The sequence below is a fragment of the Pseudopipra pipra genome, chromosome 16 (genome assembly GCF_036250125.1).
Source record: "Pseudopipra pipra isolate bDixPip1 chromosome 16, bDixPip1.hap1, whole genome shotgun sequence".
Classification (NCBI taxonomy): Eukaryota; Metazoa; Chordata; class Aves; order Passeriformes; family Pipridae; genus Pseudopipra; species Pseudopipra pipra.
Window position 1 is genome coordinate 543,501 of NC_087564.1, and position 70,762 is coordinate 614,262.

The 70,762-nt window shown below is 49.0% G+C and overlaps 1 protein-coding gene and 1 long non-coding RNA gene across 6 annotated transcripts; one reads left to right on the forward strand and one right to left on the reverse strand.

The window, feature by feature from the left end:
- Positions 1 to 741: 741 nt before the first annotated feature.
- Positions 742 to 31,209, reverse strand: TBC1D24 (TBC1 domain family member 24). Of its 5 annotated transcripts, none has more exons than XM_064672425.1 (10): positions 29,909 to 31,019; positions 20,992 to 21,095; positions 19,818 to 20,030; positions 16,961 to 17,995; positions 14,766 to 14,783; positions 10,187 to 10,345; positions 9,399 to 9,462; positions 7,267 to 7,362; positions 6,357 to 6,684; positions 742 to 4,684 (listed from the first exon to the last, which is right to left on the reverse strand). In XM_064672425.1, the coding sequence occupies exons 4-10, from the start codon at positions 17,917 to 17,919 to the stop codon at positions 4,530 to 4,532; spliced, it is 1,779 nt and encodes a 592-aa protein (XP_064528495.1). In that variant the 5' UTR covers positions 17,920 to 17,995; positions 19,818 to 20,030; positions 20,992 to 21,095; positions 29,909 to 31,019; the 3' UTR covers positions 742 to 4,529. The 5 variants fall into 5 exon arrangements, with proteins under 5 accessions (XP_064528495.1, XP_064528498.1, XP_064528496.1 ...); XM_064672428.1 differs by having other exon boundaries at positions 6,357 to 6,591; positions 29,909 to 31,003; XM_064672426.1 differs by lacking the exons at positions 20,992 to 21,095; positions 29,909 to 31,019 and adding an exon at positions 31,156 to 31,209.
- A 481-nt stretch (positions 31,210 to 31,690) lies between these two features.
- On the forward strand, positions 31,691 to 33,379 carry LOC135422877 (uncharacterized). The gene is made up of 2 exons (XR_010434634.1): positions 31,691 to 32,393; positions 32,890 to 33,379. It is a non-coding gene; the product is annotated as an uncharacterized LOC135422877 (long non-coding RNA).
- The last annotated feature ends 37,383 nt before the right edge of the window (positions 33,380 to 70,762 follow it).

The following is a 70,762-nucleotide window of genomic DNA, read 5'->3' on the forward strand; positions in this document are numbered from 1 at the left end:
TGCTCCTGTCTCTTTTGACAAAGAAGGACAGTCTGATAGTGTATACTAAATTCTGGGACTTCTGGCTTGCGAGAATGGATTTACTGGTGACGGTGGGAGAGGAACAGGCTGAGAGGAACCTCTAGTGGCCGCGGGCTTTCTGTGCAGCAAATCCTCAGGGAAGTGCAGAGCTGGCTTGAGAATCCTCTGGGAATTTTCTGCCAGCTCAGCAATCCCTCTTTTCCACACTGCATTGCCTTAAACCACAGCTCTGCTCTTGAAAACATCCATGTATGGCAGCACGGGAAGCCCAGAGTTGTGTATAAGGTAGATATGGTGGGGGTTTATTTTTTTTTTTTGGAAAAAGGAGTTTTGTTTAAACCCCAAAATTTAGTGGAATTCCACTTTTAAAATTTACATCCTTGGTCACTGCGTTGTGTGGTCACAACTTAGAGGTGTTGGCAGTCAGAAGACGCCTCTAAGTTGCATTTTAAACTCAGGCTGGGATGGGACAAACCATGCTCCTGAGCCCTGCAAAAGGAAGGCTCATGTCAGAATTTGCCAGTCAAGAGCTTTTTTACAGTCAGCTTGGTACCTGGTCTCAGTGGAAGTCCTGTGAGTTCTGAAACAATCAGAAACCGTGTAATCACCTCACCACAGTGCAGAGAACACACACTCCAGGTCTCTCTGTTTCAGGGTGCCTTTTGTTACAAGCTCGACAGGAAGGAAAAGACCCGAAGGAAGGACAAGGTCAGCAGCCCCCACAGTCAAATACCTTTAATATAATCCAAGATTCCGCACAGTGACAAAAATACCATCGACGTAGGGCAGCGATTCCAAGGGAGGGTAGAAAACCAAATCAACAGCACACCACCACTCATCTGAGAGAACATCACCCCAAATAGTGCACACACTCAACATGACTGTGAATAGTCTGAAATTCAGGACAGAGAGCTGGCACAAAGGCATCCCAAGAGCCGGGTGCACAACGCCTTGGATGTCACTCGCCGGAGCTGCAGCTCAGCTCTTGGTCCCTGCTGGCCGTGGCAGCAGTGTCCCTGTGCTCAGCGGGCAGAGGACATCACTCCCCATCAAAAATGACGATGGATTTCCAAGGAGAAAGTACACAAATTCAACGGAGAAAGTACACAAATTCAACGCACACACACAGACAGCAGTTGAAGGATCTGCACGTGCCACCCCTCCTCTGTGGGTAACCACAGATCTCTATTGGCATGGTTTAACTCTTTAAAGAACAGTACTGGCCCCACTCCATTTTGACTTCAGATATGTCACCAGAGAGAAAATGGGAGTTTTTCCCATCCCTTTGTTAATTTGCCTCTGTTAACAGGAGGGTGATTAATGTGCTTCAATCAGAAAAGGGAGTGTGCCAAAGTGCAGGAGCTGTAGGAATGGCAGCTCAGGAGCAGTGAAGTCTGTCCAGCCTGGCTGCAGCTGGAAACAGTTCCCATGGCCTGCAAACAGCCTGAATGTCATTCACAATGAAGTCAAGTTTCTGGTGTCAGGAGTTTTGAATCTTTTCTGCTTTCAAGAGAATATGCCACAGCAAAAGCAGGTTCTCAGGAAGGCAGACATGCTCCTGCAGGACGGTGGTGGCTGAGGCCCAGCCCAGCTCCACAAAGGGCTCATTCCCTGACTCTGGCACTGCTATCATTGCTGCCAGGGGACCACAAAGAGGGACTACAAACTACACCAACACTTGTTCAGAGCTGCAAGTAACAACTGACTAAAGCACTTCACAGCTGGAGCACTTGAGATAACTTGAACTTTCTGATAAGGTGCCCATTGCAGTCATTGTCTTCAAAACCAGCCTGTGGCCTCCACCTCAAGGGCTTTGCATGTGACAAACTGTAACAAACTTTGATAAACACTTGGTCAGCAACAGCCATTAACTACAGAGAGGAAAAACGCCTCTTTGGTACTGGAAAGAAGCCAAAGTCTTGTTCCTCTAAGGTGTCTCACAACCACTACAGGAATGACAGATGAGGATTTGCATGTGACAAGGAACATCCACTTTTACTGAACACAAGGACTGTGTGAAGATGCCACAGGACTGTACAGCTCCTCTCCCAGGATTGTTGCAGCCTCTTGCTTACCTAGGCTATTCCAGTTCAAACCACATAGACCAGTCCCACAGGATGCCTTTATCAAACCAAACCAACCCTGTGCCTGGTGTCCAGTACTGCTCCTTGGATTCTCACACAACAATGGACTTCTGAGCAACCAGGAATTACTTCTGATTCCAAACATCCAAATCAGTGTGCACTAAGAACATGGCAGGGAAAGGAGCATGTTTCTGAGGCATGTTTCTTAGGTATGGCATACGACAAGGTATTGCCATTGCTGCATCCAGTAGGGATGGGAGTGAGGAAATCCCATCACACTGCTGAGGAAATCCCATCACACTGCAGCAAAGATTCTGCAGATAAAACCTATTCATTTGGAGCATAATATTCAACTCCCACAAATCCTGCCAACACACAGCTCCAGGGAATTTCTGACAACAACCTGGAAATTAATGCTATTGTGTTTTTGAGTTGGTCTTTTTCTTTTTTTTTTACCAAGGGCACCTCACATAAGCTCAAAAGAGAAGATGCAGACAAAAGTGAAAACTCACCTACACTGAGGAGAACCTACTAAATGGGATACATGTTCTGAGTAATTTCTTTTGTCTGAGGAAGATTGTGGGATACCTGCAAGGGCAAAGTGACACAGGTGGCTTTGAAAAATATAACAGAAGGCAGCATCGGCCAGTGTTTGCAAAAAGCCTGATATGACTGAGTTCTTCCACATCTAAATACATCAGTATAAATGAATTATCTCTCCCAGTTCAATCAAGCCTATGGTAAACCTGTGAAAAGACAGCTGGACAGAACTCACTGAGTGGGAAGGAGGAGAAAGGGAGGCCCAGTGCTGACCCTCAGACAGGGTGAGAGAATCCAGTTGCAAACACAAATGGTACAAAAGACACCCTAAACTGTTCTGCACACAGGCCAATATTTCAGAGAGTTATTTTGACAAAAATTCAAAATGGTACCTTAAGCAGCAAATCGTATTTTTGCCAAGTTTGTTCACATACTCTGCAAGAGGCAGCCCTCTGCCAAGCCATTTGGGATTGTCACTGCTGCCAAGCTGGACAAGCCACCATCACCAAAATCTCACCTCTGAACATGAATGTGACCCTGTCCAGCTGAACTTTTAACATTATTAATGCTTAATTTTTCCTTTTAATGAAGTTCAAGTAGCAATAACATTTCTCCCACTTTACAGCAATCTTTTAGACTGAACTGTTGAAAGAATCAGCAATTTCTCTTTCCCTTCATTTTACCTGTTGTGATAAATCTTACTGGTGAGTTACTCACTGAAGCTTTGAGCATCCTGTTGTATGCTCTTGACTTCTCACTGATGTTTATGTATTTGTGCTTCATGTGGGAGAAGCTCCACAGGTGACACTGCAAGTTTTGGGTAAAGACACTGGGAAACTGCCTCCAGATATTACATGCCACCTGCCATGCCCAAAGAGGACTGTAGGAATGCTCAGGAATGAGCAAAAGCCTCTCTGCATCACCCAGAACCTACTAGAACATGCTGGCAGGAAACTGCTACTTTTTCCAGGATCTTCCTCCTATCTTCTTCCTTTGCTTGTGGGGAGAGCATGAAGCTCCCGTGTCACCATGTCTAATTCCCCAGACACACAGGGATATCAGCACAGTTATCCTCAGATTTAAAGCTCCATTTCAGCTCCCAGGAAGGATGAGGAAAGGGCTGTTTCTGAGCACTGCAGATATGCTCTGGCTTCCAGTTGCCTGACACACAAGTCGGTCTGAAGTCATCATACTGATATGGAGTAGGAATGTAAACAAAATCAAGCCTTGGAGATATGACTGTCCAGCCTGGATGCCTCTCTCAGAGGCATACTCCTCAAACAGATACAACTGGGACGTGCCAAGTGTTCTGGTACAAGGAGAGGATTAGCAATCATGGTTCTGGTGTGAATTAAGAGCTTCATAACTTAATGGTACTGATTTGTCTGCACAAAGTCTGCTCAGAGTAGGGCAATGGTTTTACGAACTACTGTTCTACATCAAATCTGAGGTCACCAGTGTTCCCTGTGAGAAGACATTTGATATTCCTGGCTCAGGCCAGGTACGGGTGCCAGTGGCTCAGAGCTCTGCAGCACAGCTCAGCCAGTGCTGTGCCTCTGAGGAACTGCAAACGCCAAACCTATCCCGTGATATGGACCTGTATCCTCCTAGGATGGGTCTGAAATCATCACACGTTCATTTCCACCTAATAGCAGGGCCTGAATACAGAGCTCTAGAGGTAAAGAGACAAGGAGTTGACATTACTTCACCTTGACCTGTCTAAAACAAGAGTAAACAACTAGGCCCTGTATCCAAGTGCACCACTTAGGAATGACTGACAGCACTAAGCCCAGCAAAAAGGATGTTCCAACTTGGCTCCTGCCTTGGAATTTGCCGTGGGAATCCTAGAACAACTGAAAAACTAGTTGATTAATGACAGTCATGTCAACCATTCATGGTGTCCCTGAAGCCCCACACCTCCAGCACAGAGATCTGGAAGTTTTCAGAGCACAGTGGCTGGTTATTGAAAGTGTTGCAGTGGCTGGTTCTCCCGTGGTTCAGATCTGCATCCAGGTACAGAGCCTGGCCATCACCTCCTCCTGGGAAGAAACAAAGAGAGGGTCAGAGGGGGGGTCTGCGTTTCTTAGCATGGGAAACAGCTACACAAAACCAAAATAAAGGAAAGACTTCAGTGCTTTTCTCATGTGAGTAACTGGAAGCCCTCAGTGATGTCTGAGAGCTGTCTTCAGACATCTCAGAGTATGATCCGATGTAAAGGTTTTAAATGATAATAGCAGAACTGGATAATTTCTTTTAATAATAATAAAGTAAAGTAATGCAGCTCAGTAAGAACAAGAAGCCTGACTCAAATACCTGTACTTAAGATTTTTTTTTCAATGCTGGAGGATACTGGAAGCAACCAACTGCAAATTTGCCCTCCAGTTAAGAAAAAACAAATAATTCTGTTAGCAGTCAAAAATCAAAGGTGGGAGAAGAACAAGATCAGTAAGTAACAATCTGGTCTTCTAAATCACCATAAAATATGTAAGAATTAAAAGTACTTTGATTATCTGTGGGTCTATGTCAAGGTTCACATTGCTTACAGTCAGAAAATGCAGAGAACTGAAATAAAGTTAGACGGAAATATGTTAGGAAAACAAAAAGGAAGATCTCCTATTGCTTATAGGGCAACCATCAAAGAACATCTACCAAAAACATCTGAGGAATCAAAAGGGTGGGAATTCTGGTCCACAGCTGGAGTTGTGTACAACACTCACTTCTCTGTATCTACCACCCAAGCCTGGATCTCTCTTATTCCTCCCTATAGTGTAGAATATGGTAAATATAAGTGACTCCCTTACCCAAGGCTGATAGAAAGAGCTGGTGGGACACATCACACTCTACAGCTCCCTGACAAGAGGGTGGAGCCAGGTGGGGGTCAGGCTCTCTTCCCAGGGAACAAGGGACAAGATGAGAGGAAACGGCCTCAAGTTGTGCCAGGGGAGGTTTAGGTTGGATATCGGGGAAAATGTCTTCATGGAAAGGGTGGTCAGGCCCTGGCACAGCTGCCCAGGGCAGTGATGGAGTCACCATCCCTGGAGGGTTTTACAAGCTGTGTGGATGTGGCATGTGGGGACAGGGGTTAGTGGTGGCCTTGGCACTGCTGGGGGAGCAGCTGGATTTGATGATCTTAGAGAGCTTTTCCAACCTAGACCATTCCATAAGTCTATGATTAGAGCACATGCTGCAGGGTGGGAAATCAGCCAACACCTGATATTACAGAGGAAATCACAGGCCAGTTGCTCTCCTACCAACTGTCAAGTAAAGCTTTTTGGGAAAAGGACGACTATGGTTTTATACGTGTTCCTTGTAAATCCCATTTAGGTGACATTACTAAGAAGGATTTTGCCAAAGTCAGTAGCACCACAGATCCAGTAAAGTTCCTGGAGAATTAACATGTTTTATAGTTTAGTCTGTGTTTCAAAAGCCTTGATGTAAAGTAAGTTCCTTTTTGAGAACTACTTCTCATCCTGAATTAGGCAGTTTGAAGGAATGGCTGTGCTTAAAGCCATGAGTCTTCTCTAAAATGCTTGCATGCAAGTTTTCCCACAGAAAAATTTTGCTGGGAAATAATATCAGGTTTTGGGCAGTTTTATCTCTAACTGTGGCGATACTGAAACAGATACAGGGGTCACCTGTATTAACCACATATCTGAGGTGGATAGGAAGAGCTGGGGTAGGATCTGTGCTTGGATTCTCACACCGACTCACCGACGATGATGCACTCGCTGCTGCCAGCCATGAACATGGAGGCAGTTTTGGAAGGCAGGTTGAAGTGCCGCGCTGACAGGAAGGGAGAGAGGCGATCCGAGGGCTCCGAGGGGCCACTGCCGGAGGAGAGCGTGCTGGGAGCTGGGGAGGAGTGGTTCTCTGTCTCTGGGCCAGCTGTGGCCAGTTCTGGGTGCTTTATGATCACCCACTCGTAGCGTTCCACTTCTGGCTGCAGCTGCAGAGGGGCAGAGAGAGCAGGGCTGTAGTTAGTGCCCACACTGCACAGAGCTCTGCTCAGCAAAGGACATTCCAGACTCTCGGTCGCCACCTGTACAGGCAGTGGGAAAGATTGGATCAACCCTTATTGAGGCCAGATGTTGTATTCTTTATTCCTTTGCTTTTTAGGTGATTGAAGAAATGATGAAGTGATTTTTGAGTTACCTTATTACATCTCTCATCTCTGCATCACCTCTCTCTACAACTCCCTGACAGGACGGTGGAGCCAGGTGGGGGTTGGTCTCTCCTCCCGGGTATCAAGAGATAGACAAGAGCAAATGGCCTTAAGTTGTGCCAGGGGAGGTTTAGGTTGAATATTGTGAAAACTTCTTCACTGAAAGGGTTGCCAGGCACTGGCATAGGCTGCCCAGGAAAGGGGTGGTGTCACCATCCCTGGAGGGACTTAAAAGCTGTGTGGATGTGGCACTTGAGGATGTGGTTAGTGATGAACGTGGTGCTGGTGCTGGATTGACAACTGGAATTGATGATCTTTAAGGTCTTTTCCAATGATTCTATGATCTTTTAAGAAAATATTCCACGCAAGGGAAGAAACTTAAGCGGAAGGGAAGTAAGAGTTACACAAGTACAGTGGTTCTGTCTTGCTACTGGGCAGGAACAATAAAATTGTACTCACCCTGAACACAAAGCACTCTCCAGTCCCAAAGAAGCTCAGCTTGTTCCCTCCTCGCCGGCGCTCGCTCCAGTCCGTGGACAGGTAGGCCCCACAGACCTGGCACAGACAGCATAGTCAGGCTTCCCATCAAAGGAGGAAGTGTGTTAAACCCACTGATACTGACATTTCAGAGGCCAAAACTGCAGGTTTTAGTTGGAGTTTCAGAATCTCTCTACCAGTGGATTAAAGCAGCACAAGTATTTATATCTAAAGATAGATTTAAATTCCTTTAATCCGCCTGCGGTTTCCCTTAAATCTGAAGAGTTTCATGAATTATTTCACATCTCTGAGGCCTTAAGGGAGAAATGTTCCAACAGAACCCCAGTACCAAAGCACGAATCACTCCAAACCTGTACAGCCTGACTCCCACTTCCTCACTTTGGCATCCAAAGCAACAGTGTTGTTTTTACAGTATGAGCAGCTCTGCCTGAACATGTTCTGGTCATAAACAGTGGCCTTGGTGGCTTTCTTACATTTCCAAGTGTAGGCCAAAGCCAGCTTAGCTAAGCCAATGGTGAACCAGCTCAGATATCCAGCAGCAAACCACAGGGGGGTCACTAATCTCCAACAAAGGGAAGCACCCTCAGAAAGCTGAGCTGATTTCTGGAGCCTTTTGTTTGCAGGAGAAGAATTTTTTGCTACTGGCAATACACATCCCTGCCAAACGCACACACAATGAAGCTCCAAGAGCAGGGTGAAAGCATTCCTGCTTTTTTTTCCCCAGAAACTGGAAAACCAGTTATGGTTATACAGAATTATTCTAAAGAACACTTGCTGTTTAGCCTTCACCAGCATTACAAACAGAGCTCCTAGGACAAGATCCTTGAAGAACAAGTTTTTTATATAGATAAATCTGTATTTGGAGTTAAATGTCAATTTAGAACTAAATCTAAATGACCCAGAAGTCCATTTGATGTGATATGCCCGACGGATATGAGAGACAGAAAATCAGAAGGCAAATTTTCTTCATTCTAAAAAGTAACTATAGATGTATGAATAGAGGATAAACAATCCTTTGCATTAAACCTCAAACCCACAATCACCAAATGAAACCCCCCTTATTTTTCTCCTGCTTTTTTTTTTTTTTGCTGTATATATTTTTTTTGAGAGGTAAGAAGCAAACCATGCTAGAAAAACCAGCATCCCTTACAAAGACTTTTGATATAATCCAGGACAAGAAGCAAAATAATAAACAAATATTCCCCCCTTTCTCCTTTAGACACCAGGGGTATTCCATGAGCCATTGGCATGTCAATGCAGGCCTGGATGTCCAGAAACCATCAGAAATATGAAATGACCCGGAGTCTGAGCATTAGGTAGCTGCAAATAAGAGTAGAAATGGGCTTGTTCATGGACAGTCATCCTGCAGGGACATAGGGAGGAATATAAGCCCACAGGCTGCAAACAGCTTAATGTAATATACAGGATATTTAAAAGTCATGCACAGTGGCACAGATAACCAGCACCATCACAGGAAGCTCCTGTGTGCCCTCCTAAAAAGGTTCTGGGAAGACTTCTTGTTTTATGTATTAAAGCTGCTGCTTTCACATTATGCTGCCTGATACTGTCACACACAGCAAAGCAGAAACAAGGCACCTGTGTGCACTCCTCCTCAGCTTCTCACAGCTGCCCTGGCTTATTTTTGTCCCAGTCAAGAAGGAGATGAAGCTAAGGCTTTTGCTTTCACATTATGTAGTGTAGCATTATTCATACCATTCAAATTCTGCTACTTTTTCTCCTCATATCCTGGAGAAAAGAAAATATCTTCTATGCATCATGAGTTTAACACAATTCCCACCCTGTCCCTTTGATTCTGCAATTCAGAGTCTGTCCAAGAGCAAAATGAGTTACTTTAGTCCATCATCCCACATTAGTTACAGGAGAAAAAGCAGCTGACCAAGACTTGGTTTACAAGATCTACTCAAGAATGCATAGTCCTATAACCAACATATGGAATCATTTAAAGCATGGATTGTTAAAAAACCAAAACCAACCCTTGCTTATTCATTTTATTATACACAGTTTTGTGTTGCAATACAGCATTGCACACTGCCCAAAACCCAGTTTAATCACTTCTCTTTCACTTCACTCACCTCTTTTGCTGTTGTCTTGATGAGGAGAAGAGTTGGTTCGTGTCCCTCACTGTGGGAATAGAACCTGAAGTGCAGAGCACACAAAAATAAGCACTCAACTACCACCAACTGCAGCTCCTTCCCTCCTCAGCATCATGCACCACCTCCTCCTCCAGCTGATGCCATAGCAAAAATCATCTGAAGACTAAGAACATTCCTGCAAATGCTTTCTACAGTCCATGTAAATCATACAGCTGAGTGTAAATGAATATTATCAAGCAGTTGTTCTCTACTCAGTTCTCTGCAGTTGCTTATATCTCTGCAGAATAACTGGAAACCTGACCATCCCAACAGCAGCATTTTACAGCATTTTGAATTAAAACAACCCAGAGGGCTGACGGCTGTGTCTGAAGGGCTTTGGGTCTTCATAGAAACTAATTGTATGCATTCTCTTTGCTTGCTTTTGCTCTTCCTCAGGCACATGGGGCTGGGAGAGCAGGTCACTCCCTGCCTCAGTACCTCACCTGCCAACGACAGTCATTTTTAGGAGCTATAGGGTTATAGTCTTCTGTGCCAAGTGGAAGGAGAACTCATATCTAGTTTATCCCACTTAAAAAATAATGACAATCAGATTCATGTAGAGGAATCTTCCTTATTCCTTGGATCAGTCTCAGCATGGTTTTCTGTCAAAAGAGCCTGAAGATCTGCCACTGAATTGAACCATTCGACCCCATGAGGAATGAACCAGTCTCAGACCAGCACAGTCAGGGAACTGATGGAAGTTTGACAGCTTTGAAGGTTGTCCTTACCTGCTTAGGCTACAGCCATGTTCCAAGGTGGTGAAAAGCAGGAGGGGCTGGCACAGAGCAAATCGCTCTGGGATCCATGACCAGATGTCTCTCATTTCCTTCACACTGACAATTTCTGACTTGAAGTTCTCAGCATGAACTGCCAAGTGCACATTCTGCCTGAGAAATACAACACAAAACATTGAGAAACAAGTTTTGTTTAATGAGTTTTGGATTACAGGACAGTAACATGCAAAGATAGCTGAGCACTAACAGACCCTAGTAGATAAATTATTGTTCACAGCTCCACCTCACGGGATTAGAAGGCCATGGCCTAGTGAAGGTAATAAATTACTGCAATTTAACATAGTCCTGAGAGGCAGAGATCTAGTCTGACTGAAATACCTGGAGCTATTCCTCTGTATGGCAGCTGTTGCCTGCACCTTTATACACAGAGGACACAATGCTGAGCCAGTGAGGATGACCATGACCTCAAATAGTTCAAATTGTATTTGCTATTTGAGATGGTCTCTCTCTCAAATTGCACTTGTATTTAAGCACAGAGAATAGAATGCCAAAACAAACATCCAGGATCTGAAAGGAAGGGGTAGTACTTCCCCCCCGCCCCTCAGGTCCTGCCTGTATCAGGAGTTAGAGAATCCCTAAAGCCCTCAGAAACCTTCGAGGAATTAGTATTACCAGGTTGGGCAACTTTAATCCAAGGAAAATATTTGAAGCTTTCTGAAAGTTCCACCTCTTGGAAACATGTCATTAGCAATGACTTCCACTTCATTAAGAACCAAAGAAGTTCCTGGGCTCATGGTTACAGATGGAGCCTGAGAACATGAAGAACGGTGGACATGGACAATGGAAAGGAAACCCCCACGCCACCCAGAGGGGTCTGATACAGTTATAACGATTGATTAATGGCTTTTAAACACTTGAGGGTAACAACCATCATCATTTTAACCAGCCCTCAGTTCTCAGATTAAACAAGCACACAAACCCAGAGCCTGGGGATTAAACAAGTGTTATTGCCATGTTAAACACTCAAAATGCAAAGGTGACAGCCAAGGACATGGTGCAGTGACACAGGAGCTCGCACAAGACACTGAGTTACTGGGCAGCCAGCAGTCAAGTGAAGCTTTATCAGTTTGCTCTGCATGCAAGGGTTCAGGTGCAAGTATTTGCCTATTTCTGATGGTTTTTTTCTGACAATTACACATTTCTTTCAGTTTCATGGAACATAAAGACACCCTCAGTAGTGTACATCTACATGGATCTGGACAGCTTAGCTCACTTCCTAAAACACACTAACTATAATTGTTTATTATTTTTTATGCTTGCAGTACCAAAAAATCAGCAGCATTTGTACTGTACTTCAGAGTGGTGCTTGCTTGGAGACACTGGGACCTGCTTTCTGAAACTCACTGTAGCTGCCTTAGTGTCAGCATTTCTAATGAAGTAACTCCTTAAGTCACTTAAAAAAAACACCTAAAATTACTGCTTCCTCCAGCCAAATGAACCAAATCACTCCCTGCATTGCTACCCTGAGTTATTTAATGAGCAAGGAACTTTTACGGGCACCTATTGAAGGAACTTGTAACTCTTAATGGCTTTTAAAACTTACAGTATCACTGACTAGGGAAATTATTCGTGTTTTTAAACAGCAAGCTGAGCCACAGGAGAGATCCACTGAAGCAAAGTATGAGCCAAGCTTTGAACCCACATCTCCAGAATCTTACTTTAGGTCTCATTCTCTGGATCCTGTCTGGTCTGCAGCTAAAACTGGTGGCACTACGGAACAGAGCTGAGAAACAAAGCCTTGGTTTCAGTTCAGCAGAAATTAGATTTTTTTTTCCATATTTAAGTAATCAAAAAGTATTCAGGGCAATCAACTAGTTTGTTAGAGTGAATTTCTGGAGGAAAAGTAACGATGATAAATAGGCTAAGAGTTAGTAGCAAATATCAAAAGTTTTAAAGTTACACCTCAGGCAAGCCTCAGAATTATTTGTATTTCTGGTCTGTATATTTTTCACACTTCTGTGAGCTGTTTGGGTAACTAAACTTCAGCTCTTGTTCCTAAGAGGCTCTCACACTCAGAGTGCCTTTGCTTTTGCCTTTGTTCCTTCTGGCTGATCTGAACTGCTGGTTTAAGGACTTTCCTCCCCAAGCCCCACTCAAAGCCTGAGCTCAGCAGTTTTCCAGGAACACATCCCTTTCAGAACCCCGTGTCTTTCCACAACTCTTCCATGGAGGTAGAATATTACCTTTTCAAACAGATCTTTCTATTTACTCGAAAGCATTTGCCACTATATTGACCATTTAAAACTATCCCAGGAATACAGTTCCTTCCCTTTGAATATCATGGCAAATCATTCCATATTTAATCTCATCATCTAGTTCAACCTAGACTACAACTTGGCCAAAGGATGTGAAATCAAATGACCTGCTATTTCCCAGTCACAAATCACAGCTGCAGGTGCCTGAGACTGAAACCTGACCCTGTGTTGATACCAGTGTCCACACACAGCCTGTGCCTATGTCAAACCATCTGTGCTGCTGAGCAAAAATATAAGGGGTTTTTCGGGGGGGGGGGGAGGGCCCAGAAAATTGCATCTAGTTACAAGTATCTAACCTGTATTAGTTCTCCTATTTTTGACAGTATTTATCTAATGACACTGAAAAATCATCTCCTTCAGTTTGGCAGCTGCTTTTCAAAGTAGTAAATGAGTGAAAATGAACAAACGCAAGTTGACTAAGAAAAAAACCAAATGTTTTGGTTTATATTTACTGAGGAAAAATAAGTTTAGCCTTCACCATACTACAGGTCTTTCAGGGTTATCTGGTAAAAAAACAAGCAGTTTGAGAAATCAGTAAATTTGGATAGCATTACAGTCTACCACTAGAACTGAACAAATTCAGTAAGATTTTACCCTGCCTTACTGTTTCCTCAGTTACTGGGATGAGAATGACAACTTTCTATTGATTGCTGATGTTGGAAAGACTTTTTCAACTGCTATTATACCAAAGGAATAATAGATTTAAAAGATTTAATAAAAGATTTAGAAACCCAACAATGAATTTTTAATAAAGCAGCTTATTTGCTGCTTTCACTAGGAATGCTGTTTTTTCCAGCTGTTTCATTAATACAGTGTGCTTCAGACACCTCACAGGTCCCAGTGATATGCCCATGACAACAAATACCCCACTCCAAGGTATGACTCACTGAGTTACATCGTCCTGCTCTATTCTGGTTTGGGTCAAATCTTACAGGGGCTGCATTAGCTTTAAATTCCATTATAATTTCAGCGAGGGCGTAATTGTGTGGGAAAAGGGAGATGTTCTTTTTCAGTCATAAATGGCAATATAAGTAATTCGTGGTGCATAAACCTGAAACCTAATCCTGTGTAGAGATCAATGTCAACAGACACCCTGCACCTACCTAGGCCCCCTCAAACCCAATCTATTTCCTAGCAGAAATTAAGGCTTTCTGCTGCTTTCAGAACAATTTAACTGCAGCAAAATAAAACACAGATGCTGAAGGTTTGCTTGGCTGGAATTAACAGCCTGCTGATTTATAAGGGGTAAAATCCTCAACACAGAAGTTATGGTATGAAACATGCTTTGATAAGTCTCTTAAGATGTTCTTTCAAACATGAAAACACAAGAAAATTAATTCCAACTTTGATTTTATAAATTAGTATAAATGTTAGTGTCCATCACCCACTAAAGTTAACTCAGGGCACCTGCAGCAAGGCCAGAGGATTCTCAAATGCATCAATTTAAACCCAAACATCTGTGGTATTTAGTACTCACAGGGTAGTCTTTTTCCTTTCCAAGTTCTCCTCTAATCAGACAACACAATCCACCGGGTTTTGTTCTTTAAGATTTACTTTCCAGGTCAAGACTTGATGAATGACTTTATTGACCATTAATGCTCTATGGCTGAGTAATTCTGGCCTCCTTGACACAGGAAAAGAGTCTTGTCTTCTCACTTCTAAAAACCCTCTGCCTACTTAAAAATAAATATAATCTAGTATTAATAGAGACAGGTCACTTTTAGGAGTGTGCCAAGTTGGGGTCAGTCTCAAAAAATCTTTCCAAATAACTGCAGAAAACTTGCAAAGAAGAAAAAAAGTTGTGTGTGTCTCACATCTAATGCAAGAGCATATACCAGGTTTGGATGTGAGATTATACCCAGCAGCTCTGAAAACATGTTATTTGACATGTTTAAAAAAGAACCACCACCTTTTCTTCTCGTGTAGAAAGGACCATTATTATAACGGCCCTTTATAGCCATTACCATGATCCCACCATGTCCATTACTCTTTCCCACTCTGCAGGGCACAGCTGTGCTGCTGTCTGAAGTGCTCTGCTCACTCCCTGGGCCACGATCCCTTCCCTTACAGCTTTGCAGGTGCTTTGAACTAACTTTGCAGGAGCGTGTTCAGGAGCTGTGGCACAGCAATGGGATGCTCCAGTTGCTGCCCTGCTTCTCCTGCCCCAATGTCGGCGATGACAACAGCCTTGGAACAAATAACCAGCCAAAGACAGGGGAAACCAGCAAAGTACAAAGGGTTCAAGTGTTTTAACCTACCTTTTGGGAGGTGCAAGGCTGCAAACAGGAGGGGTGCAGTGGGGATGGAATGGACAGAGGAGAATGTACAAGAAGAAAGACAAAAAAAGATAGAAAAGATCAGTGACTTCCTACATCCGTGACAAAGTGAGTGAAAGGAGCCTGGAGAGAAACAAAGCAAGGTTTGATTTGAGTCACCAAGCATGAGAAAAACAATCAGACAGGTTAAAACATTTATATTTCTATTTCCCCCCCCCCCTTTTTTGTTATGTGATTGGAAAATAAATCATCTCCTTGCACAGGCCAAACAGACCTGGAGAAGAGAACTCACTGGCATCCTATGGAGCCCTGGAGAACAGCTCACTTCTCCTGCGCCCACATCTGCCCATGCTGGGATCCAAACTGAGCCAAGCTCCCCAGGACACTGAGAAGTTTCAGTGGGTTTACAAAAGTAGCCAAGAGAGGATACAAACCTTTCAGTAGCAATTCTGCTTGATGTAGCAGTAGCTACTGGCTTTATTTGGGTATATTACTGTATTTTGCTTTAAAGGCACCACAGTTGTGAGTGAGAATTTCTCTGCGACATGTAACACAGCAGGAGTTTCTGGGGTTTCTGTGGTTAGTTGTGGTGTGGAGTTTTTTTTTCTTTTCTTTTTTTTTTTTTTTTAAAGTTCTTGTTCTGTTTTGAATAATATACTCAGAAAGGATATTACAACTCTCCTGAACTTCAGAACAGGAAGAAAAGACACATATTGAAAGAGTTAACACTCCTGGTTGTGAGTCTCAAATGCAATGGTCTGAACTCTCCCTGATGTGACAATCCACTGGCTAAAGGCCCTGAAATAGTTGAATCTGACAGAAAAATGAAGCAGCTGATTGTAAACAAGTTGTGAGTCTAAAAATTAACCACTGGAGAAGACTGGAGGGAACTTTACATGTGCTTAGACACATGAAGGAGGTTCAGCTAAGATTTATGTTATTTTATAGGCTGAAATGTGCTCAGTGTGTATTTCCATTCCATGGAATGATATCTGTTTACAACTAACTCAGCAACAGTTAGCTGGAAGATCCTACTACATCAGGGGCTGGTACCTTTGGATTTTTGAAGATTTAGAGAAAATGAGACTGTGCCTATAGAATACCAAATTCTAGAGAACACACTCACTGACCCAGGGAGTGTAGAAGTCACCCTTCCCTTCAGAGGGCAGGGCAGCTCATAAAACTGTCCAACACTTAAACTCAGATTTCAAAAGTGGCTGGGAGAAGTTTGCTGCTGTCAGAGGCCTCTGGAGAAACAGCACATGCACCACCAGCATTTACCTGCACATACATTCGCACTTGGCAGGATGCTAATTTTGATTAGATTAATAAATTGCTACCTTTTCTATATCCATGGAGAGGTCTTTCAGCTAGGCTTTTTATTAGCATGGCTTTTACTACCACAGTGGAGCAGGATTTCATTCTCTAGTTTCACAGCTGGTTTTTCCTCCCCTCATTTCTGAAAAGGAATTGTGATGACACAATCACGTTTTGGACTTGCATACTCACTCTTCTCTCCCACATTTCTTTCAAAATCATTATTTCTAATAGTACACGAACCTGTTACAAAATAGATCAACTCCTACCTTTGACCAATACTCTTGACTTTCAGGAGGCTTGCAGTCAAATTAATTTAAAAAGTAATCTGTAAATAAGATTTTTTTCATCCTTGCTCTGTTAAAATAACTCCCCAGTTAGGCAAAATGTTCCCAGCTGGGACAGCACCTAGTTACACTAAAGAAACTGCTGAATTCACAGTACTGGGCAGCATCAATTTGACATTTTATACAGCTAATCTCATATTTAAGAATTAATTTTCACAGTTGTTTGTGTATGTTTCTTCCAAGTAAATTATCAGTGCTTTTTCCAGCTTTGCTAAAATACCTTTTCATTTAAAAAAGAAAGATACTTTTGAGATGCAATACTTGTAATTAATATGTACCTGTATAAATTCATCACTGAGCAAGCTATGAGAAACTGCTCTGTTCCGCCTGTGTCATAACACTTCAGTTACACTTCTCACTAATGCTTAATTTTGGGGCTGCTGGCTTTTTCGTCAGAGAGAAAACATCAGAGGACACTAGCACACACGAGTGGAGCCGTCCCAGCAGTGCCCCAGGGTTGCCTGACTGGGAAAACTCTGGAGGTGGCTCAGGCTGCCTGTGGTGAGCCCCTACCTTTTCTGTTTGACCGTGATGCCTTTCTGCTGCAAAGCCTTCTCATTGGCCATCTGCAGCAGCTGGATCTCCTTCCGAGAGAAAAGGCGGATAGCAAAGGCTTTTTCCAGGAGCCTCTCTGGAGTAACTGACTTGGCGATGTCCCTCACGAAGGCTCGGATGTCCTGCTGGATGCTGTCGGACTCCATGGGCTGCCCAGCTCTGACTTTGTGAAAGAACTTCAGAAGAGCCAGCGCGACGCGATAGAGAACCTTGTACCCTTCCACCAGGAACACGTCAAAGACCCGCGCGACGTAGGCCATGGGCAGCTCCCCAAAGAGCCACCGCTGCCAGTCCGAGTACACCTCCAGCACGTCCTCAGACACGGCCACCATCAGCTTGTGGGCTGCCTGGCAGTACTTGTTCACCAGGTCCCCGAAGGTCATGCAGGAGGACTCAAAGGCCAGGAAGGTCTGGTCGATGAGCCGCTTGGAGGGGTCATTGCAGGCCAGGATGCGACAGACCTGCTCAAAGCACTCGGCCTCATCCTTGCTGTAGTGCAGCAGCAGCGCGATCACCGCTGGCAGCGCCGGGCAGAACGAGATGTCCGGGAACTGGTTGGCGATGCACAGGATGATCTTCCTGACCGCCCCGACGCCCTCTGCGTTCAGGCAGTACGTGGGGACCAGGCTGTTGTCCACAAACTCTGGCAGGGGCAGGGAGCTGCTGCTGCGCTTTCCCACAATCTTCACGACGATGTCCCGGTACACGTTGGCATCTGGGGTCACCGTGCGGCATGGGATGCTGCTGATGAGTTTGTGGTACACTTTGGCTCTCAGACAGTGGTTCTTGGCCCAGTAGCCCTGCCGGGCCAGGTGCTTGAGCTCCTGGAACTCGGTGCAGCTGAGCTCCTTCGTGTCCTGGCTCTGGGCACTCACATCCATTTTGTCCCAGTCCACAAAGCGACTGTACTCATCCATGGCTCCAGGAGAAGTAAATCAGATAAATCATGAGAACGGAGACCTTACTTAGTCATTGAAGGACTCGCAGATTTTTCTGCAGAAGGAACAATAAAAAAAATAGAAGTTTGAGTAACAGGTAATCTCCCATTTTCTTTAGGAACAGAGACATGTACATTCAACTTGTTCCTGCAATAGCAAAACTGTTTTCTACAGCAAAGAAAGTTAAAGATGCCTCTATTTTTAAGCCCAACTTTCCTTGCATTGTCAGTAACTACTACTGCAGTAATTGGTCAATGTCCAGCCAAGACACTGATCCTGAGGACATCTTCCCAGGAGATTAATTTCCCTAACTGAAGGTCTAAGGTGAGGCATAGATCACTATATTCACATCTCACTTAAGAAAACAGAAGACTCTCACTTCAAAAATATCCTTTGTAAGGTCTGTTCAATTTGCAATCTCTCTTTCCAATTCTCTGGGGAAGTTAAGCACTACTCATACTAGAAGGATGCAGTCTCAGAAGTAGTTTACACTGTTCTGAGACTGTGTGGCCAGTGAGATCTGATCTCCTACTAGCCACAGCCATGCGCTCCTAGTCATTTCTTGGTGCTCGTACGGGCACTTGTGTGACCACACAGTCACTGAGATCAGCTTGTTAATCTGGTACGACTTTTGTTTTTCATTGGATAAGCAATATTTCTTCATGGAAAAGGTGGTCGGGCAGTGGAACAGGCTGTCCAGGGAGGTGGTGGAGTCCTTGTCCCTGGATGGTGTTCAAGAAATGACTGTATGTAGCACTCAGTGCTCTGGTCCAGCTGACAGTGGTGGGGATTGGTCACAGGGTAGGCTCCATCTTGGAGGTCTTTTCCAGTCTCAGCGATCCTGTGGTTCTGTGTCAGTCAGATCATCACTAGTGCCACAACAAAGATTAGTGCAGGACAGACCCACCCCTCCTGACTGCAGTACATGCTAGGGTCAGCTTCAAACAGCTTCATTACAGAACTTCCATGTTCCCAGTGGTGCTCTGGATACAGGCCATGCCCTGTCACACAGGCACACAGCAGCTCTCCCACTAGAGGGCCTGCTGTCCCCTGCACTGGAGATGTCACAGACACCTTGGCAAACATCAGGTTCTGGCCTCGCTGCCTCACACCCCGTGTTTACCTCCTCTACCGGCTGACTGCAGGCTTAGGGCACAGCTGTGTCCCAGCAGACAGTGTGGCTGCGACCACTAACGGCCACACCCGAACCAGCTTTAATCAGTCAGTGCAAAACCAGATGGGGAGATACAATAACCTCCACTATCACAGCAGGTCTGCCCTGCTGGACCCTCTGCCAACGTGCCCACAGTGCTAGACTGAAGCTGGGAACATGGCTGTGGATGCTGCACACTCTGCAAAGGCAGACAATCCCTATAAAATGCAACGGGCCTATGAAACTGTTTTGTATAATTAAGACATTATATAGCAAGGCTGAATCAACAAAAGCTGTTACTGAAAGACTTCCAAAGAACCCTTAGTCATTCCTGTGTTGACAGACTGGAAAATGCATGGAACTTGACATTTATCACATGGTCTTCCATAAATCAGGTGCTTTAAAATGATTTGAAACTCATAAGGTAGATACACTATCAAGGCAGGGAGCTCGCTCTCCTGGTTTCCACACAGGAAAGTAAACTGAACATTTTGTCTGAAGCTGCCATATATTTAATCCAGACAGTTTTAGATTCTGACTAAATACTAATCTGTGTATTTTGGAATCACATGCTGAAACTCCAGAATTTATCTCCTCTTTTAAAAGCTGGCAGCAACACACAGGAGCCTTTCAGAGAAGGCTTTTGGATGGCTCTTCTCTACCATATTTCAGGGGTTTTTTGAGTCGTCTTTGTACAGTGTATGAGCAATACAAAAATGCTCACCATTTTGTTGCATTCTTCCACATCTGAAGCTAATTCTCAGACGGTAATTACATGAGGCAACCCATTGTCCTGACAGTGAGAGATCTTCTGGGGTTCAGCAACGGGCCCTGGTGTGAGATGAGTGTGTGTCTCCAGGAGGTGCAATAGGACACCAGTCCATCGCAGAGCCAATGTCAGCTCCAGGGAAGTTAACATTTCCCCGTCATTCTCCACCTGGGAATCATAGAAACACTCAGCATTTTTAATTCAAATCCTAGAATAAGGTCCCTGTGTAGAAGAGAAATTCAATCTATTTTTGCAGTGGCCAAAGGACACAGAGATGAGCCACTCTGCTCATGGACACTTCAGCATAGAAACTATCACTGCCCTGTTCTTGCTGGATTCTCCAACATGCTCCCACCTTGTGCCACCATCCCTTGGGAGCTGCTTGACTTATATTAGGGAGGGTTAAGTATAATGTCCATCATATAAGACAACTTCTAAGATACCCAGAGATACATCTTGGCTGTCTGTCTTTTTCCTGTAAACTTTCTTCTCCTGTCTTATTTTCCATCATCCAGAGATGCAGGCATACTTAGAGGCTGCATCAGTCATTTTTCCCTCTAGCAGCTACTGCCCATTCCAGGAATTTACCAATTTGATGAATATGTGCTCCTGAAGCTCACTGAAATCCATGGCTAGAGGATGGCAGTCAGACTGCCAGAGGTTTTGATTTGAGCTCACAGTTTTATACATTCTTTGGCTGGGATAACTGTGCTGGGTCTGCAAGTATGTCTGGTTGCATATGCTTTTCACAGCTCGAGATGCTGTGAGAAAAAGTGACAGCAAAGCAAATGGGCATTGTCAAGGCTGCCAGAGCATGACCAGCTCTTAACTCTGCTTGCAAAACCAACAGAAGTCGTGTGCTCCAGTGTAATGGTGCATAGCTCCTGACACTGTGCCAGCAGCTACTGTAAGCCAGCAGGCCTCAAATGAGGAGGATTCACTTGCCAAAAGAGAAGAGCCCAAGAAATCTCAGGAAAATTCCAGATAGCCTTCTTCTCCTCCTCCTACTCTTTCTGAGTCTTCCTCCATCCCTCCCTCCTGCAGGGCAAGTTCTCTCTCTTCTGGCAATCATGTGAAGAGCAATGCTTAACTTTGGGCTGGTGGGAAGAGGAAACAGAAGATGTCTCACCCTCAGCAGCCAAGGGCCAGTGAGTCAGGGCTGTCTCCTGCCCATTCCTCCCACTACAAGGCAGCAACCAGGCAGTGCAGATTCATATTTGGAGGGATAGAAGGCTGGAGTTTCAGTTAAAGAGTTAAACTAGAGGAGGATGGCTGTGTGAGAGTGCAGTTGTGTCACAAAGTCCCATCTTCACCTAAACTACCTTGCTTACACATATAAAGGGCCAAGACACAGGCAGAAGGGAAAGAACCATTTCAGAATGAAATGTTTGTCTGAAGATGTGGTTAAAGGCAGGCAGAGAGACTCATAGCCACTATTGCAGCAAAACTCTTTCCTTCCTGCTGAAGTAGCTGTAGAGAAGCCAGCATCACATTATGGTAAATATCTTCTAACTGGACATTGGACCAACAGGAGGGATCAGCAATTGAACTGCACAGAACTGAACTGCTGTCAAGTATGTGACAGAACAGAACTACAAGTAAAAACTCAAGAGAAAAAAAATTACATTACTTATAATAACCATAGAACCACAGAATGGTTTGAGTTGGAAGGACCTTAAAGCTCATCTCCTTCCACCCGTGGGCAGGGACACCTTCCATTAGCGCAGGTTGCTCCAAGCCCCACCCAATCTGGCCTTGAACACTTGCAGGGATGGGGCAGCCACAGCTTCTCTGGGCAACAACAAAGCTCTAAAGTTCTGTATTCCTTATTTAGGGGAAGCAGTCATTATCCTTTCTCATCAGACTGACTTGCACAACACAGCAGGAATTAACAGAGAACAGAAACAGGAGAAAAGACTTTTTTCATAGTACCTGCCCCACAATTTGGAGATTGTTAGATCTATTAGTGGAGCTCTTCAGGTAAGTGCAATATAAAAAAAAAGCAAGCACATAAGTGAGAATTACAACTAGAAAAATGCATATTGAAGATTTGCCAAAAATGGCTGCAGCAGAGGCAAAAATTTTCAAGGTTAAGTTTAAACTATGAAGCAGGCAAAGAATCATTACAATTCAAACCCGAGCAAGGACCATGGTAACTGGCATGAGTTCAAGTCAGTGACTGAATTTTCAGGAAATATTTAGCTTGCTAGTCTAGCCACATTTTCCATTTCATTCCCTTAGCTCTTCCCATTGTCTTTTGGGCTGCTTTCAGAAGACTGCCTAAAACTGCCTGAATCTGTATAAAATACCCAGCAGTGAAGCCAAGCGTGACAGGCAAATTCCCATACTGCCTGTGAAGAAAAAAATCTCTGAAAGTGTCTAAAAACACATCAGCAGGAAAAAAAGATTTGAATTATGACTTATTTTCATTATGGGGAATATAATGCCTTCACTAAAGATAACATGTCTGGGGACTACAATAATTTTATTATTGAAAAGAATTATTTTATTATTAAGGGAGGTTTTTTGTTGTTTGTTTGCTTTGTTTTTTCTTTCCAAAATGTGAGAAACAGCAAACTGAAATATCTGAAATACAACTAACCCAGAGGATAATTACTGCAGTCAAATCCAGAGTACACCCAGTACTCTGCAGTAGTGAAATATTTACAATCTAAACTTCTTAAAAATAAATTCCAACTTTAGTTAAAGCCTGAGATTACATGATTTGATATTGCTTTTAATAAACACAGAAGAGTGTCCTAAAAAACCTCAAACTATGATTAATCAGGAAAACCTTGCCCCCTATTCCATTTAGGTACTCTTGCAACTTTGTGTTCTGAAAGTCTGACAACAGTTTAAAAGCTTATTAAGACACTTAATTTAAATCTAATGTAGCTGCTCTATAAGAGGCACCTCCAAACTTTGAAAATAACATTTTTCTTCTTATCTGTGGGCAGTTACACCACCCTGGATTCAGCCCTTTGCTATGTACAGATACAGCCAGATACGAACAACCACATACTGGTATGTATTTTTATAAGTTGCTAACAGAAAGCAAATATTCCTTTTTGCTGCCCTGCAAATCAAGACTAATGTAAACCTCCAGACCTGCAGAGTATCATTTGCTGTTTATACTGCTGATAGGCAGGGAAAAGACTCAAATTTACGCTTTTTCATAATCTTGTTGGACTAATCCATGCAGAAGGCACATGAAGAGAGAATGAGAACTGCTTCCTCTAGACAGCTTGGAAGTAGTCCTTATCCCAGTATGAGAAAATTAACCACAAAAGTCTGAGTAGATGATTTCCATCCGTGAGGAATACTCAAATCACCTCTGAGATGTTTCCTTCATGCATGGAAGAGTCTGACAGAAGCACAGAGCAACACAGCAAGACAGCAGTAACTGCAGAACAAAAGGCACAGGGCAGGCAGCTTCCCTCTCGTTTCCCAGTATTCCAGTGCATCCCGCAGCTTTCTCAAGCCTGGACTTAGAGCAGCACACCTTGACATCTCTGCTCTGTGGATCTGGAAACGAGATTGGACACCACAGTTCCCCTTTGCCCAAACAACCCTGTTCACAAGCACGGTTTGTCACTTTTACAGCCTCAGTGAGGTCCTCTGCCACCTCTTCCCGGGGCAGCTGTGTGCTCCAGAGCTGGGATTAAACACTCCATTTAGCATGAGAACAGCATGGAGAGATTGGGAACACACGATCCCTTCTGGCAGAGCACACAGAGATCCATGGATTGCTTTAACTGCTTTAAATGCAGTTCGATCTCTGCGTGGTGCCCTGGGGACTGTGCACAGCACGCGCTGAGTACCAGGGAGAAAATCCCTGATAATGTCCTAGTACGAGTTTACCAACAATGTGATAGGGGATTAGGAGCTGCTTCCTGCTGGGTTTTTTGTATTCTTTTAGGACAAAGTCTAGAAACTTCTCGGTCTCTCAAATAACTGATAAAAGACCTGATATCAGAGTACTCTACAGGCAAATAATTTTAGCCATCTACATGATTTCTCTCGGGATATCAGTGCTGCATATGAAGCACAGTCACAGAGCTGTGTCCTAGAATCCCATGTGTTCAGTCCTAGGAACTTATTACCACCTCTTTAACTTATCTGTAATTAATTTGTTGTGCACTTCATTACAGTCTAAAGTTCAGACACACATTGAGCTCTTCACTGCTGGGTAGGTAAGTGACAGTAGCTTATATTTAGGAGAATGTGTATGCCATAAAATCATGGCATGATTCTATGGGTGGGAAGGGACCTTAAAGCTCATCCAGTCCCACCCCCTGCCACGGGCAGGGACACTTTCCACTAGCCCAGGTTGCTCCAAGCCCCGTCCAACCTGGCCTTGGACACTTCCAGGGACGAGGCAGCCACAACCTCTCTGGCCAAGCTGTGCCAGGCCCTCACCACCCTCTGAGCAGAGAATTTCTTCCCAACATCCAATCTAAATACATCTCATAGCTGCAAGCACTTCAATAGAAAGCAGCCCCTCATTCCCATTCAGGCTGGGATGACACAATGATGCTCAATGATGACACAATGATGCTCAATCCCTGTGAGCTGCACTGATCAGTAAAATGCCATAAAGGCACAATATAAACACACAAAACCAAGCAAGAGGAAAGTCTGGCAAAAACCACAACATGTTCTTGTTGAAAAACTGGAAGAGAAAAGAATGGCTCATGGTTCCACAAAAGGTCAAAAAAGCTAAAGAGCAGAGCTCTGTAAGAGGATACTGGAGATAAATGTTATCAAAGCCACAGATCAGCAGTTTTCTCTCCTGCCTACATCATAAAAACACACAAGAAACAATTAATGAAATTAAAGAGGATAATTCCTATCTTATTTCCCTTCAAACCAAAAGAAAACTGCACTTAGCCAGCAAAACTATTTTACATGATGTATTAAAAATTATCCATTAAAAAAAGATATATGTCAAAGTAGTGCAAAAAAAAATCAATGTAATTTTTTTACTACATTGTCTGTATTTTCCTTCTGGTTCTTCCAAAGTGTAAGGCTGAAAATATTCCTCATGTTGTGCTAATTATTCTTCTTCCCTTTGTTTCAGAAATAGGAGTAACTAGAAACATGTCTCCCTTCAACAGCAAACTCTGATTCACAGGCAGTCTTCAGTCTTCTTATTTTTTTTCTTTCCTCTAAGACCTTCAGTTTATATCTTTCTCCATTTGGAAGTACAGTCAGCTACACAGAACCAAAGACACAGTGCAACTGTCAGTGAAACACTTGACATGGTATCAAATCCATATGCAATAAACCAATCCCCTTTTCTGCTCTGTTGCACTGAGTGCTCTGTCAGTTCGACATCTATCACCTCTAGATCTTTCTCCACTACAAACATTTACTGGCAGAAAAACATATTTATATATTTGTGATTTGAAATGTTCTCCTCTTAGACATGGTGTCTGCACCGGTTTATGTCGAAAACCGATTTATTTTTCTCTTATCTAAACCAGAAGGTACAGGTACATGTACTCCACAGGTACATGTAATCAGGTTTTATTTCCTACACAGTTAGTGCTTCTTCAGGTCCAGAACAAGCAGCTGACAGCATGAATGGAAACACAGGGAGATTTTTACATGCAGAAGGCACAATCTGAGATACCAGGAAAGGGTACTCCTAGGAGAGAGGTTTGCAAAGAAGCGATTCCCAGTCCTTGGCAATGTTCCATGGCTTCATTAGCAGGACAAAGCCATTCAGGGGCTGAAGAGCTCACACCTCCTACACCTGCTCCTCCCACTGCCTGAGCAGTCTCCACAGCATGTGATTATTCCTTTTCAACAGGTTTTTGTGACCAGGGGTTTTCTCTATGGATCACTGGGTTCCTACCCTGGGCCAGTCTTTCCCTGTGCAACCACCAAGCTGCTGGGACGCTTTGCACCCCAAACTGCAGCAGGTGCAGGTCCCAGAGCTAACACAGCCCAGCTAGAATACAACAAACCCCTCAGCTTCCCGGGGCTTAGACTGCTAGCTTATCCCTGGCCTCAGACTGCCATGGTCATCCTCACACTGAGGGAGGGGATGGGAGCTGCTCCATGAGGAGGAACGCACCTTGTGACAAAGCCTCTCCTACCAACAACCTCTCCAAGTCATGATCTGGACCATACTGTAACTGTGGGGTTTTTGTTTTTTATCCTTCTGTTCCATACAATAGTAGCCTTTTTCCATGTAGGATTTAACAATACGTCTGCTGTGCTGGGCCAGGTAGCACCAGGAGCCTTGTCTGCAGGCTCCCGGGAAGCCTTTGCTGCTCAAGTGATGCACAAGCAGAACTAGCTCATCATAGTCTCAGCAGTAACTTGCTAATACAAATATATTTTCCTTTCAAATATATATACACACCCACAAAACATACATTGCACTGTACATATTGTATATATACAATATATGGACATATACATCCTATTTTTTAAAAGTAATGCTCAATTTCTTCACAATATTCATATTTATCAAAAATACATCCACACAGATGAATGTTGCACATTGTCTCTTACAAAAGGTTCAACATATGAATGGTACCATCTAAAGTCTATTAAGGAAACAGGCCAATGTCCCAATTCCCCACATGTTCTTTAAAACAAAACAAAAAGGCAAATTAATCAAAGCAATTCAAGTATCAGTGTGGAAACTTATGCAAATTTAATTTTTCTGTTAAGTCAACTGATATGTTTATAGTGATTTAAGACCCCTCAGTGCAATACTTGAATATACAAAGCCTTAAGTGGCAGTGCTGGAGAGCTTAAGAGATACCTAAATTAGGGAACGGGTGGATGAAGCAGTAACCCTGGTGCAGTGGAACACACAAGTTCTTAATCTCTGAGCCTATGGAAATCACTGTACACACTCCTTGACTCTGTAGTAAGCCAGTGGGACATATACTCTATTCATGCCAGCAGTTATTCCTAGAACTTGTTTATTCCAGGGTAGACTTGTGCTTCCATAATTTCAGCCAGCAGCTAAAGTCAGGGTAGGAAAATCTTACAATCTCAGACTATTTCACTAAGTGTAAGGGTGTAGCAGTTTTCTTTCAAAAAAAAAGTCAATTTACAGTAAGATGAGCATATAAAAATTAAAGCTGTCATTTTACTCAGGATTTATTTTCTTCCATCTCTGGAAAACCCTATAGATTTTGTTCCTTTCTTCTGAGATTGCTCAGGAGAAAAGCTTCAATAATCCTGTATGCCAAATAATGGATTACCCTTTCCTGAAAAAAGTGTAGGCTATCCTACACTCAGAAGATATTCAGACACCAACCAGTTCCAACTACACTTTACAGCTAAAGGAGGACCTAAGTTCAGCCAACAGCTGCATTTCAGGGAACTGGAACAACACTTCTTCATCTGGGTACTGATTTCTGTTGTCTTTCTAAACTCAGGCACTATTAAAAGTAAAAGATTAGCAACAAACACTCCTGTGCGGCAGCAAAGCTACAGAAACAGCATCTCATAAAGAAAAACTGATCAGTGTAGAATCCCAAACTAGTCCTGCATTACTCTGATTATGATTTTAAAATCAAAGGGCATTTAAAAAAACCAGACTGGCTGCCAAGTTTATAATCGTACTATTAGTGTACATTGCTAATCTTCTAGTCTTAGCTTTGAATTTTAATTTGTATAGACCTTCTTATAACTTATTCCATTCTCCTGGGCCTGTTTGTGAAGGGAAAAAAATGTTTGTAAAAATTAGACTGTTTTTTAAGCAATGCACTGGGCAACACTGATGTGCATCAGGTGCACCAGTGACCTCCAAACCTTTAAAAAACAAAAACTGGTATCTGCCTGCATGGCTGCCAACCTTCATACTTGGAATTGTGGTACAGAAAACAAGGTGACAAATATCCTCACAGTGGAGAAGAACAGCTAATTAACCACATTATTAAAGTGCTTGCAGCATAAACAACTCATTTCAGTCTCTAAAATAACAAGCAGGATTACTACTTGTGGCAGCTGTGTCATGAATTCCCCCCTCTATACAGGATGTACAAAAGCCTGCATTAAATGGGCAATCTCCATAAAATGTCTCTCTTCCTGGGAATAAGAGGTGTTTGCTGCACAGGTAGGGGGTTTTAGAATTACAGTGTTTAGAAGACTAGTTCTGAAACAAACCCAACTGAAGATACACAATGGACTATGGGGTTAGACCATCTGACTTGCTGAGGATTGATATCTGTCCTCTTAGGTAGAAAAATCTGTCCTAATCTGAACATTATTTTTCTTTTCAAATGACTGATACTCAGCCCAACAGATTTGGAAATAGCCCAGTACTAGTTTCCTGAAAAACAGTCACTACAACAAATTTGTGTACAAGTTATTTCTCCCTCAAATAGTTTTTCCCATAAAAACATAACAAAACAATCCAGTGTTGGTGCATCATCAGGAGAAGGGGGAAGGGTTTTAAACTGAAAGAAAGTTTAGATTAGATATTGGGAAGAAATTCTTTCCTGTGAGGGTGGTGAGGCCCTGGCACAGGTTGCCCAGAGAAGCTGTGGCTGCCCCATCCTGGAAGTGTCCAAGGCCAGGCTGGATGGGGCTTGGAGCAACCTGGGCTAGTGGAAGGTGTCCCTGCCCGTGGCAGGGGGTGGGACTGGATGAGCTTTAAGGTCCCTTCCAACCCAAACCATTCTGTGTTTCTGTGATAATGTATTTGCCTACACCCCCAGCACCCCCATTAACACAGACACTGGCAGTCACACAGATTTCTTCTGAATCTCCTTCCCAGGACAGTGGGAATCAACAGCTCATGGTCCTTTGCAGCATGTCTGAAAGCTCAGGTAATTTTCCTCTAACCTCAGAAGTTTAAGCAAGAGGAGAACAAATGAGTTATGTTAAAATCTAAAGAGTGTGAACACCACAGATATGAGCACTTCCATATATTAGTATTAGAGAATTAAAAACATTTTACTGCAGAGCTGGACATCTCCAGCACATACTCCCACCAAGACATGTGGACTCCACGGCAGTCAATTACTAATTACAGTGCAATGAGGTCCATTTTCATATCAGAAAGGTCACATGATTGTCTGGTCAAGTACAAAAGCAGGAAATGGCTCAAGAATACCCTTCCTGTGACAATCCACTGGACCCCCCAACACACCCCATGCAAACCTGTCAGACTGTTGCAACTAAACCTGACAATAGAGGCCTCCCCAAACAAATTTAAGAGAAATTGTAGTTCTTTAGTCCTCAATCCCAATCCAAGGCTGTGTACAGATGAAATATAAGGAGATATTTTTCTTTCAGACCATTGGCACAATTTATCTATTTGGAGTGGTAACACACATTTATGTGTCTGAGCTCTGTAGCCATAGCCCAGCAGCAGCAGTTCTAATGTCCTCCCCAACCTCATAGGCAGGGCAGAGTGGATCCTACAGAGCCAGAAGAACAGCAAGCACCGAACTCGTGGTATCTTGCCAATAATTTGCTTGTCACTGACTGTATGTGGCTTCAGCACTAAAGGAAAGGCACTTGTGACCCAAACAAATGCCAGGGCAGCATTATCAGATTGCAATAACCTTGGTGTTGGAGATGGTGAGACACATGTGCAGTGTGGACTGGTTTGCTTTGCTTGCCTGCCTTAAATATACAGACAGGGTCATTTTACTGCAGGGATAGCTTTTTTTTTTCATTTTTCTTTACAGTCCAAATGACAAGGCTGATCAGGGGATGGAGGCCCTTACACATTTCAGATTAACAGAATGAATAAGCAAATGGAACCAAGGGGAGAAAACAAAGGTCACAATTAAAGGATTGAGCTGGGAAGAGCAGACATGCTTAAATATGTGACAGATCCACAAACAGCCTGCTAGAAACATTTACTTGGCAGCATTTAATTATTAACAGCAAAAAAAAAAAAAAAAAAAAAGACAAGGAGAAAGCTGTTTTTCCTTTTCCTGGCTGCAGGAACACCTCTTAATTTTCAAATATTAATGACAGAAAAGACATTCAGGACAAGGATTCCCAACAGCTAATTATTGTGCAATACTATCCACAGCCATTTTGCAAATTACAAAGGATACAAGTATCACATACTGCTCAAAGGAACAAAGAGCTACCATAAAATGTTGCTGAAATCCTTGGATTCAAGTTGTCAGTGCTGTTCCCGAGTAACTATCTTGAAGAGAAGTCTTTTGCAACACTCTAATTGCTAGTGATTGCAGAAAGAAGGAAATTCCAACAACAGGGAATTCCCTTTTCTAGTAATACAGCTCCCTAGATGTGACCTATGTAATTTCTGTGCTCTGGGTATTCCTGGATGCTCTGACAATCCTATTGGGATTTCTTGTAAGCCAGAAAAGCTTTGAAATGCTCCAGCTTCCTGTAGGAATTGGATAAAATATATATACATATAAAAATGCAAGGATTGATATAATACAGTCCAACTGAGAAGCTCCCAGTTTTCTCTCATCACAGGTAGAGGCACCTGCAAGGTGTCATCCCTTCTGCTGCCCTAGGATACCCCTAGACATGCTGCATCCCCTTGGCTATTGCTCTCCTGCTCACAGGCCCAGAGAGGCAGAGAAGCATTTCGGCAGGTACCCTAAATCTGATGTTTGGGTGGTGGGGAACAGTTTGGCAGTCCCAATACTACAGCAGCAATTTTCACTGAAGGACAGGCTGTACAGACATATACATATATATGTGTGTGTATATATATATATATATATATATATGCTTCATAGAGCAGCTCCTGGAGGAAGAGCAACGTGAGAACAAACCCTTAACAAAATTTTACTTTCATTTCAGAGATCTTAAAACCCTGAAGGAAGAGGCCGCAGAACACAAGTGCTGGGTTTAGAGGACCCACCGCCCCTCCGAGGGGCCCGGCCAGCAGGACAGGCGTGAGCTCTGGGTGAGCACCACCAGCCACCGGGGGATCCTCTCCGCCTCACCCCCAGCTTTTCCCACATTCCAGGGACTGGAACAGGGTGGACCCGCACTGGAGGCACTGGAAGGCACTCACAGGCCATTTAACCCGCACACACCGCAGCAGCCCCTGGGCGCTGTCCAGAGCCCCCGCGGCCACCCACTGCTCCGGGAGGCTCCGCAGCCCACAGGCAGACACAGCCTCCCCCGCAGCTCCCACCCGGCCTCGCACGGGCACGGCGGGCGACCCGCGGCCCGGACACGGGGCCCGGAGAAGGCCGGTTCGGAGCCGCCCCCCTCCGGGGTCCAGCCTGGCCGCTCGCGAGGAGATGCGGCCGCCCGGCCCCGAACTCCATCCCTCGCCCGGCCTCCCCCGGAGCCGCGCCCTCACCGCCCTCACCGCCCTCTCCGCCCTCACCGCCCTCTCCGCACTCCGCCGCCGCCGAGCCGCGTCCGCCGGGACGGGGGCGCGCGCGGCCCCCGCGCCTGCGCGGAGGGGGCGGTGGCGGTGGCGGGACGGGCGCGCGCACGCAGTCCCCGGCGGGCGGGAGCGGGCGAGGCGCCCCCGGCCCTGAGGGCGGGCGGGGCTGTGAGGGGCCATGGGGGGGCGTGAGGAGTGATGGGGGTTGTGAGGGGCTGTGAGGGGCCATGGGGGGGCGTGAGGGGTGATGGGGGTTGTGAGGGGCTGTGAGGGGCCATGGGGGGGCGTGAGGGGTGATGGGGGTTGTGAGGGGCTGTGAGGGGCCTTGGGGTGGCGTGAGGGGTGATGGGGGTTGTGAGGGGTTGTGAGAAGTGACAGGGAGCTGTGAGGGGCTATGGGGGCTGTGAGAGGTGACAGCAGGCTGTGAGGGGTGATGGGGGCTGTGAGGGGTGATGGGGGCTGTGAGGGGTGATGGGGGCTGTGAGGGATGGGGGGAGTTTGAGGGTCTATGAGGGCCTGTAAGGAGTGATGGGGGGTGGTGAGGACCTGTGAGGGTTAATGGGGGGCTGTGAGAGGTGGCTGTGAGTGACAGTGGGAGCTTTGAAGGATCAGGCTGTGAGAGGTGACAGTGAAGGACTGTGAGGCATCAGGGGGATGCAGGGTAATGATGAGCGGCTGTGAGAGGTGATGGGGACTGTGAGAGCTGGTGGGTGGTGGTGAGGGGCAGTGTGGGCAGACAGGGCAGTAGGAGCAGTGTTGTGATAAGGGTATAGAAATTTGGCAGAAAAGAAACACCCTTGTTCAGCTGGTCTTTGGAGATCAGAGGGGCTGGGGTTGGCTGGGCTTAATCTCTGATTATAACCAATTTGGCACTGTAAGTGGTTGTGTTCAATAGGAACTTCCGCAAGCACAGGTTCTCAAACTGGGAATCCGGTAATATTCTATTAGAATTTTCACCATCACAAATTCATGAACAGTGTGGTTTACTGAAGCAGCAGAAATACAAGGGAGAATGGCTTCAAACTGAAAGACAGTAGGTTTAGATTAAATATTAGAAAGAAATTCTTTACTGAGAGGGTGGTGATGCCCTGGCACAGGTTGCCCAGAGAAGCTGTGGCTGCCCCATCCCTGGAAGTGTCCAAGGCCAGGTTGGACGGGGCCTGGAGCAACCTGGGCTAGTGGAAGGTGTTCCTGCCCATGGCAGGGGTTGGGACTAGGTAAGCTTTAATGTCCCTTCCAACCAACCCATTAATGAAATAGAGATTTGGAATTGCTCTGGATAAATGCACTAGCTGTGATAGAGCTCTAACAATAACAGTAGTATAATGTTAGTCCAAGTAATAATAATCTTATGCAGAAATTTAGCAAGAAGCCTTCGGAGGAGGGAGAGGAGAGTAGCCCATCAACTGTCTCCAAGGTGTTTTTTTTGGGTCTTCCTCCTAACTAGGTGAAATTTCCACCCTCCATATATACAGCCCAATCTTATCCCCCTGCTCCTTCTTCACGTATAGCATGATCTAGGCAGAGAGCCTAGATGAGTCATATATGTGGGAGCATGTACTTAATTAAGTCTGTTAGCATATGCAGGGTGTGTGTTTTAATATATAAATGATGCTTAATCAGAAAAAAAGTTACCTTTTTAATTTTTTTCCCCCATGGTGTCCTTCAAAGTTCTGGTCATACAACTTTGTTCTCTGTTGTTCTGTTCCTCAGAGCCAGACCATGTCTCCACAGAACCTGCTCCTCCAGCCAGCTGAGCCTTTCCTGACATCAGCTGTGCAGATCTCCATCCACAGAGATAACTCAGAGGATACACAGCATAGGCTGCAGATATTCAGCCCTAGCCCTTTGCCTGGCTCCTTGGTCATCATCCCGCAGACAGCAGTGAGGGGTGAGGAGGCCTTGGGCTGTGTTTCTGCCCTTTGGGCTGGGTAAAGCTCAGGGCAAATACTGGATACAACTACTGCTTTAGGAAAGCTTTAAAATCTGACTACTTTTGTGCTCAGTAACAATGTGACTGCTTTTTTGCAAAGCCTACAATGTCCGGGACAGAAATTGGTTCATTTTAAAGATGGAGGATTTCCATAGTGTTTATTTGACTTGGCTTGGCAGCAGTGTTCTGTTTACGACTGGATAAATAACTGCCACATTAAAGATTATTAACTAGCAATGCTTCAGTGACCAATAAAGTCCTAATCTTTTATATGGTGTTGTAAATGTACACAGCTTGGTAACGGAGGATCTTGCCAAAGAGATAACAAATCCCTTACCCAGAAGGTTTACAATCTTAAGGAAACCACAAAGGACCACAAGGAAAGTAAAAAGCATGATAATGAAACATAGAACACACAGAGGACTTGTAGCCATTGCATCTGGATTTTAAATGGGGATCTTAAGAGGGTTTTTTGTATTTACCTTAAAGCTACTGGGCAGTGATTAGAGGCAAGATAAAATCCTAGAGTTGTTCGGGTTGGAAGGGACCTTAAAGATCACCCAGTTCCACCCTCTGCCGTGGGCAGGGACACCTTCCACTAGTCCAGGTTACTCCAAGCCCCATCCAACCAGGCTTTGAACACTTCCAGGCATGAGACAGCCACAGCTTCTCTGGGCAACCTGTGCCAGGGCCTCGCCACTCTTCCCTCTTTTAGTTTAAAACCATCAGCCTTGTTCTATTGCTACAGGCCTTGCTAAAAGAGTCTGTCCCCATCTTTCTTACAGGTCCCTGTAAAGTCCTGCAGAGGGACACGGGGTGACAGGGTGAGTGGGGTCTCGGGCACTGCCGTGCCCCTGCCTCCGCTGGTGGCCAGGCAGGGCAGTCCCACTGCTCCAAGGAAGGTCTAAGCTCCAAATTGGTGGGAAGCACTGAGCAGCCCTCCTGAAGTGCTTCCTTCCAGGCTTCCTTATGACTGGTCAATGCTGCTGTGGAGAGCAATGAACTGGTGTCATGGGGCACATGCCAGAGCCATTTCCTGAAGCCATTTGTTTATTCACATGTTAAATTGGAAATATAGTACATCATTTTATATTCACTTGTAAGCTCTGTAGAGTCCTAGAGGGCAGTTCCACACATGGAAAGGATTATATTCCCTGTGCTAAATGAAGCTGAGCTTGCAAGGAAAGCAGGCTTAGAAGAGGATGAAAGTGGATGGAGAGGTGTGGGAACAGAGATAAGTGTGGGCAGCATTTGGTAAGATTTTGTAGGAGGATGAAAAACTTCCATCTGTCTTCAGCATTTATAGATCCTTTCCCTGTAGTATGTGGGGCCTGTGTAGTCTGTATATTTGGGCTTATGGTGCCTCTCTGAGGGAAAGCAGGGCTGGTATTCCCATGTCCCTCCCAGGAAATGGCAGCCGAGGGAAGGTGTTCTCATGGTGCAAAAAAGGAGGCAAAAAAAGCTGGGAATTGACAGGCTTTAGGAAAGCAAGAGCAGGCACAGGGAGAGGGATTGGATTCCTGGAATAATTTCTCTGCTGAAATGTAAACTGTGACTGGAACTGAACATACCCTTTAGCCTGATATATGTTCTCAGTGTACTCAAAATAGCAATAATTGAAGGCTCTCCCCAAACTTCTGTCCTGATGCTCAGTGGTGCACTATCAAGAGATATTTTAGGAGTGTAGTGGTGCACTATCAAGAGATATTTTAGGAGTGTAATGGTGACACTTTTGTTGCCAAAGCCTCTGCATTGCCTGATGGTTTTACCTAATTCCAGTACTCTGGGGGTAGTGTTCAAGGAGGCAGAGCCCTGCACAGAGAGAAGATCAGCATGGGGACATCCTTCAGGAGGGGGGCCTGTGTAATGGCAGGATAAAAGGCGACAGCAGTCTGTGGGCTTGTAGAGGTTGTAAAAATGTCAGATGATGTGTGCAGAGTGGGTGCTGGGTGTTTTGGAGGCTGCATGAGTGATCTGTGTCAGCCTGTGCTCAGGCTGTTGGACTGTGGCTAGGGTGGGCTGGAGAGCAGATGGAGGATCATCAGAGAATGCTAGGATGCTGGGCTAGTAAAACCGTGGCTTTGCTGGTCCCACAGCAGTGCTGTTTGCACTGGGCTGTTTGCATGGAAAGCTGATAAGCCTTGGCAAAGTGTGACCTCCTGTGGGTGAAAGAGGGAATTACCATGGGATAATTAAGTAAATCCTTTTCCTATCACGTGCCAGCATCTTAATGGAAGGTTTGCTTAGTGGTGTAGATCACTTCCACCTGCAGCAGCCAGACCTGGTTTTGCCCTTCTGGATGAGCTGCTGCTGTTCCTCTTGGCAATGAGGGTAAGGCTCAAGCCAGTGGTCCCAAAATTGGGAGAGTGCTGGTGGATGTTTTAATGACACCAAATGGATTGCAGCCACCTTTTCCTGTTTTTTTGTCCTTTCCCTTGCCCCAGCTATGGCAGCTCCTGCCTTATAGGGGTGAGCAGTCACATTGTGCCAGGAATACCATGAGAAGGGTTAACTTCTGGTACTGGATGATCCTCTTGATTTGGACAGCGGATTTGTGAGGAAGGAATTAGCAGGTTTCCTTTAGGATGACTTTAATCTCCCTCCTCCCTGAGGGGACTGGATGGTGGTGTGTAGTACACTCTCAGCATATCACACCAGGTATTCCAGAGGGGGATGTTGCCTTTTAGCATCCAGTTTTGCCTACAGGTACTGCTCTGGTGTTTGGTACCTGGTAAGGTCCAGTCCACAGAGACCCCTCTGGCTGTTGGGCACTTTTGGGGCACTCTTGCCAGCTCCTGACTCTCTGGAGGAGGACAGTTCATTGCAGAGGGATTTTGGATGTCACAGTTTGCCTGAATCCATGGAGTGTCTGCCTGATGACCTGTGGGATTTTAGGGAATGGCTTATTTTCCAAGGTCTTTTCCTGAGAAGGTTATTCTGAAGGAGTTTGGTTTATTCCCAAGTGGAGGTGCATCCTATAAACTCCAGGGACTGTTGGTGAGTTACGTGCTACAGACATGGATGGATACATACATGTTCCTTGATTTATGCTCTGCACTCTCTTCGATAGTGGCTTGGTCCCTTTCTTCCCCCTGCACTGCTCTGACCAGCCCAAACACATCACTGTCTCTTCTCAGGGGACTCACTGGCTTTCACCAGGCAAAGCAGGACCCGTTTTTTGGGGACTGGGATCCCTCATAGCATTGTGCCTCTGCCTGGGCAGCTGGCTCTGGGTCTTCAGTGCATTTACCTTGTAGGCTGATGGAGTGGGAGCAGTGAGGGACCGGAAGAGTTCACAGCAGAGGTGGCTGGACAAGTAAATGCAAAACCAGGCTGTGAACCCATGGCTTTGCTTTCTGGAGACCTGAGAATAGGCTGAGCCTTCCTGGGTGAAGGACAAGAGTGTGTGGTGCCCAGAGGGCCTCTGTCTGGAGTGGGATCCTGTCTGTTCCAGCCAAAGGGCCAGGGCAGGTCCCTGGCTCAGCTCTCAAGTGGGCTTTACACCAAAATCTGTGGCACTGGGTGCTTTCACACCTGCCTGCGTTCTCCTCTAAGGCAAGGCAGAACCTGCAATTAGTGTTTCCATAAGGTGTGAAATAGAGCTGGAGCAAAAGCAGGCTCGGTGGGTGCTCTGGCCCAGGCCTGGTCCTTGCAGCCCTTGCACCTGCGCCGGAGTGTGAATCGCTGCTCTGTGCTGTGCCCCTCACCCTCCACACACTCTGTTTGCATTAGTGTGTGCTTCTGGGTTAAGGACCCTTCTCACTTCCAGCTGAACAAACACTTTCCATCGCGTGTAAAATCCAACCTGGTGCTAATAGGCGTCTCCCCCCGCCTTCCTCCCTCCCCTCTGCCACCTTTTGTGCAGTTGGCAGGACAAAAAAGTGTCGCTATTACCTGACTTATTATCGGCACAGGACTGTAATTTATGGCATATGCTTGGTAAAGAGCCATGCTGAAAACATTTATGGCCCTCTTAGAGTCCTGCGGGGCGGTGGGGAGGGTGATGGCTGTGGAAGGGAAGCCAGTTGTTCCACCCTTGCTAAATACTGCACGGTCTAAAAGCTTCCTCTGCCTTCTGACAGCAGCACTGTGGGCGGCGAGCTCAGTGCCCTGCCCCGCTGATGGCAGAGTTGAGACACCAGTGCCCGGAACAGATGTGAGCTTTTACTGTCCTTAGGAAACACACAGTTCCTCCCTTTGGGCAGTTATCGAATTTCCCATCTTTACCACTTCTGGTCCTGCACAGTCTCACCCCTCAGGTCAGGATCTCAGATCTCCCTCATGTTCCCACATATGTGGCAGAAGCTGCCCTATGTGCAGCAGGTCAAGCATAAGAGCTGTGAGTAACTCCTCCAAAAGGCAGGCATTGCAGTTGGACAGCTGCTCTCCAGCAAACTGGTTCATGCTCTGTCTGCATGAAACAACCCAATCATATACTTCTCCGTGTCTGGATTTGACCTGAAAATGTGCTGTGGAGAGAAGGGGGCAAATGAATTGTCATTGCTGTAGGTGGACTGGATTTGAATAGTAATCTAAAGGGCAAGGGAAAGTCATTCCTGGCAGCACTGACTTTTCCAGTGATTGTGAGAAATGGGACTTTATATCCCAGTCTTGTCATGGGTGGTATGGAAATTTGGCATGAAAAAGAGTTTTTGACACTGGGCTATTTGCTGATGATTGAAAAGTTAATGTTGGCTGTTGAGCTCCTCTCAGGAAAACATCATCGTTCATCTTTCAAAGGTATTTTGAGCTTGGCTGTCTGCCCTGTCCACTTGTCCTGATTCAAAGGATGGGAGCAGAGCATCATCCAAACCATTTCCTGGCTTCAGGAGCACACTTTCCCTGAGGCTGCTCAGTTAGAGAGAGCATTTGCTTGGCCTGCAGTGAGCCTGGCTCTCTGTACACCACGGGGAAGGATCACGTGGAAGTTCATCCTCCTTCCTCGGTTCCAACTTTGCCAGTTGCTGGGTGAGAAGCAGGTCTTATGAGCCTTCTGCTTCAACAGTGCCATGTGTGCATCCATGTGCTGGAGCTAAAGGAGATGTTCTGGCTGGGGTTATGTTGCTGCTAAGTCCTGAATGCTCTCTGCTGCTTGCTGTCTGAAGGTTTGGAAGATAAAGCTTTGGAAGCTGGATGACACAAGGAGTCGCACAAAGCCCACAGTGCCAAGCTAATGCTGATTCCAGAGCCATCACCCCTATCTGCTGTTATTTCTGGACATTTTGTCTGAAGGGTCTCATGGCTGAGGTTTTGGTCTGGGAGGATGCTTTGAACTGGAGTTGCTTCATTCCTGCTGTGGTTGGACAGAGAGTGTATTTTGGATGGCATTTATTTCCCCAAACAGTATCTGTCTAGAAGTTTGCCATCTGGTATAATTCTGTCCTCTGAGCTCCATCTGTGCTGTGCAGTGGGGAGAGACTGAAGCCTCCTGTGAGTGAATCAGCTCGTTTGTCTTAAGCACTATCGGGTGGAGCAGGTTGCTCTGAAGCTGCTTCTGTTTCTTCTCACTGGAGCTTAGATGTTCAGGTGCCACACTGGGTGCTAAAATCAGAGGTGAAAACCACCCGTTTCACTTTTTGTGTGAGGGAGGGATGGGGGAAAGCTCACATCGTCTGTGGGGTCTGAGCCACCTTTTGGCCTTGTTCTGTTGACTGAATTCCAGACACCCTGTGCCCAGGTCAGATCTCTACCTGGATCCTAGAAGGAGCCTCCCTTTCTCAGCCGGTGTGAAGCATATGGGTGGTGCTTCTAGAATCGGATCCTGCTGATAACAGGGAAGAACCACAACCTTGAAAGGTTCCTGAGTGTCCTGCAAGGTGAAAGCAGTTTGGCTGATAATAAAACCTCTGCTGAGCGCGAGATTGTTCCGTGGGAAAAGGCGGGGGGAAATGGCAAAAAATACCCGTCTTAAGAGGGTTCACTGTATGTGCACCTGATAAAAATCATAACATGGGATCAACTTTCTTCTCTGCTTGCTTGGCTTTTGGCATGTGTAGCCAAGCTCTGGCAGGCAGGGCAAATCTCCTCCCCAGGGTCGTTAAAAAAAGACCATTTCCCCATTTAAAGAGCGTGAGGGAGGTGGGGATGGAAAGGGGAGCTGAGCCAGGCAGCGGGCGAGCCCTGCCCACGCTGCTGTGCGAGCTCGCAGAGCCGGGGCTCTCCCACCCCCACCGCTCTCTGCAGCGTCAGGCACGTGGGATTGAGGGGGGCTGGATGGGTATGAAAGCAAACACACATCTGGAAGTTCCTCCAGTTAATTGGGCAATTATTCATACCACTCTTGCTGGAAGCAGCCTGCTACTGCTGTGCCAAAACAAACAACAACAGACCATGGGCGTACTCCATCCCTGCTCGGAGTGGGGAGGTGTGTGTGGAGAGGTGGGGCTGTGGAGGGCAGGTTAAGCTGTGAGGGCATGGACCCACTATTCCTGGGCTGCTCTCTTGGCTCTAGAGGTGGGTGGGGAGGCCCTGGAGACCTTGGATGTGGTGAGATGCTGGGGCAGCACTTGCTTCACAGCGCATGTGGGCCCCAGGTGGGGAGGGGGAAGCTGTTGCTCTGGAGCACCATGAGAACCCAAGTCAACCCATGTTGGGTTTTATTAGGAGCTTGGCAGGCTGTGGTGTTGGTGAAGGTAGTCCAGGCCCAGCTGTGCTCTGTAGCACTTTACTCCTCGTAAATAGTGGATTCACTGCCATTTCTGCCCAGCTCCCACCTGAGCAAGGCTCTGGCAGCTGATGTTCACCTTTTCCATCCCTCCTCCTTCTCCTTTCTCACATCCCTGATTCCTCCTTAGTCTGACAGCCGTGTCACTGCATGTCCCCATCCCCTGCCAGTACCAGTGCTGTGCAGGTAAAGGGCTGAGGGAGTGCAGAGCTGGCAGGTCTTGGCTTTGGCAGTTCATTCCCTGGGATTTGCCTGTGAGATGAGAGCTGAGTGTGAGCACTTCAGTCCAAGTGGCTTTCCCTGTGGCAGAGTTAATGGGCCTCAGCAGATCCTCAGGGAGATGACGTGCAGGGGGACCCTGGACACCATCAGCCTTTGAAGCATTGTCTCCTCTCTATATCTGGTGGGATATAGGGTTGCTCCTGAGGCTGAATTCTCTGTCAGTGCCTATAAGTGGGACAGACCACATCTTGAAAGTGTTCCCCTGGAACCCTGGCTGACTGCTGTTTGAGTGCTTTGCCATTCCCTCCTCACTGCTGGAGCCCACAGGAAGCCAACCCCTTCCAGCAGAATCTCTGTGACTGATAGAAACGACCCCCTTCTCTCCAGCCGTGCCTGCCCCGAGGAGCTGGGGGTGCCATCTTGGCCCATCTGCTTCCCACTTTGCCTGAGAGCGCATCTCTGGCACTGGGAGTCATTGTGGCAGCCTCAGAAGTGCACGCAGTGCTGGGCTTCACCAGCATAATTGGAGCCAGCTCCAGCCAAGCCCAGCTGGGATGTGGAAGGAGAAGAATTCCCGTGGTTTCCTCTTTCCTTGTCTTTTTCCCTTTGCCATGAGATGGGTCTTCTCTGAAGAAATGTGGTGCCATTAACTCAAGATCTTCCTTAGGATAACATAAATCAGACAGACAGTTTGGCTCCAGGATGAACGTGCGAACGTAAGCAGGGCTGCACTGGTCACGCCATGGAGCTGTTGAGTGCGGGATCCTCTCTACAGCATTGCTGGAGTGAGTGCTCTAGGAAAGGGCTGGGAACAATGAAGGCATGGTGTGTGTTGTCCTGCCTCTTCTCTGACACTCCATGGATGTGGTGAAAGGTTTATCTAGTGGGTGATCAGCAAATATTTTGTATCTTTGTTTGTCCATTTTTGAAGTGTCTTAGAAGCCGTGGTGGTGCTAACTCAGAAAGGCTTGGGGATGTAAAGCTCTCTGCATGAGCTTTAGTAGTGGTCTCAAAAGTACTATGAGGACATCTCACCATCAAAAAACACTGGAGAGAGGGGAGCACGATTCCCGGTTTTACAGGAGGGAGCGAAGAATTTAAATGGCTTATCTGAAATCTCAGTGAGTATCCTTAACAGAGCGTGGTGTTGAAAACAGATTCTCAGAGTCCTGTGACTGTCCAGCTTTCCTCTTTGATAATCATCCACACAGAGATCTAAGTTAGGATGGGAACTGACCCTCGAGGAGCTAATGTGGAAATAAACTTAACTGAAGGGAAAGCCTTCCTTACTGTCCAGCTGGATGACCGTGCTGTCGAAGGAGGACATTGCCCAGGTGGAGAGGCCAACCAACAAAACCTGCTTTGGTAAAATTTAGGAAATGGAAACATTGCTGAGGGCCCAGCTGAGGAAATATGATGCTGAAGGTGCTCAGAAAATCAAGATTTGTGGTGAACAACAGTGTCAGGGAACAAGGAGAGAGTTTTGGACAGGATCTGGCTGTTCAGCCAGAAGGGAGAGGGTAGAGCTGCCAGCCATGTGGAAAGGATGGGAAAGGTAGGAGAGTGTATGGAGCTGGGTACTGAAATGGAACAGCCAAGATACAAGCACCAAGGGACAGCTCTTGCTCTCACTGAAGGGAATGGACTGACTCCCATTGACGTCAATGAGGGCTGAACTGGGACCCTTGCGAGAAATATATTGAACACAGACAAATCCAGCAAAGTCAAAACAGATGATGCAGGCCGCTTAATGCAGTCACAGGGAGCTGATTGCGAAACCTCCTAACGAGGCAGTTCTGTCAAGCAGCCATCTCCAAGCCCAGTAGGCTCCAGCCTAGGAGAGGAACATGGAGAGCTGTGGTCCTGGAGAAGGCATGCCCAAGGTGGAAGGCTGAACTGGCATGGGATGGGTCCTTGTTGTGCTTCAGCATAACCCCACTGGCCACCTGGTTTGTGTGACCTCCTTAACCACCTTACCATACCCCAAGTGCCTTTCCTTGAGCCTTCCCTGTCCCACTGATGAAGCTGTTCTGAAGCTGGAGGCGCAGACAGACTGGACAAGTTGTCACAGAGGAATATACTGCTGCACATCAGCTGGCGGTGGGGGGCATCTGTGTGCACACCCTTAATCCATGGCACACGCAAGTCAATTTGAGTTAGCCAATGTGACAGAACCGCACTAAGCTGGCTGAAATGACCTTATTTGCACGGACTAAGCGAATGCACATGGACTGCAATGCTGACACGCAGGAACTGGTTACCGCGTGATAGCCTGTGCCTGTGTTTGCGCTCAGCCTGTGACTCATCACCCCAAACTCTTCCCTTGCTGTGCTTCCCAGTCCCTTGTTCCAGGTTCCCAGTGCCCGGTTTCCTCTGCGTCAGGGTTGTCTATGATCCTACCGCAGCCCCTTGTCTGTCCAGAGAGTAGTTTTGGCAGCTCCTCTGCTCTGTTCCGTGGAGTCTCAATGATCTTCTCTGGGTTCAGACCCTCCTAGTCCTCTTCTGAGGGTACTTAGACAAGCCAGCTCCCTGTGGGGACCCAGGTCATGGCTCTGAGTGTATCACCTCACTGCACAAACCCTTTCCAGCCCAGCAGCCCTCCTTTGGCACCAGGGCCTGCCTCTCCTCCATCTTTGCTCATGTTCCCCCCTTGGAGAAAGCAGTAAGTCAAGACAAGGCTCTACCCTTGGAGAGCAAGAAGATGCAGAGCACCCTAGAGAGCTCAGCATCTTCTCTTTGCACAGTGGGAGTTTGGAAAAGGTGGTGGAGTTAAAAGGAGAGTGCAGGATGGAGTTACTAGTATGGAATATGAAGCTGGAAACAGAAGGAGCTGAGTTTCTGTGTGCTCCTGAGGATGTCGGCCTCTGAAAGGGACCTGGCTTGTCCCTGACCAAGCCCTGGCTCAGGCTGAACAGCAGAAACTTCAGTGAAGCCACTCTTACTCTCCAGCATCTTGAAATAGAATTCAGTCCTGAAAGATCCATCTCCCCTAAGCCTGGAGTTGCATGTCCTAGCTGTGGTATGAGAGAAGGGATCTAAATCAACTGATTTGTACGTGGAAAATTCAGAGGAATCAGAAGAGAGCACTGGAATGGAGACAGGCAGGGGGCATTGTTGCTCTTAAAATGGTCCTGCACTGTATGTACAGCTTAGATGTTTTGGGAAGAGTGGAATTTCACTCTTGATTCCCCCTGGATAGACTGCACTGAAACTTTGCCTTTTTTTTTTTCCTGGATCCACTGAAATAGCAGCATCTTGGACAGGGACCAACTTCCTTAATGTAAGAGCGGTGCTTGGGGGGAACCCAAGAGCGGACACAGGGGCAGTGGTAGACAGGGGGACAGTTTACCTACAGCAGGCATTGAGGCATTGCCTGAGCTTCCAGGAGTGGAATGAGGAAAGCCAAAGTGCTGGAGCCAGCAGACATGAAAGACACCAAGAGGGGCCTCTTTCAAGTATGCCAGACACAAAATGAAGACTAAGGAAAGTGTTGGCTTGCTGCTTCCTGGGGCAGAGGACCTAGAAACAAAGGACATGGAAAAGGCAGAGATATTCAATACTTTTTTGACACCGGGACTAATAATGTTTAGTGCCTTTTTAATGGCTTAGAGTGCACTCTTAGTGAGACTGGGGGCAACCAGCTGATACCCCAGAGGGCACAGCTGCTGCTCAGCGGGCACTTCACGAGCTGTTGCCTGTCTTGTGCTGTACATTTCAGGGCTGATGGCCTGGCTTTTCTCTGCCGCCTGTGCTACTCGTTTGCTTCTTGCTTCCATTTCAGGCAGCTCTCTTTCTTCAAAGATGGTGGAAACAAGCTTCCCTTCTCCAAGTGAGCAGCTGAAGGGACTGTGTTAGACTAGTCACACCTCAGAGAGTGAAATTTGCACCATGAGCCATAGTTTTTCCCACAGTACCAGTATCACCAGGATGTAATCACAGCATTGCCACGTGTAAGCTACTATGTCAGCTACTTTTGCTGGCTGAGGTGGGAAAGGGGCTGGATCTGAGAGGAGGTGTGGGCTGGAAGGAACACCGCTCTGGGTTAGATCTCCAGCCACAGCCTCATGCAGAGCTGCATCCATCTCCCTGCAAACTGGCACATGGGGACTGTGTTCCTGGAGATGAGCAACCAGAGTGGTTCACACTGTGTGGTGAGGTAAGGGTGTTTTAGAAGCACACAGGAAAACAGCAGCAGCATCACCACCTTCTCAGCTGTACCCAGCTGCACAGCAGTACAGCCAATACAGTGTCTTCCAGACAATATCTGGGACTGCCTCCCCCATCAGTGCTCCTACTTTTCCTGGCACATCATAGAGGGAGGTGTTATTATTTATAAGACTGATTTTTTGCCCTCCCTTGCCTTTTTATAGCAAGCACTGCTCCTCTCCATGTCCCAGGAGCATTCACCTTCCTCAGATATCTGCATGGGGATGTTTATTGACATGACAGCAGGCAGCAGGCAGTGCTGCCAAAGTCAATGTGTCCCATGTCCGCTGAGGGCAGGCTGGGGCTGTCAGCTCTGTGTCTCCTGAGAGATACCAAGGCTGTTTGTTGACTTTGCCTGTGGCTGATGTTAGATAAACAGTGAACTTGTATTATTTTTGTGCTTCTTCCTATGACCAGCTCAAGCACTGTAGTGGGCACATCAGTCACTGACATCAATTGTTTCCCCTGGATTTCCTTGTGAGTGTTTGGTGAAGCCTGCAGAAAAGACACCATTATTTCTAAACCTCATCTGTCAGGGTGAGAAAATCCTGACTCTTATGCTGTTCTGGGACATGGTTGATGTTGCCTGGCATTTTTGAGTGCTGGTCTCCCAAGGTGGGGCTTCTTTCCATCAGGTACAGGTGTTCTCAGTCATTCTGTTTATCAGTGTTAACTTCTCTGTTTTATGGTGGTGACATCCTCAGTGCAAAACCAGAGGCAGCAAACCTCCTCTCTCAGGGCTCTCTCTTCTCTGGTGGATCCTCTGGTGTCCTGGAAAGAGTGAGTCCCACCCAAAGTTCCTGCATGAGGAAGCTCTGTGTTTCTGCATTTGGGGAAGCCCTGTGTGTTCTTTCCTGGTGTCTGATAGAAGCTGAGCTTTCATAGCCACGCAACTGGTAGAAAAGAGGGATCTCATGTCACACACACCGAGTCACACCAGAGTCTCATGTCACAGGTCCAGTCAGACCATCGGCTTCTTGACGTCTCAGTGTTATTTGGGTGAAATTTGCTGATGGCCTCTGAGCTGTTGGGGATGGATGAACAAACACAAATGGCATGATTGCTTAAGTTTTGTTTCCAGTGGAAATCAGGCTGAAACAACCAGCTCCACCATTCCCTACGGGATAACTTGTGACCAAAAGCATTGCAGAGGTAATGAGAACAATGCTTCCTGCTTACTGGATGGGATCTTTTTTTGGTGTAAACTCGTTCTGTGCCACTGGAACCAGCGAACAGATGCTGATGTTCAGCAGCTGGACTGAAACTGCACATCCTGCTGCACCGGGGGTTCAAAGATCAGGTACTCAGAGGAAAAACTGGGTGAAGAAATGCTTGATCTTGGGCTTCTGACAACAGAGAGCAAGACCTGCTGACACAATGGGGACACAGAAGTGAGCTGCTGCAGCCTTTCAAAGTGACTATGCTGGCCCTGGTGGGGTGGGCTTGCTCCAGACAGGTCCTTCCCACTGGACTCCAGAGAGGAGGATGAAGATGCTGGGAGAGGTGACCCAAATAGTCTGGCTTTCCTGACTACCTAGGACTTTTTTCTGTGGCAGTAAAGTAAAAGTTGGGGGTCAGTCTCCCTCTGCAGCACAGCAGAATCATAATATCCTAGAATGTTCTGAATTGGAAGGGCCCCACCAGGATCATCGAGTCCAGCTCCTGACCCTGAACAGGACACCCCAACAATCCCACCCTGAGCCTGAGAGCATTGTCCAAATGTTTCTTGAACTCTGCCAAGCTTGAGGCTGTGACCACTGCCCTAGGAAGCCTGTTCAGTGCCTGACCACTTTCTGGGGGAAGAACCTTTTCCCAATATCTGACCTAAACCTCCCCTGACTTTGATTCTTTACCCTGCATCAATAAATTATGCCTAAACTATGGGATTAGAGCATGTCACAGTTTCCTTCCAGGCTCTATGCCCATCTTTCCTTCCCCCAAAACTCAGCAAGGGAGAGGGCAGGTCAAACAGTCCATAGTTGGTGTGAGTGACCACAGTCAACATATTCTGAACCACAAAAACAGTGAGCAGAGATGCTGCCCCAGTGTGATTCAAGGCTCTTTAAGAAGAACAGAGGAGATAAGGACAACCAGTCAAACTGTTCTTGGAAACATAAACAGAACAATACAAAGTGAGTTACTGCTGAGTTAGGAAGAACAACTGCTTCAAGCAGCAAAGGTGTTTCTAGACAAAGAACGGCAAACATTTTAAGAGAGAACCAGAATAAAGACACCATGAGCAACTGGGCAGGCTGTGACCTCCTCTGAGCCTGAAAGAGGAGAGTTGGCTGAGCCCCCCAGCACATCATTTCCATGTTTCTGATGCTCTGCAAACATCTGCCCAGCACCCTGAGGTCTTGCTAAAGGCAGAGTCTATCGCTGCTTAGGGCTGTGTGTGAGTCCAGGACAGCGCCTAACTGCTCAGCTCCTGCTGCCTGGACTGACTGACTTTGGCACCGGGTGGGAAGGATGACTCTGTTATCCTGCTGTGGAGCTGTGATGTGATTTGGTTCCCACCAAATACCAGTGCTGAAATGAGTTCCCGGGTCCTACAGTTTAGGCACAGCTGGTGTTTCTCTGAACTATCTTGTACATCTCAGTCCTCAGCATTGAAAGCCTTGGAGGTAGCAAAGATGAAGAGCTGAAAGACCTTATTTTTATGTTACAAAAAATACTCTTCCTGGCTCCTTGTCTTCTGTCATGGCCAATCACACTAGCAGTCTCCCTTTCACAGTTCTTCTCATGGCACATGGTGGGATTCTTGGGGTTGTCCTGTGCAGGGCCTGGAGGTGGACTTGATGATCCTTCTGAGTCCCTTTCCAACTCAGGATATTCCATGGGTCTATGATTCTTCTACCACTCTGTGCCCATCCATTGCCCTTCTGCCCCATCCTTCATCTCCCTCCTGCAGCCTCCTTGGTACTGTGCTGCCATGGGAGCAGATGTGCTGTCAGGGGTGGATGGAGGTGGTTCGTGCCACGCTGGTGCTGCCTGTGAGCTGTCTGGCTCCTTGTGCAGTTCCTGGCACAGGTCCCTGCTCGGCAGGTCTGTGCATTGTGGTCACACAGCTGTTTGTGGAACCAACTCATGGCTGCAGCATTCCATGCATTCCCCACGGCTTGCAGCACCCACACAGTCATGGATGGCAGCTGGCAGCAACGTGCCAAGCAGCAGTAACACAGTCACATATGAGCATGGCTCCACTGTCTTGTGGCAGCTGCCTGTGGGCATGTCAGAATAGCCTGGCCCTAGAGCCATCTGCTTTTCCATGTGGATCTCCCTCCTCCTGGAGCGGGTTGTACAAAGTGAGCTCTGGAGGTCCCTTCCAGCCTCAACCTTTTCATGAAATAAGAAGTCCCCCTCCACAGGGGAGGATGTTCCAGCACAGAGGTGGGATGGCACATGGGGTCTTTATCCATGGGGTCATGCTCCCCTCCTGTGGCAGGTAGTGTTGGTGTTCAGACTCAAAGAGGAGAAGTGCAGTGAGTTTTTTACCAGGAAATGAGCTCAGACAGCTGGGTACTCAAGTGATAAATTGCTGGAGTGTGTAGATGTGTGTCCTGTAGCTCTGTGCAGAAGCTGGCCTGGAGACCGGGAGAGTTTTAGAAACAAACAAGACAGCAAAGATGTGCCGTGGGGCCATGGAGAGCAATCTAGAGCATCCAAATGTTTGCCTTCCTAATGCTGCTCCTGGGAGCCTCGGCTGCATGAGATGATAGTGTGCCTGTTATCTCAGTCAGGCAGGCTGAAACACCCAGAGACTGTAAGATTTTTCTGCAGAAACAACCTAAAAATCTTTCTTGGGGGCTGTGTGCACACCAGTCTCCCATGGCAAGAGCTATCCATTTATAAAACCATTTTGCAGGATAGTGGGAAACAGAGATGCTGAGGTTATTACAGTACTTGCAATACAATTTGCAAGTATTGCTGGAGAAAACATGTTCCCCCTCTGAAAGCACTGGCCTGGCTGTGGGCTCCAGGCTGTGCTAGACCACAGAGGTTCATGGTGTTCATCAGGATCCTTGCACACCTTACCTCCACCCAAGGCCACTGTCTTGACTTGTCCCCAGCTTCAGCATGCCTTCTGCTCCCTCCCATCTGAGGACATGCAGAAACTGGCTCCCACATTACCTGCAGTTGCTCTGTAGAGGAAGGAGAGGAAGGAGACTGTAACTAGTGGCACAGAGGTTTACTGGCATGCTCCTTCCCACCCTCCAGATAATGCCACTGAGGCTGGCTGGGATGTTTTGGTGTATGGACAAACTTCTGCAGCAAATGGCAGCGAGGTGAGTGATGCTTGAGGCCTCCCTCGTGATTTCAGGGCAGGGCACGGTGTGCATGTCCAGCAGAAACACCCATGGGGCTGACCCTGCTGCAGAGCAGCTCTCTCTGCGTGCACACCCACAGGTGCATCCCACCAGGGGGAAGGACAGTATCCTTATGCTTTGCAAGCCCTTTCTGCTGGTGGCTGAGGACACCCAGGACTGAAGGAGAGGGACAGCACATGTGCCATGTGGCATCCCGGGTTCACACTGCCCCGGGGTCTCTGCCTGCAGAGGCAGAGGTCTCCCTTGGTTGCAGCAGCCCTGCTCTGTCTCAGACACAGCCTCCTGTGAGCAGGCCCCACGCAGGCCCGTGGCTCCATCAACACCTCCTGCACCGGGATGTGTCTGCCTGGAGCCGGGGCTGCCCAGGGGAGCTGCTGTGGGACAGGCACACACAGCCCCCCGTTGTCTGCAGCCCCTGTTTACCGCCAGCCCTGACACGGTGCCCTCAGTCTGTGTGTCCTGAAACAGCGAGTGCCTTATGGCATGAGAGCAGCCAGGCACCAGAGGCAGCAAAGGTTTTATGTCTGTCCACGCAGGGCTCAGGTTCCCCCCATGCTCTCACGGGGCCATATGAGTGGGGCGGGGGTACAGTATCAAGAAGGCAAAGATTGCTGGGGATGGGGCAAATGCTGGGAAGAAATGGGATGATCCTAGAGCAGAGAGAAGTGAAAAAAGTTAAGACAGTGAGGAGCTGCTTCAGAGGAACCTCCCACTGAGCCTGATGCTCTGTAGGCCAAATCCTCAGCCAGTGCACAGATGTGGGCACTGAACTGCTCGGGGACAGTGTGAGGTGGCTGTCACAGACCTGCACCCACATCTGGGGACCTGCACCTCCAGACAAACCTCCTGCCTGTGACCCTCATGGCACACCTGGCCAGGGCTGGTAGGGGCAGCCACAGAGATCCACCCTGGCACAGGAGCAGGGCCCCAGGAGGGAGCAGCATCCCAGCTACAGTGCTGCTGGCAGCGGAGCCTGCCAGGGAATTACGGATTAATGTGGAACCGATCTGAGATGAAACACTTTGGATCAGGACCACAACCAGAAATATTTCAAGTCAGATCAAACTGAACCAAACAAATCTGTTTTTTTCCTGCTTTCCCAGCAGACAGTCAATTTTAAAGGTCACAGAGCTGAGAAGTGTGGCTGGGCACAAGTGGATTTTCCTTTAGGAAAATTCCTGACCAGCTTTGCCTTGGGGGTGAAGAAGGGGGTGATTCACCTCTCCCAATTTTAGTCCCCTTTGTGAGGAGCTGAGACTGGGAGTCCTGGGACGGAGAGAGTTTGGCAACTCCATCCAGCACAGAGGTCCCTCTCCCCAGGGGACAAGGCCAGCAGGAGTGATAGCTGATCCCCTGCATATTCCTGCACACTGAGTGGAGGCTGGGACTCCTCAAAGCAGCCCTCCAAACTGCTGACTTTTGGGAAGTGGGAGCCTTTCCAAGCCTTGGGGACTGTGCCGATGTGGTGTGAAGGTATGCAGACAGGTTTAGGCACACAGGGATAAGAACAATCAGACTTATCCCTTTCGACAACTGCTTTTTTGATAACTCCCTGTATTGTTAGCCAGCATCAGCCAGTGACTCAGACACAGAAATGTGCAGGGACAGGCTTTGTATCTGTCCCAGCTGCTGGGCCCTCATTCTCTCCGCAGAGCAGGGCCCCGATGCTCTGACCCACAGCCCTGCGGGCGGGCCCTGCAGAGCTGAGGAGGGCAGGAGCAGCTTGGGGGCGGCTCTGCTTCGCCGCTGCCTCCCTGCAGCAGCCGCGTCACGGGAGATGCTCAGGGTTGGAGAGCTGCTGCTCCACCCGAGTGCAGATCCCCTCTGATCCAACCCCGAGGGCTCCCAGCTCTGTGCCGTGGGCCGGTCCCCGAGGGGATCTCACCCCCAGGTTTGTCTGCAGGTGGGATCCCTGGTTTGGCCCCGCAGCCGTGGGAGAGCTCGGCTCCGCACGGCCAGCCGCAGTTCCTGCGGGAGCCCGGCCCTCCCAGGCAGGTGTGCTGCGGGAGCGGGCCCAGGACATGCTCCCGGCAGCCAGGGATGCTGCTGCTGGAGCAGCGGTGCAGAGCAGACACGTGTGCAGGCAGCTGCGTGCACGGAGAGCTGCGCTGAGCACACCGAGCTGCTCGGCCTGCCTCTCCTCTTGCTGCCCTCCTGTCTAATTGATGGGGGCCAGTTCCTGAACTAAGAACTTGCCCTTCGAATTTGGCAACGTCTCTTTAATTCAAAGAGCACTTTTAAGATGCTCAGATCTATTTGGCAACTGTGGTCTGTTTTTATTTGTAAAATGATAGCATATGATATCAAAGTCTGTTTTCATTGCCCCTGTTGAAAGAGATGCCAAATGCAAATCCACTTAGAGAAGTGGACCGGATTTATAAACTTCCTTTTGCTGTGCCTGTTATATGAGTGATAAGCTTGGGCCTTGGGAGTTTTTCTCCTTTTCCAGTTTGGGAGCTGGGTACTGGATCAGGAGCAGCGACAGAGGGTACTCTGACCCTGCCTGCTGCCTGCCCAGTGCACACAAAGCCCTGCCCTGCCTGCAGCCAGCGGGGAGTGGAGAGGAACAGACTGTTTAATTTGGGAGTGGATCTGCCAGAGATGACTCCTGTGGAGCCTTGAGAGGAGGCCCTGAGCCTTCACTGGGCTCTGCCAGGACACGGCTGTGCCAGGAGCTGACTGCAGACTCTCCGGCAGAGAACCCAGCTGCCACGGTACGTGGAGTGCCCTCACAGGGACTGGGGCTGATGTGCCCAGGGCTACACCACAGCCTGGGGCACAGGAGAGCTGATCCCAAACCTCTGTAGTCCTGTGGACAGAGCTGGACACTGGGATTTTTGTGTGTTCCCTTTGGCAGGTGCCTGCCTGTCCTGTTTCCCCCCAGGACCCCAGTAGCTGCATTATCTGTGGAAGGCCCCCAAGTTCTGGTGCATTTTTTCTGTGTTCTGGTGCATTTTTCCCCTCTCTGTCTCTGTGGCTCTCCATCCTGAGCTGTGGAGGGTCTGGTGCCTGGCTGCACTGCCGGGGCACCTCTGTGCCCTGCAGAGGGGAAAAGTGCTCTTGTGGGAAGGCTGTATGTGGTGGAGGGGCTGGGCAGGGTGCTCCAAGCTTGCTCTTATGTTCACCCTGTTGCTGACCTCCATACCTGACTTGCCTCTTGCTGTCACAGTTTTCTCTTCAGGAAAATGCAGGGATTGCATGTCCCTGGGTAAGGCCATGTGGAAGGAAACTGTGAGCCAATATCATTGGGGGATTTGTGTTCAGGGACTGACCCTTGTTCTCCTCCAAGCAACTGCCTACTGCACCTCCTGACCTGCCCTGGCCTGGGACACCCATACACATTCCCCACCAGTTCCTCCATTTCTTACCTTCACTTCATCCCCTTCTAGTGTCCCAGAGGCCCCTCTTCTGGAAGTTCTTCCAGAAACCTGGTGATCCCTACCCCAAACACCTGATGGATGCAACTGCCCTGCCCAGAGCCATGGGAACAACACCCCACAGGTCTGTGGGTGCTGCCCCCTGGGTGCTGTGCATCTGTGCACAGAAGCCCAGAAGATACAGATCTTGTGCACCATTAGCAGGATTGAGTCATCATGAAGGTCCAGAACATTTCAAGTTTTATTTCTAATATCAAGGCTCTTTTTTTCCAAAGGACCTGAAATCCTGGGGACAGTCTGGCTGGATCTGACCTGGATCTTTTCAACTAGGCTCATGGCACTGGGGAGGAAGGTATGGGAGTCCTGTCTGTCCTGGCTTGATGGAGCATGTGAGGCTGTCCAAGGACAAGATGGGCTCCAGGGATGTGGGAATGGCAGAGGGGGGGCACAGGGGAGAGAGGGAGTAAACCTCTTTGGCAGGCAGCGTTGTCCACGCTCTGCCTGCAGCAGGCTGGTTATGGCTCAGAGTGTCAGCCAGCTTTGCCTTGGGCCTGTTAGCAGGGATGTCCTGGTCCTCAGGGTCCTGATGGAGCCCAGAGCTGCCCCTCTCCACCACGCTGTGCCCTTGCTGCCCGTCCTGCAGCCAGCCAGGTACATCCACCCTGTGCCTGGGGAGCAGCAACTGCCCCGGTTGGCACTTCCCGGCTGGAAACACAGGCAGAGGGAAGTGATTCACTCAAAGCCACCCAGTGAGTTAATGGCAGAGCTGGGAATAAAGCACAAGTCTTCTCCTGCTCAAACCGCTCACTCAGCCAACTCCTCCGGGGAGGTCGAGTGCGTTCGAGGGGACCGGGAGCTCTTCCCTCGCCTGCTTCAGCACTTTCCAAAGAATCAGGGCTGCAGACATAACCCAGTCCCAGCTTCACAGCAGATGCTCTGCTCCAAGCTGCACTTGCAAGACTGTTTGCTTAGAAAATGATAATGAGCCCGAGGAGTGAGGCAACTGCTCCCTGGGACAGAGCACAAGGGTCTGCACAAGGGAGAGGGTGGTGGGTTCCGAGACCCCAACTCCAACCCTCGTGCAGTCATGGGCAGGGTGAGGTGCCCAGAGATTCCAGTGTGAGGTCTAACAGAGCAGCCAGAGCAGCTTAATGATTTACTGCCCTTCCTTTGCTACTGTCACTGTGTGTGCTCGGCCATGTGGCCTCTGGCAGTGCTGGCTGTGGCACAAGGGGATGGCACAACGTCCTCCAGCCCAGCCTGACCTGCCTTCATCCCATGGCCAGAGCTGGGCACTCCTGCTTGCACCTCGGGGTGCTTCCCGTCCCCAGCACCCAGAGGTGGGATCTAGTGTCTGCCAAGACTGTCTGCTCCCCACGAGTGTGTGGCAGCTCCACCATCCTCTTCCTCCCTTGCTGGGAGGATACTGTATCTTGCTGGGATACAGCTTTTGCAGCAGCTCATCTCTGTTTTGGTGTGCAGGCCAAGCCACATTCCTTGTTTGTTAGTTGTTTCAGCCCTGCTCTGTGCCAGCCATGGTGGCACCTGAGCTCACAGCCCCCCCAGGACTGGACCCTGCAGAAGCTCTGAGCTGTGCTGTGGCACAGCCAGGCCAGCTGAAGGTGGCTGTGGTGGCAGGAGGCAGCAGCCCTGGAGCAAGGGCTGTTTGTTTACTCTGGGCTACCGGCGCAAGTCTGCAGGGCACGGGCCAAGCCATGGTGTCTGAGAGCCACTGGGAGAGGATGGAGAGTGCAGGGCGTTCGAGCTGTGGCTTCTGCAGGCACAGGAGCCGATGCGTGGCTTTGGCAGTGGCAGGAGAAGTGGCCCCTGGGTTTGGAAAGGAGGGATGGGGAGAGTCTCAACTCTCTGTGGTGCAGCTGGATGGCTCTGTTTGGGTTCCCGGTGGCTGCTCTGGAGGTTGATCTCATGTCTGCTCTCCCTCCTGCTTCAGATGGTGGAGCAGTGCCAGAAACCCAGTGGCTCCTGCTGCTCTGGATCTTGGAGAGTCCGCAGAGGTGTTGCTCTCCTGGCTTGTCCCCAGCCCAGTGAGCCCAGTGGCTGCAGCCATGTGAGTGTCCTGCCTGCTCTGCCATCCCAGAACTCATGTGGGATGGAGTGGCTGGCTGGAGGTACCACTCTGGCACAGGGACAACTGTGATCCCTCTATGGCAGTCTGAAATAAGCTGGCACATGCTCATTTCTCCCTTTCTGGGGGGAAAGCAGAGCACAGCCACAGTAACCCCCTGAGGCTGCAGGGGTTACTGGGGTGGATACTCCGGTGAGATGCTGACACCCAAGCTGTTTGTCTCCCAGCTGACTGGTTTGTCCCTCCTCCTGGCCAGGCTGGGCTGTTGTCTGGACCATGCTGAGGAGGGTGGATGGACAAGATGGTGCAGTGCAAGGAGCCATGGAGCTCTCAGGAAAGGACAGAGGTCTGTCCCCATGCTGTCACTGTGCTGTAGGGACAGGGATGGACTCCTCTCCCCTGCAGTAACCAGACCCCAGTGCTAGCAGGATCTGACTGCTTGCCTGTGGCCCAGCACCCTGACTTGTACCCTGACTCCCTCCAGCACACACGGACGTGCTTGGTGCTTAGATGGGGACATGTGTCGAGTGCTGGGTTGTCCTGCTGTTGCTCCAGTACCCAGGGAGAGCCGCTGGGATGGCTGCAGAGCCAGCGCCCTTGGGGAGGTGAGGGGGTGGATCTCGCGTTCTCTTCTGCACCTCATTAACAACAAGGCATCCCCTGTCATCAGCTCACCACAGAGCCCTTTGTGGCATCCCATTTCCCCTGGGCTGCACTGCTCCATTCTCCCCTGACTGCTGGAAGCACCAGGGGTTGCTTACAGCCTTGCCAGGCCGGCAGCGAGCTGGGAGGGCTCCAGCTGGCATGCCATGGCTAGCCCCAGGCTTGGCAGCCCTCTGACACAGGAACCCCAGTGGGAAAATTATTCCCACCCGGGCAAGCGGTCAGAAATCAAGGCCAGGCTCTGTTCCCTCACCCTGTGTGCTCTCAGTGTTGGGATATTGTTACTGTCACTGCTTGAATCGTGCCTCCTCTGAGAGCTGGGGCAGGGGAAGGGAGAGGCTGGAGACACCACTGTCCTTTGGTGCATGGTCCCAACCTGCCAGCGCAGCCCCCAGCCCCATGTCCAAGCCCTGTCCATGCTCAGAAGCTGCAGTAAGAACTGGAGTGGAGCAACCATGGAGCCCAGCTGGGTTGGCACATGCCTGGACACCTCTCGGTGTCGGGTCTGGCACCTCCTGCCAGAGGTGCTGCTGTGGTGGGATGGGATGCAGCAGCCTCTTGGGATGAATTATCACCCTGCAGCTGCTGATGACGGCAAGCCTGGCACTGTTACGCTTTCCTGACAATCCCTTTTTACCAATTTCATGCCTCAGATCTACCCAAGATCTGCCCCTTTTCTATAGGGAGAATAGCATGCAAGGGGCTCCTCCTCCACCCGCAGACCCTGGCCCGCCGCCACCGCCTTCGGAGGCCATGGCAAAGTCATGCCACACTTTAATTACATCAATTAATTCCTGAATACCAGCCTTACTATGGCATGGGGCAGGGCAGGGGGGGGCGGGAACCAGGAGCACAAACGGGCTGTTGTATTGTCCTCCCGTCTCATCGCCTGCCAGGTCCTGCTGGCCTGCCCCCACGCTCCCAAATGCTTCAGCATCCTTGTGGCTTGCCCCAGGCACTTGGCTCTAGCTCCCCTCCAAACTGGATGCCTAGGACCCTTTCTGAAGGCTCCTTGTGCCGGAAGAGAAGGAGCTGGGAGCTGTGGAAGTCAGGGAGGGTCAGAGGCCCAGGGGAGCAGGCAGTGTTGTGCCGATCCCTGGGGCCACATCGGGGGTGCCACGGTCCATAGGTGGGGGACATTTCCCAGGGTGTGAGGTTGACTGTGGCCACACTCGGCTGTGTCCCCATGAGGATGCCCAGGACAGTCAGGGGTTATGTTGACCCCATGGCTCCAGGAAGTGTTGCTTTGCTCCAGTTGATCTTGGCTGCAATCCCAGTGGCTGGAGGGCTGTCAGCTCCCATGGGGCCATCCCACTGCACAGTGGCTCAGGGGTCTGGGAAGTTCACGTGTGAGCTGCCTTCCATGGCCTTGCTTGGGATCCCAAATCCTGTCCTACGAGGAGTCTTGATTTCCCCAGGGGAAGCAGAGGTCCTTGGTGCCCCCAGGCTGTGTGAGGCCTCCAGGGCCATTGAGGGTGGCCAAGGAGTCCATGCTCAGGCCTGGTTCATGTGGTCTCAGCCTGCAGTGAACAGTCTGCAGGACTCGAGGTGTTTTGGCTCTCTGGGTCTTGTTTCTTGCTGTTGGGATGGTGGCATCAACCCAGCCCAGAGCCCCCTATCCAAGAGGGTCGTGCTACTGGGACCAAGGTTGCTGTTGGGCAAGGACCAGGGGCTCAGTGAAGACCAGGAGAAAGGCACCTGAACGCTTGTTGAGCTCCTGGGTATAAACCCTGTAGCTACTGGAGTTGGTTTGCCGTGAGGCTTGGGATGTGCCCTGAGCAGCGACCTGGGTGCCATCTGCCCTCCTCCATCGTGAACCTTGGAGCCTTTACCCGGAAGAACTCCAGAAAATACTGGTCGGCTCATGCTATGCTCCTTTCTTGTTCAGGGTTTGCTGTCAGAAGTGTTCTTCTAATGGCTGCCCATCCCTGGGGCCTCCTGCCTGTTCTAGGGTAAACTGGGCAGGGACAACTCCCAGCCCCTGGGTGAACCAAGTGTCACTGGCACTTGAACACCCAGCAGTGCAAATTACCCTGACCCCCAGAGCTGAGGCCACACTTTGCCCAGGCTAATGACATTTTATCCCTAGGGATTGGAAGGTTTTTGGCAGCTGCCCTCTGGGTGCTGGTGTGGTGGCTCTGCCAAGGCGGTGCCTGCTGGTGGCCCCATTCCCAGCAGGATTATTTGGAGGAGGCACTTCCATTTAGGCCATCATCATACAATCTGCAGGAGCATTTTTGGGAGAGTTTTTGCTCATCTGCTGGCATTTCACCCCACAGGGGGCTCAGGTTGTGCTGCCCCCCCCTCCAGCCCCCCAACCCTGTGGTGCTGCTGAGATCATGTGCAGCCCCTGCTCAAAGGACAGGCTGGCAAATGATTAACGGGTGTGAGAAAGTCAACTGGTCTTTGAGTGGATTGCATGCAGCTGGAGCAGAGAGGAGGGAGAGAAAGAAAGGAAAAGGGAGAGGAAAAAGAAAAAAAAAGGGGGAAAGGGGGAAGAAAAGAAAAAGGAAAAAAAAAGGTAAAAAAAGAGGAAAAATAAAACATGATAATAATTAAAATTAAGAAAAGAAAAAAATAAAAAGATAAGAAAAAAACAGAAAGGAAAGAAAAGAAGGACAAAAGAAAAGGAAAAATGTAACTGTGATTGACGGAAACAGCCCAGCCCTGCGTGGTGCTGTTGGCTGGGAGCACTTCCCAACAGGATGGTGTGCCTGCAGGGCTGTCTGCAGGAGAAAGCCAGGCTACAGTCTTGCCTTTACATCCAGGCTTCTGCCTGGAAGAAGCTTTTGGGATCAAAAATGGTCAGAGGGTGGAGCACCTCTACTGTGGCAAAAAGCTGAGAGATTTGGGGTTGTTCAGCCTGGAGAACAGAAGGCTCTGGGGAGACCTTAGAGCCCTTTCCAGTGCCTGAAAAGGACTTATAAGAAAGATGGGACAAACTTCTTAGCAGGGTCTGTAGTGATAGGACATTGGAGGATGGCTTTAAACTAAAAGTGGGGAAATTTAGATTAGATATTAGGAAGAAGTTTTTTACAAGAAAGGTGGTGAGGCCCTGGCACAGGTTGCCCCAAAAAGCTGTGGCTGCCCCATCCCTGGAAGTGTCCAAGGCCAGGTTGGATGGGGCTTGGAGCAACCTGGGCTAGTGGAAGGTGTCTAGTGGAGCCCCAGGGCCTGAAATAAGAAGGGAGGATGATTTTTGCAGTGAAGGCATTCCCTTCACAACAGAGGGTTGGAAAACAAACAGCTCTTCCAAAACAAATGGGGCTCATGGGCCCCAGCGATGGAGAGAGCTGCCAAGAGCTGCTGGGTGGGAAAGGCCATGCAAACATTGGTTTAATCCTTCCATCCTCCCGCTGCCTGCAGGGATGCTCCAGCAACATCCTTGCCTCTTGCACCCACAGATGCTGCAAGGCAGCCTGGGGACTACTCCTTTCCCATGGAGTCCTTTGGCTCCCCCTCCCTGTCTCCCCCAGACCTGCCTGCCCAGCAATGAGGTTCCTGGGAGGTTTCCATCCTTTGTTGAGGACTGGCATCCCCTTTTCTGTAGGCACAGGGCATTTGGGCATCCAAGGCCAAACAGGAGGCTGCACCCGGGGTTTCTCAAAGGTGCACAGAGAGACAGTGAGAGGCAGGAGCTGGAATAGGGGAAATTCCCTACAAACACACGGTCAAATCATAAGGCCACTGTGAGGGTGCTCAAATATTGCAATAGGAACCTGGAAAGGGGTGAGAACCTGTCCTTGGAGATACTCAGATGAAGAAGGGTGGGAATCCGTCCTTGGGATACCTGAGTGGAGCATCCCAGGAGCAGCCTGCTCGGAGCTGGCCCAAGTGGGAGCAGAGAGCTTCATGAGGCTCCACCACCCTGCACCCCAACCTGGGCTGGGGAGAGGGTCCCTCCTGGAGTGGGGGCTTGCAGGTGGGAGCCCCATGCTCACAACCCAAACAGGGTAGCAAGGGTGGGTATGGAGATCTTGCCACCCCTTCTATTCCCTGCAACAGCCATGAGTCCGGGTGCTGCATCCTCACATCCGAGTGCTGCAAGCGAGTCTGCGCCATAGGCAGGATCTGTGCCTGGCTTCCATGACCCAGAGACCACCCTGCCTTGTTCTCCTCATCTTCACCCTCCTCCTCCTCCAGCATGTTGCTCCATGAAGGCACTGTGGCACAGCTGCCCCGCTGTGCACTGTGCTGTCTGCTTCAATCTGAACCACTGTCTTGCTCACCAGAACCACTGAAAAGACCTGGAACAAGGCTCAGCAGCATCTGGCAAATGTAGAATCTGCTCAAAAAATGTTTATGGAAGAGGAAAAAAATAGCAAAAGGTTGAGGAAAGAGAGAAGAAGACAGGCAGCAACCCCACGAGACCCTCACCTAAGGAGCGGGAAGCCGGAAACATAAGGAGCCATTTATTTTAAGTAAACTATAAATACTGGACTACAACAAATGCATGTAAGAAAAGAAAAGTTGGTCTGAATCCAAAGATTTCGGAAGGTCTCGAGCAAACATGTGTGATTGAGTCTGGCAATGCGGTGTGTGCGTGTGTGTCGGTGCGTGTGCTAATCAAGGACTGCACCACTGGATACAGCACCGTCCCCCAAATTAAAACCAGAGCAGATCCAAAACAGACACTGAAGTGTGTTGGAGCCTTGTGGCAGATAAGATCAGCGGGTGGGGGGTGAGAGTGGGGCACGTCCCTCTGAAGATGCCTGCTCCAGCTGGGAGCAGTGTTGTGCTGCCGTGCCCCGCTGCCATCCCCATCACTACCAGCGGGGAGCACCCCGAGCCTGTGGGGATGTGGAACTGGGGGACCTGTGGCTCCTCTGGACAGGGTGCTATGGGGACTGCAGGTGCCTGCATCCTTCACTGGTGCTTCCTGCCAGGAGTGTGGTGTGCGCTGCCAGGTCGGCTCTGGGCTTGTACCACCACTGCCAGCCTCCATTCCAAGTCCCTGTGAACTCTTACAAGCTGGGATGCAGCCACATCCTCACGGGAACACCAAGGTATTCCCAGCTCCATCAGCTGCCTCCCTGTATTTTCTTGGAGAAGGAAGTGCCAAGAACAGTGTCTGGTGGATGCAGCTGCACCGTGGTCTGCTGCAGCACAGGCAGGCCAGCCCTGCTAGGGAGGAATTTTGGCAGAGCTTGTTCATCACCATAGAATCATGGAGTGGTTTGGGTTGGAAGGGTCCTTAAAGCTCATCTCATTTCAACCCCCCCCTGCCATGGGCAGGGACACCTTCCACTAGCCCAGGTGAATCCAAGCCTCATCCAGCCTGGCCTTGGACACTTCCAGGGATGGGGCAGCCACAGCTTTTCGGGGCAACCTGTGGCAAGGCCTCACCACCCTCACAGGGAAGGATCTCTCCCCAGTATCCCACCTAACCCTGCCCTCTGGCAGTGGGAAGCCATTCTCCCTTGCCCTATCACTACATGCCCTTGCAAGAAGTCCCTCTCCAGCCCTCTTGTAAGCCCTTTAGGTACTGATAAGCCCTGTTTAGGTACAGGAGGGCCCCACTTAGGACCGACGTTTATAGGGTCACAAGATGAATGGCTTTAGTCATTGGTAAGTTTCCCTCCTGGCCAGTTCCTGAGTTGGTAGCTACAGGACTTTATTTTCCAGGAACAATGGTACTGTTCCACTTGGGCTAGGACTCATTTTGTGAAAAGGTCTCGTAACAATGGTACCAATTCACTTGGGCTGTGATTCAGGTAAATGATTTACCAAGGCTGATTGCTTATCCTTTGTTCCTCACCTTGTTTGGGCAGCTGATGTTCCTGTTACAGGCAGGATCGTTCCTTCCTGTACCTTGCACAAAGTCCTGGTACAGTCAAGGGACGCTTCACTGCTCAGCTGGCACAGTCAAGGGATGCTTCAGCGCTCAGCTGGCTCAGCAGAGGCTTATCAGGAGCTCCTGAGACCACAGAGCTGGCCTGAGGAGAGGTGGGGACAGGATGCACCACCATAAGATCCATCCTGGGGAGATGCCATAAAACCGGCCTTTCTAACCCCAAACTGGCAGGCTTGGTGAGCCTTGGGCTGCAGAACTTCCGCCTTTCACAGCCGTCCTGAAGCTTGCTAGGAGCTCTGTGCTCATACTTGGGCAGCTTTTGGCTGATCTGCCCCAGCTTTGTTTGGCCCTGAGCCCTGCTTTAACTTCAGGCAGAGAATAAATCTGATGGGCATGAGGTGCTGGGCCCTGCTGTGCTGCCAGGCTGATGACAGTGAACATATTGCTCTGCAAGTGGCGCCTGCTTTGTGTGACTGCTCCTATCGTGGCCAGCTGACATGTTTTGCCCTTGTCTCCCGTGTGAAGTATCGCCCCAGTCCCCGAGGGCCAGCCTGGCTCGCACCCGCCCGTCGTCCCGGCGCTGCGGCACGCCACGGTTCTGCTGCCTGGGGCACCTCTGTCCCTCCTGCCTGCTGTGCCTGGTGCTTCAGGCAGGGCAGGAGGGCACAGGGGTGCTGTCAGCATGCTCAGGGCCAGGCTGGGCTGTGAGCGGCCACACAGCACCCAGTGCACCCATACCCTCACGGGCTGGCTGTGCTGGCACCCTGGCTGCACCCACTCACTGCTCCTGGCTCGTGGAGCTGTTGTGGTGATGGCATGGGGCTGCTCCTACTGTGAGGCACTGGCTGATGCAGGGGCTGTGCCAGGGTGGGTGCCCCGTGGTGGGCAGCTGGTTACTGGGTCTCAGTGAGACCTCGGGGTCCCTGTCCCGCTGCACTGTGGGGTCTGACACCTCCTGCAGCTCCCTGCTGGCTCTGCCCTGCTCTTGGCGAGTCGAAGGGCACTGGTGGAGCTGGGCTGGAGTGGACCAAGGTGTCAGCTGTTGATGTTCCACACCACACTGTGCCACCACTTTGCACCACACACTGCCCACGGGAAGCTGCAGAGAGGGGTCTGGCCTCCAGTGCTCCCTGTTTGATCCTTCAGGAGCCTTGCAGGACCACGGGGTGCTCGGAGCCAGATGTGTCTGCAGGATTACAAACAACCCGAGTAACAGATTACTGTGTCACCACTTGTTCACTCTGTCTGCCACCAGCATTGTCTGACATCTCTGTGGTCACTGTGGCCTCCTCCAGCTGCCATCACTTGTCACCATCAGTCACACTGCACTACCCTCAGACTTGGCCATTAGGCAGATTAGCCTTAATTGGTACTGCCCGTCATCACTAATCATTATCTTCATTGTCAGCTTCAGCACCACCCAGCGCCTACTATTCCCATTTATTAGGAGTGTGGTGGATTCTCCGGCGCGTGGCGTCTCTGATCCAAGATTAGATATCATCCCTGAAGGGCACTGCTTGGCTTCGACATGTCCTGGGGACCTGGCTCCCCAAGCCGGTCCTTCCTCCAAGCTCAATGCTCCCCAGGCATTGAGCAGGTTTGTGTCTCCTTGTCTTAGGAAGCACCAGCTGTAGTCCCTGCTTCCGGTGGTAGGATGTTGCTGAGGTGAAATGAGATCCATGTTGTGCTGAGTCCCAGGGTACCTGGGTGAGCCCAGGGGTGCTCGGGCAGCTGGGCTGCTCTGGTGAGTCTCAGGCAGGGATTTCAGGGGCTGAAGGTAAGAGGACAGGGTTGCAGACCAGTCCCACTCTACAGTCCCATCCCTCTCTCTTCCCACAGCCTTTTTGGGCAGGAGCAGACACCTGGCAGGGTGGAGGCCATGAGCCAGGCTCTTGGGCAGGGTGGACACCCAGGGTTGGTACCCTGCTCTGAAATGTGCTGAGTGGGAGCTCAAAACAGGGACGATGCAGTGCAGAGGGATGTTTTCCTTCCCACCAGACTTTCCTCTGGACTGGTGGCTCTGCTCTGTGCTGTGCTCTGCCCTGAAGCCCTTGATGCCATGTCCCCCACACCTACACTGCTGCTGTGCCCGCAGGGATGCCTGCAGTGCTTGTGTGGCACATGGCTTGTCCCAGCAAGGAGGGAGCAGCTGCTGTGTGTTTAGGAGAGACCCAGAAGATATTGGGGCAGGCTACAGGGAAGGTCAAACAAGCCATTTATTTTCAGGCAGAACGGTCAGACGTGAGCGTCTCTGTTTAGGAATCACATCCAGATGCTGAAGTTAAACATCTGGGCTTCACCTCTGTGTTTTGTCTGCACCCCCCAAGAGTGGTGCAGCCTTTGGAACCATTTGCCGAGGTGTTAACACCTCGTTCATCAGCCGCCCCTCACCTCTGGCCGGGGCTCCCACATTCCCTCTAACGTGCTGGGAAGGGCTGAGAAGAGTCGTGATTGCAGAGCCCTGCTGCTGGTCACCTCTGCCTGCTTCCACCCCCCGGCTGCTCTGCAGCTGCCACTGGTGCAATGACTCTGTGGGCCTCAGCTCCACAGGCATTTGGCCCTTTCCCTGGGCAGCAATGTGAGAACGTGTTCAGTACAACTTGGAAGCAGTCCTTCCATGTCCTGAAGAATATGAGGGCTCTTCACACACCAAGAGGGCTTGGGGGGGCTGGCAGAGGGTTTCCCAGCTCTGGGGAGTGGGGTGGGCAGCCCTAAGCTGCCAGCACTGTGCCTGCAGGACATCAGTCCCTCAGCAGAGGTTTGTGTGCTGGGCATCTGCAGGACAGGCAGCTCATATCCTGCTGAATAGCTCAGATAGCACAAACAAATCCCTCAGCGGGAGGAGGTCCTGGAACCCTGCATGCAGCCAATGCTGGAACAAAGCTGGCAGCGGGGCCTCAGTGCAGGGTGGTCACAGTGCAGGGGAACGTGGCCAGGGGACACTCTGACTGGAGGGTCCTGGTGGGTGCAGCCCACTGCCAGTGAGGCAGCTCTCAGCAGGGCTATGCCATGGGCAGAAGCCAGAGGCTCTGAGGATCGCTCCAGGGAGCTGTTTGCTCTGGTGCTGTAGCTGCTGAGTTCTCTCTCCATGTGAGGTGGTTTCCAGAGAGGGTCCACAGCTTGCAGCATCTGTGTTGTGTGATCTGGCAAGGTTCAGGCTCTTTGTACATGTTTACTGCATGAAGAGCTGCTGGCTTGCTCAACCAGAGCTGTTGCTTGCCTTGGGTGATCTAACCCATGCACTAGCGATGGATGGGACCTTCACGGTGGTATTTGAAAAGTCCACATCATAGAATCATAGAACCATAGAATGTGCTGAGTTGGAAGGGACCCACCAGGACCACTGAGTCCAATTTCTGGCCCTGCACAGACACCGCAACAATCCCACCATGTCCCTGAGAGCGTTGTCCACGTGCTCCTTGAGCTCTGTCAGCCTTGAGGCTGTGCCCACTGCCCTGGGGAGCCTGTTCAGTGCCCAGCCACCCTCTGGGGAAGAATCTTTCCCTGAGATCCAACCTAAACCTCCCCTGACTCTGCTTCATGCTATTTCCTCGAGTCCTGTCACTGGTCATGAGAGTGAAGCGATCCCTCACCTCTGGCCATCAGCCTGGGAATTTCAACCTTTCCCTTTCTGGAGGTTAACCTCAAATTCTCACTGGGGCAGATGGGGTTTGCAAGAAGAGCTGGACAAACACAGCACAAAATCCTCCTTGGTACTATGAAATCTTCAAAATTCAGATTACAATTTGAATTCCCCAAGTGACCTTCCTGATTCAGAAGGGACTAAGTGCCAAAAAGGCTGTTGTTCAGTTGGCATCCTCTGTCTCCAGAGCTTTATGGTGGCGAAGCAGCCGTGCTGCTTGTTACAGATGCATCATATAAGTGGGGGAACCTCACACTTAAATATGCTTTCCAGCCCGAGATCTGGAAGAGGATTACCAGGAGATTTCCCTTCTGTCCCAGGAAAGCAAAGCACTGAGGTGAGCAGCAGAATCGAGGTCAGAGCTCTGTGGTCAGCCCTGCTGCAGTGAGGCCTCTCTAGCAGTGGGAAGGGGCTGAGGCTTGGTGCTGCTGCCTGAGGCCATGGCCAGGAGGAACGATCACAAACCTGGATGGGAAGGGCAGCTCCATGCTGGCTGCTTCCTTGGCTCAAAGCGTCAGGCGCATAAAGATCAAAGAGCTTTCCCTTGTTTTGCTTCATTCTTCTGCTGGGAAACTCTGTGAATGTGCTGGCACAGGCAGCCTTGGAGCACCTTCACTGTGCAAGTCAGATCCAAGATAATAAAAGAAAAACTTTGTTTCCTTTCAACTTTTCCAGGAGGAAGGGAGTTTGACCATGAGCTGAGCAGCAGAGCTCAGGGTGTTGGTGGTGTCTCTGGTCCCAGCTCCTCTGACTCTGGAGCCCTGGACACAGATCCCTGTTCTTATTTCCCCATGGCTGGCTCCATGGTGAGCTCTGCTCAGAGTATGTCAGCTGTGGGTAACAAGCCAAGCTGACCTTGTTGGGCCCGCTCTGCAGAGTGATTCATCCACCCTTTGCTTTTCTTTTGTCTCCTGAACCCGTGTTTTACCCCTGAGACTTCAGCCCCAGCTCTGCACGGAGGGGAGTTGCAGTCGCATGTGACAATGGGGCCAATTCTTGCCTCCCTCTGGGGGTGCTGGGGTCAGGAGGCAGCACAATGGGCTGATCCACATCAATCTGCTCCATCCACCATCCCTGCGAAACAGGCAGAGCTGCCTGTGCCCTGGACCCATAGCAGGGCAGGGTCTGGCTTTGTGCAGCAGCACGGTGGCCGCAGGGGTGGCCACACAGGGTCATCCCAGCTCTGCCGCTGGCACTGCCGGCCCCTCACATGCAGCACGAGTGGGTCTGGAAGAGGGTGTCCTGACATCGTGTTTCTGGCCACATGTTCAGGCAGAGAGACATTTGGAGCTGATTAATTAGTAGAAAGGAAATAGGTCTAGAAATGAGGACCAGCTGCCAGCTGAAATGGGGAGTGGTGGTAAGTTTATTGCAAGGGCCAGAGGCAGTGAGGAGCAGCTTTGGAGGGTTTTGGGGATTCCTTGCAGCTAATTGCCATGTGACAAACACTTTTTGTCTCTGCAAGCAGCACCCACGGGACGGGGACCAGCTTGTGGTGATCTGTGGTGCCTCAGTGGCAGCTTTTATTCAGAGTTTACCAACAGACAAGCGTGTTTTACACTACCAGTTGACCATGTTTAATTCAAAAAAGGGATCAGAGAAATTTTGGTGTGTTGGTAGCTCTTGAAGGCAGCGATTTGGATGACCCTAAGCAGCTGACTGCTCCTGGAAAGGTCTCTCTTGCGTTCTCCTATGGTCCAGCATCCATGAGCTGGCAGCGCTGGACACACAGCTCCAGTCCTTCTGGTGCAACCTTGCGGGGTGTCTCTAAATGCACCCCTGTGAGCTCCCAATAAAATTGTTCTTTTCTTCCCTTTTCTTGGCACTCTTTCTGAATGCAGACTCCACAAACTAGAAGATGGGGCAAAGGGAGGGATATTGGGCAAGGCAGACCCTGAACAAAAGCATCCTTGCTGAAGTTTAAGCTTGACTGCCAAGCAGGTGTTTTGGAGGCTCTTCTGTGTAAGAAAATATCTTTACTTAAGCATTGTTATTAAATATAGCCCTGTTGCCCCCATATTTTTTTTCTGAGGTCATAATCTTCAGGATCTTTCAAACCTGCCTGATTCCTTTTCTTTCTCTACCTTGTGGACCCCGTGATTCCCACACCTCCTCCTCCTTGGTGTCTCTGTGAAAGCTGGTGGGGGTGGCAGCAGTGTTCAGCTCCAGTGCTGGGGCTGGGCTGGGAGAGGGGACCATGTGGTGGCCCTGAGGAGATGCTGTAGGCTTGTGCCTTATGGAACCCCCAAGAGCCCCTGGCTGCAAACCAGACGAATCTATCTCTATCATCTCTATCTATCTCTATATTTATCTCTATACCTATATCTACATCTACGGCTACATCTACATCTATATCTACATCTACATCTACATCTACATCTATCTATCTATATCTATATCTATATCTATATCTATATCTATATCTATATCTATATCTATATCTGTATCTGTATCTGTATCTATATCTATATCTATATCTGTATCTATCTATATATATCATCTCTATCTCACTCTCTGTCTCTATCTATATATGTGGGACATCTTCTGTGTGGGTGGCTGGGGCCTCCTAGAGAGGCCCTGGGAGAAAGTGGCTGAAAATCTGGAGTTTTGTCCTTGTGAAAATGATATTTCAGAATTTGCTCTTGTCCTCAAAAGGCTGGATAAATCAACTTGTTAAAATCTTCCCTGTAATGGAAAGTTCCAAAAGAAAAAAAAAAAGTAAAGAGGGCAGAAATGCTGAATTCAGAAAACTTCATTTTCAGTTCCCTCATACGAGCCTGTGCCCTCTGGAGCTGGTGGGGCATCACTCTTCTCCCCAGATGAGCTTCACAGAGGCCTGGGCTATCGTGGTGGGACTTGGGATGCACGACAGCAACCTGTGATACATCCCAGGAGTTTTCATGAAAAACTGATGTCAAACTGCTCAGGTTTGGCTGAACAAGCAAGAAACCCAGAACTGCCTTGGAGGGAAAACACTACTCTTGCAGAAGCCATGTGTTCCACCAGAAAACTGCTGACCACCAACGCTGCAGGCAAGTGAGGCTTGACTGAACAAGAAGAGCAGGATGTCCCAAAAGTGGGGACAGGCAACTATGCAGGTGTGGGCAGTTCTGTCCGGCCAAGGGGTCTCTGCTCTGAGCTTGCTGGCAGAGCACTGTGGAGTTCAACCACCTGTGGCTGCATGGGAAGCACCATCTGCAGGGTGCTAATGGAGGTAACCAGAGTCCATGATGGACACAGGGAGCATCTTCCTCCTTCATCTCACGTGTAGGGTCTCCTCAAGAACCACTGCTAAGGCTCTCCATCCCCATGAGGCAGTGGGATGCCAAGCAGCAAGGGCATGCAGAAGGACAGATGGGCACGTGGGAGTGACCTGCACCTTGGTCAGGTCTATCTTTTCTTCACTGAGAGGAACAAGAATAATGAAATGTCTCATCCCTTTATTTCCCTGGGGACTGTCCCTGCAGGGTCCTGTCCTGGCTGAGGCAATGGTATGGCTGATTTGTGCAGCAGATTAAATCCTCTGTGAGGTTGGAAGGAAATAACCCTTTTCTATGAAAAACCACTAATTAATAATGCAGGAGATGTGATTTTGTCCATCTGTGGTGAGGCCCGACAGCATCTAATGTGAACCAGCAGCTCCCTTGGCCCAGAGCTGCCCAGGCACCCCCAGCACCCTGCTTAGGGCTCATGGTGGCTCCTTTTTTTTGGAGACTTTAGGCCTGGGAAGTTATTGATGTGGGAGAGGATGGCCTCCCCATTTTAGGGAACATTGATCCCAGGCGTTCAGGCACCGATGAGGGTGTGTGTGCCTGACTCAGGTGATCACATGAAGGATATTTGAGTGCTGGTCCTGGTGGGACACCTGCTCTGGTTGCAGGGAGGCACTGCAAGTGATGCCCACGCAGGGCTGGGATGGTGGTGTGGGGCCTGGGCGAAGAGGGGACGTGGGAGCCCCTGGGGTGGAGGGTGCAGGGCATGAGCTGGGGTTGGGGGCCTTGCAGTTAGAGGGGATGAATGATCCTCAGGGATAGGAGAGCAGGTGGAAGCAATCCCACTGCACAGCCGGGGGGGTCTCTGGGGTGCCCCATGACCATGGGAGGGTGGGGCAGTGCCTCTCAAAGCTGCTCCCCTGCCTGCAAAGCTCTACAGCCAGGAGGATTTGGAGGCAGGGCGGGGTGAGGCAGACCCCCTGCCCAGCATGGGATCACTGAGCAGCCAGCCCTGCAGGGTAGAGCTCCCCTTAATTGGGCTAATTAGAATGTAAGACCTCTGAGAGCATTCAAAAGAGCAGTGTATTTGAGATGCCTTATGTGTATCCCGGATGTTTTCCCTATTTTACCCATTCCCTCTCCAGGGGAGCCCATGAGTGCTGAGGCTCAGAGCTGCAGGGGCAGCCCCCTCTCCCCCCCCCCTCTCATTCCCATTCCTGGGCTGCTCATGCCTGTGGCTCCTGCCACTCTTCCCGTGACTTTTCCTGACTGATCCTCAGTGAAATTCAGCACCAGGCACCCCCTGCCCGGGCAGGACCTGCACCCAGTGTGGTGGAGCCGGGGGCAGCGAACTGGGCCTTCACAGTACCCTGGGCATCTCTGTGGCCACACTGCCAGTCCCAGCACTGCTGAAGTCCTGATGGGCCAACAGGGGCTGCTGACTGGGAGCCAAGCTTGGCCTGAGATAGGACCACACTGGGATCTGCACCTCTCAGCCCCAGTCTGAACTGGTGGGCAGTGCTGTGCAGAGCCTCGTGCTGCCAGATGGTGCCACTTCCAGCTGTGACTTCTCTGGATGGTGTGTCCATGGGCAAGTTTTAGACCAACTTCTAATCCTACAGATTACATGGCAAGAAGCCACCACCTGGCTGGCCTAGACCCTGGATCAGACCAGCTCCTCTTTGGGTGATGGTGGGAGGCAGCTCACTTCAGTCGCTGTTGTGAATACAGGCAGGAGGTGAATTCCTGGAGAAGTGGCTGAACTGATCCTCATGGCATGTGGGACCACCCAGCTGGGCACAGGGCTTTGTTTCCCTCCTGATGTGAGTTGCACAGGAATGCTCTGGACATGCAGCCATCAACTGGATGGATATTCTGGTTCATGGAGGCATTTCCCTGTGCAAGCAAATACCAAGCACAGGGCGAAATGTCTCATGATGCTCTCAGACCCAGTGATCTCTCCCTTCTGTGGGCCTCCATCCTGGTTGTGCTGGGAGCGGAGTTGGCCTCTGAGCTGCTGCCACAGTGGCAGAGGTGGTGATGAGGAGGGGGTCCTTTCTCTCAGCAGACTGCCACTTCTAAGCCCATCTTCCTAACACAGACAGGCTTTGAAGGAAAGCTCCCAAGTATGCGTTTCATTAAGATTTAATAAAGCAGCTGCCTGCTCCTAAAGCACAAAATGATTATTAGATCCTTTATTGAGGATTAATAGCTATGTAATCAGCACGTATCTGGTTCCTACAGGCATCTATTACATAGCTTCTAAACCTCAGTGAATATGTTTCTAATTGGCCTTTAAGAACATGCTGTTGCTTTATTAAACCCTAATTAAATGCATATTGGGTGAAGTCCATTCAGAAGTGGTTATTGCGAACTACTTGTCGTTACCTAATATGTGCAACCTAATGGATCTTCAGCTTATTTGCTCTGTTGATTATTAGATTTTATGGCCTTTGTTTGGGCTTTGTTTTTGTAAATTGAGTCTCGTATGTTGTTTTCTTCCCTATTGAAAGCCTTCTCAAGAAATGGGTGCTGTTGGACAGGCAGGCACTGGCACCAGTTGATGAGCAGAGCGGACTGGGAGAGGCCTTTCCTAGTCTACAGGTCTTTTTGAGGATGCTCATGTGTCTCCTGCTTGCATCAAGGCTTCAGGATGGGTTTTAGGCTGGACCATCCTGGGGCCACCTTGGGCCTTGAGGGGAAGGCCTTTACCAGGCTCTGCAGCAGCTTCCACTTGGGACCTGAGAAATCCTCCAGCCTTGTCTCCCCAACCATTTCTACCCAGGTGGGATGGGGCACATGGGGCAGCCACACTGGGCACCAGCAGCCTCATCCTTGGCTTGGCTTGCTGCCTGCAAAATGGGGGTACTGGTTCTGCACCAGGCTCTGAGCTCCATCAGGCATCTCTTACAGATATGCAAGCCTGTTTACCAAAACCCTGTGAGCATAAGGCATAGGACCGCCAATATTAGGGGATATGGAGGAGGTTGGAGTACGGGTGGTGGCTGAACAGCAGATGCTGATGTGGTGTTTCAGCAGAAAACAAGTGCTGCACGTGCAGCCGGTGAGGAAAATGCTGATGGGAGGATGAGATGTTGAGCAGGATGGTGTGGCTGAGCTCTGAGAAACTCCATGGATTTCAATTTGAGACCTACTTTCACGTATTTTTTTTCTGGCATTGTCAGCATATCTCCATCCAGCACATTCAGGACAGGCCATTTCCAGCTTTATAATCTGCTGTTGCATCATGTTGTCTAAGGCAAAATGGGAAAGGCAAAATCAAGGAAAGTCGGAAGTGGAGCAAAAATGCTTCAGTTTGCCCAAAATGAGTTTTGGTATGTGTTGCCTGGGCTGTCCCTACCACTGGCACCAAGCTCAGCTCCCAGCTCCAGTCTGCCCTGTCCAGGGGCTGGGAGCTGAGCTTGGTACCCGTGTTGGGGACTGCTTTAAGTCTCTGC

Excerpts from the sequence above, each read along its gene's own strand:
- TBC1D24 (XM_064672426.1), bottom strand. The coding sequence starts at position 17,919 with ATGGATGAGTACAGTCGCTTTGTGGACTGGGACAAAATGGATGTGAGT. Across the intron at positions 6,685-7,266 it reads GAGAGTGCTTTGTGTTCAGG|GTGGCGACCGAGAGTCTGGA; the intron begins GTGAGTACAATT and ends CTGCCTGTACAG. Across the intron at positions 4,685-6,356 it reads CAGCGAGTGCATCATCGTCG|GAGGAGGTGATGGCCAGGCT; the intron begins GTGAGTCGGTGT and ends GTTTCTTCCCAG.